The sequence below is a fragment of the Cornus florida genome, unplaced genomic scaffold (assembly GCF_030987335.1).
Source record: "Cornus florida cultivar Cherokee Brave unplaced genomic scaffold, ASM3098733v1 CherokeeBrave_3.0.0_Hap2_Chr01, whole genome shotgun sequence".
Taxonomy (NCBI): Eukaryota; Viridiplantae; Streptophyta; class Magnoliopsida; order Cornales; family Cornaceae; genus Cornus; species Cornus florida.
In genome coordinates this window covers 102,342,097-102,414,185 of record NW_026775571.1, presented here as the reverse complement: position 1 = coordinate 102,414,185, position 72,089 = coordinate 102,342,097, and the positions used below count along the sequence as shown (strand labels likewise).

The following is a 72,089-nucleotide window of genomic DNA, read 5'->3' as shown; positions in this document are numbered from 1 at the left end:
AATCAACACAAAAACCTCACACACACTTCTCCGCAACACTATGCTAACCAAAACTAATCAGATAAAAACACCAACGCCCTTAAAATACTGACACTAGGAACCATCACTGTACGTTGGACACTACGTCCTATCTTACCGATAATCTCCCAATGAGAAACTCTATGAAATACAACGACACCTGATCACCTGTTCCATCCCTACCCTTTGAAGTCAACACTGCCTCAATCACTGTACGTGTAAGACCCGTGACCTCAGTCACAATAACCCACTGACTCTTCAAGGAGAAAGATGCCTACATGGCAACACCTATTTATCTGGTTCTAAAGATTAAGCCGTCCACCATTACTTCGACTGATGCGCAATCCCATCACCTACCTATCAACACACAACAACACTCATAATTTTCAGCCTACATTCGGATCATACCTCAATCCATTATACTTATTAATGCAAAACATCACGTCATAACACCTCAACCACCATTCTTTCCAAACCATTCTTTCCAAACCATAATCCAAACCTATCGTCCCACCGAACTATCAAGTATTGCTAAGCGATTCCTCCCCAAGTATTCTTGAGATATTACCATGCTAACAAGAAAATAACCACTATTCTCGATACTCCCCTACAATAACCACCACATACCACTAGAAAAGATCATCCATATGGCAATGCCATGCCGACAAATCCTCAAAAAGAAAATGGGCTTAAAGTTCCAAAATGCTTCACACCCATCTATTCCTTAAAACCATCGACAATGCAATCAATCACCACTTTCCTCCCGAATAATGGGGTCGCCCCTCATCTGACCCACTCCTCAACTCAAGAACCTCAAGTTCCAACACCCCCATGGTCATCCTTTTCCAAAATAACTACACAACTCCTCCCATCCCTCGGAAACAACAAGATTCCACTACCAACCACTCCTTCAAAAGTGAAGCTAACTTGACATGAAAACACACGTCATTCATAATACCTAACACCATAGTCAATAACCCATTACAAGAAAAAGAATCATACGTGGCACACCACAGAAACAGTCCCTAAGAGGAAAACGAACACCACGCTAAATGGTAAATCACATAAACTGTAGGAGACGACAACTACAAAGTAATGGTCTCTCTTTGGTATCTAACTAGACACTCAGGTCATACCTACAATTGACCTTTCTGACCAAACGACAGGATATACAACTGCTATACCCCTAACACTTTCATTTCCCAAACAGTCGCTAAAGCTACCATCCAATACAATGGAATGTTCACATTGATTCATCTGAGTTATGTGCCCACAGCTTGCTCAGTGTGGTAGCCTTCTGGTGCCACCTGCACATGCTCACGCACACCCACCCACAGGGCCACAAAACAAAGAAATCAAATAAAACAAGCCACCAAGCCCAAGAGGTCACTCCTCATCCTGGCTCAACATAATCTGTGACCAATACTCTATGGTCACCAAACAATGTCACACTTAGTTTCTGCCTTCCTCACTATAAATCATAACAAAAAGTACAACCTACCCATCCCGTCGCCAACTCAAGATTAACCCCAACATTTACTCCCAAAACGATAATTTAAGATAAAATTCGCAATCTTAAACATCAATGAACTTCTAAATAAAAATCTAAAAACCAGTCTTGCTCAACCCGTACAACACTAGAACCTCACAAGTCACCCTCTACATACCACCTCAAGTCCTATGAAATCTAATTTACTTTACTTACATGGAAGGATCCCATGACTCACACACCATACCCTACGAATCCATCATCCCAAGAGTCCACTCACCACACCGAGGAAACACAACACAAACTATTACTCGTGCAAGAAAATGGAAACCTCCGTCCCGATAGATGCCTAAGATCAAACCTTCCCACCGTTACTAATCTCTAGGGAAAGACTCCTAATGGAACAACGCGTCCAGATTAAACCATATTCAAAAGATCGTGTTATTCACATCACCTACGCTCACAACACCGATGCCTTTCCCAGTCGAAGGTGACAACTCGTAAAACTAATACAACATAAAAACGTTTCTGCTAAACAATTACGCACTGAAGACATAACACCTACCCAGGGGTCACTTAAGTTAGTGCTACACACATATAACATATAAGCATGTGATCACATAACCAAATTTACACGTAGGCAATTAAACAGGTAAGCAAGTAAGCAGGTAGGCATGCTACTCAAACATTTAAATACTTTAACATGTAGCACATTGGCAAGTAAATGATTTAGTATGCTTCTTCAAATATCTAAACACGTAACAAATAATCTCATACGCAATGCAAACAACTTCCCGTGCAATCCTACAAAGGCCTCTACCCGTCGTCCTAAGGTTTTCGAACCATCGCTCTGATACCATTTCTGTAACGACCCAAATCCACTGGATCCGGATCATTAAACGGGTCTTTACCCGACACGAAAACGTCCAAGGGTAACACGGTCATTTCATGTTAAATTTTATAAGTTAAAGTCCAAAAAGGACAAGACGGTAATTTGCCACAATTCAATAATTCTGAGACTCAAGGGCATAATTGTCATTTCACTCATAACATATAATAAGTAAAATAAGATCTGGGACAATATAGTCTTTTTGGTGGTTAAAATATAATTAATACATTTTATTGGGTCATAAAATAATTACTCGCAACATCAATTGGGTGCCAAAGTGTAATTAGGGAAACCAAAGAAAAATTTTATATGTGGAAGAACTGGTTGACGTATGGAAATTCACACGTCAACTGGTTTGGGTTATGAACAGTGGAAAAACCCACTGCTGAAATACCGGTCGACGTGTAGGAAGCTACACGTCGACTGTTTGGAACGTGCACAGTGAAAGGCTTACTGCCAGGATACCGGTCTACGTATGGGAAGCTACACGTCGACTGGTTCACGCAACTCAGTCGACGTATATAGGATATTACATCGACTGGTTTGGGTCATTTTCACTCACTGTCCAAAGAAAACAATATGCACCACATTTTGGAACCAACCACCCACGCCACTACACTCACGTACATACTTAAATACATTTCAACATTAATAATAACAACAACCACGTTTTTAACATAATTTGCCACACGTTACTAAAATACACTAAAGGATTTAGTGTTAATAACACTTAATTACATTACCCTACTGGCAATATACATGATAAATCCAAATATTTTACATGTTGCAAAAATAATACATTTTAAATCAACATCTTTACAAAATAAGTTCAAGCTCTACAAAAATACATCCAAAATGCTCCCTAAGTGCTCTTAAGTATAAGGTGGATAATCATCCGCCAATTCATTTCCATGACCTGAAAAATGATAAGTATAGTGGGTGAGCAAAAGCTCAGCGGGTGGCACTTAAGACATGTCTCTTGTGTCCCCGTGAATCCAAACAATGAATAAGACAATAGGAAGCGGGATTATATCATGTCGGGAAAATATAACATCATATCCAATCTCAATATAAACAATACGGTGCAATGTAATGCAATGCATGCCGATATCGCTCCTCGTTTTCAACATTCAAATCCATCACTTTTTAAACCGTTAATGTAACCCCTTTTGGTACCCCCTCAGCGCCGAGAGAAGGATTAGCTACTGTCCCTGACCTTTGGTACCTCCGCAGCGTCATTATAGGGCCCAAATAGCTCAACCACGCTAGGGCAGTCTCCCTAGTTCCCTCTAGGTTACATTAACCTACCAGTCCTTTGGTGACTTTGCGATGACCGGGTTTTCATAGAACCATTTCATTAAAACACTTCCCAAAATTCCCCTTTTTCGTATCAAAACAATTCTTCCTTTTTTCATACCTAATGTCAATACATGAATGTATCAATATCATGTCTATGCTCATCATTCTACAATCACTCAAAATTTAATTGGCAAAGCACAATTCATAAGAATTTTTAATGAACTATAATATGTTTTCATACAATAAAATCTAGCATGTTAACATCATAATAGACTTAGGAACTCCACATATAAGCATGCTTTTCATATAACCTATTTAATACACATCCCCTTATGTTCACATATCTCAATCAAGTCATTTTAAACTAAAATCAACATAATTAAGCATTCTAAAACACAATTCAAGTAGATTAACTACTAAAGCACAAGACTTCATGGATTAAGGACCCCTACCTCAAGTTGATGCAAAAACCCTTAAAATGGGTCCAAATTTTGAAATTCCTATGGAGGCCCAAAGCTAGAATTGTTGGTACTCCCGCATAGAGCTCGTCGTGCTCTCCGTTTTGCCTCAAACGACACTCCAAAATTTCAAGAAATGAAATTGGAATCAAGACTTGAAGTTTGCTTGTGAGATAGAGGGAAAAATTCCAAAGGAAAGAGATGAGAGAGAAACCTACGGGAGAGAGTGAGTTTTTAGACAAATTTGTGGTCTCAAGACCACTTATGTGGTAGTGGTGGGTCCTACTACTATCATTTTATTTTCTCTTTTTCTTTATACTTCCATTTTACACCTCATACACATACAAATGCACATCTAACATGCAACCACTTAAGACATATTGAATAAAAATAATTAAAATACAAATGGACCAAACTAAATCCCGTACAAAAAACGTGAAAATACAAAAATACCCTCACGGTGATGAAATTCCAGAAAAATAAAAAATGCCGAAAATCAGAAACATCACAGATCATGGCCAATTTTCGTCAAAAAGGTCAATCTAACAATAGACCTCTTTGGTTTAATGGAAATGATTATAACTATTGGAAAATCAAAATGAGAGCGTTTCTAAGAAGCCTTGACATACCAACAGGCCTGTGGCCTAGCGGTACCAGGCTCCTACCTCCCAAAGGGAGGTCAGGAGTTCAAACCTCAGTGGAGGCAGTGTGTGTGAGTTTCCCAACTAGGAAAAAAAAAAAGCCTTAACATCGATGCTTGGAAAGCCACCGAACAAGGTGATTATATTCCAACCAAAGTTGATGGTCAAAGAGTTCCAAAAACCGATGACGAGTGGACTCAAAATGAGCGTAAGCTTGTTCAATGTAATGTTATGGCTATCATAAATCTCTATTGTGCTCTAAGCAAAGGCGAATTCAATAGAGTTTCAGATTGTGAAATGGCCAAAGAGATTTGGGATAAACTTGAAATTACATATGTTGGCACTAGTTATGTTAAGGAATCTAAAATGAACATGCTTGTCCATAAATATGAATTATTTACCATGAGCAACAAAGAAATGATTAGTGAAATGAATTCTCGCTTTACTAACATTGTCAATCCTTTGAAGGCTCTTGGAAAGTCATATACATCCTCCGAAAATGTGAGAAAAATTCTTAGGTCTTTGCTTAAGAATTGGGAAGCTAAGAAGACCGCTATTCAAGAAGCCAAAAATCTCAACACACTTCCTATTAATGAGCTCATTGGTTCCTTGATGGCATATGAGCTTGAAATGAATGATGGAGATAACAACAAAGAAGCTCACAAGAAAGATCTAGCTCTTCAATCCACTACCAAAGAAGTTGAAGTAGAGAAAGCTCTTGATAATGAAAAAGAATAAGAAATTACACTCATCACCAAAACCGTGAGAAGAGTCCTTCAAATGAAGAAGTACCAAAAGAGTAACAATCTCAAAAGAAGTGGTTCCATAAGTGAGCAAGGAAAAAGACAAGCACCTACTTGTTTTCATTGTGGAAAACTGGGGCACTTCAAATCGGATTGCTATGCATACAAAAATGAAAAGGAACGGAAAAAGAAAGCCCAAGCCATGCGTGCTACATAGGAGGATGATGATTCAAATGGATCCGGAAGTGATGATGAACTCAATGAATTAGTCAATCTTTGCCTCATAGCCGATGAAGATGAGGTAAACTCTAACCATGACTCATTTGATTTAGAAACAACTTATGATGAATTAATTGATGCTCACAATTACTTACTTGATACTTTTAAAGAATTGCATGATGAATTAGGCAAGATGGTTCAAAAGTGTGCTAGTCTTAGAAGAGAAAAATACATTATCTCTCAAAAGCTTGAAAAATCTCTTATTGAAAAAGGAAAAAAAAATGTGAGTTAGCTAAAGAATTAACATCTATTGATTTAGTTTCTGAAAATGAGTCATTGAAAGTCATAATTGAAGATCAAATTGAAACTTTAGCTAAATTCACAAAAGGTAGAGAGAATTTAAGTCTTATGCTAAGGATGGGCTTGGATATGATCCTCACAATAAAGATTCTTGTTTAATAAAGAAGAAAAAACCTTTGAATGACTATTTTGTTAAAAATTTCTCTCAAAGTCCAAAATGTAATTATTGTAAAAGGCTAGGACATAAGATTAATCATTGTCCCATTAGGCCATGCAAAACAAAAGAAATTTGGGCTATTAAAGGAACATATATGCCTCTTCCTAACTCTCATAGACCTAAGAAAATGTGGGTACCAAAAGAAGATTACTTAAATTCCTTTTATAGGTTTGCTTGAAGACTTCATCATCATCCAAGGACAAGTGGTTCCTTGATAGTGGATGCTCAAGATATATGACGAGAGATCGTTCAAAATTTCTCTCAACCAAGCCTCATAAAGGAAGAAGCGTCACTTTTGGAGACAACTCAAAAGGCAAGGTCATTGGCATTGGATCTATTGGTATCTCTTCTTCCCTATCTATTGATAATATGATACTTGTCAAAGACTTAAAACATAACTTGCTTAGGATTAGTCAACTATGTGACAAAAGTTTTGATGTACTATTTAAATCGAATAAATGCATTGTTAAAAAGAATAACAATGAAGTGTTTCATGCTCTTAGAAATGGTAATGTGTATACCTTACTTTTATGTGAATTGCATGATCAAGACGTTAAATGCCTTGTATCTTCAAATGAAAATAGTTGGTTGTGGCATAGAAGATTAGGTCATACTAGCATGGAATTGATTTCAAAATTATTTAAGCATGAGTTAATCAAAAGCCTCCCAAAGACCAACTTTTCAAAAGATAAAAATTGTAGTGCATGACAAATAGGCAAACAAATCAAGTCACCATTCAAAAGAAAAAATGATATAGTGACTACAAAACCACTTGAATTAATTCATATGGACTTATTTGGTCCAGAGAGACTAGTTAGTTTAGGTGGAAAACTCTATGCTTTTGTCATTTTTGATGACTACTCTAGATTCACTTGGGTATTTTTCCTTACACACAAAAATGAAACTTACACAATTTTCTCTAAATTTTATAAAAGAGTCAAAAATAAAAAGGAGTATAGGATTAAAACCATTAGAAGTGATAGAGGTAGAGAATTTGATAACCAAGACGTTGAAAGGTTTTGCGATGAAAATTGATATAATCATAATCTTTCGGCTCCTAGAACTCCGTAACAAAATGGAGTTGTTGAAAGGAAAAATAGGTCTCTCCAAGAAATAGCTAGGACTATATTGAATGAACAAAAGTCTCTTAGATCTTTATGGGCCGAAGCCATTAGTACCTCGTGCTATGTCATAAATAGAGTCATCATTAAAACTTCTTAATAAAACTCTTTATGACCTTTGGAACAAAAGGAAGCCAAACATTGGTTATTTTAAAGTTTTCGGATATAAATGTTTTGTATTAAATGATAAAGACAATCTAGGGAAATTTAAACCTAAATCAGATGAAGGTATTTTCCTAGGATATTCTTCTCGTAGCAAAGCATTTAGAGTGTTCAACAAAAGAACACTCGTTGTTATGGAATCCATACATGTTGTATTCGATGAGTCACAATTACCCCTTCCTACATGTTCATTGGATGATAATGAGGATGTAATTGAGATTGAAAAGAATTTTGAGAATCTTGATCCATACAATTCATCTCTTGAAGATCTCCCTAAAGTTAATCCAAAAGAAAGTCATCCTCATAAAGACACACTTCCTAAGGATTATTAGCAAGTGCCAAATCATCCAATAAATCAAATCATTGGAGATCCATCCAAATGAGTAAATACTAGGTCTCAAATTAATGATATATGCAATTATGTGGCTTTTGTCTCCCAACTTGAGCCAAAAAATATTTATGAAGCCAAAAATGATGAGTCTTGGATCTTGGCCATGTAAGAAGAACTTAACCAATTTAAAAGAAATAAAGTTTGGGAATTAGTTCCAAGACCTAAAGATAAGACTATCATTGGAACAAAATGGGTATTTAGGAACAAAAAGGATGAATTGGGAGCAATTATGAGAAACAAGGCTAAAGTTGTTGCTCAAGTGTATAACCAAGAAGAGGGAATTGACTATGATGAAACATTTGCTCCCTTAGCTAGGCTTGAAGCCATTAGAATGCTTCTTGCATTTGCATCCCATAAAAACTTTAAGTTATATCAAATGGATGTAAACAGTGTCTTCTTAAATGGCTTTATTAAGGAAGAAGTGCATGTAGAACAACCACCGGGATTTGAAAGTTATGATTGTCCTAACCATTTTTACAAATTATTAAAAGCATTATTGGTTTGAAACAAGCTCCAAGAGCTTGGTATGAAAGACTAAATGGATTTCTACTTGAAAATGGTTTTATTAGAGGAAAAATTGACAACACTCTTTTTACTAAAACCCTTGATGGCAACCTATTGATTATTCAAATATACGTTGATGATATTATTTTTCGATCATCCAATAGTGTGTTTTGTGAAAAGTTCGCTTCTAGCATGCAAAATGAGTTTGAAATAAGCATGATGGGTGAACTTACCTTCTTTCTAGGATTGCAAATCAAACAAACACTTGATAGCATTTTCATTTATCAATCCAAGTATGTTAAAGATTTGCTAAAGAAATTTGGCTTGGAGGAAGTCAAACATGCCAAAACTCCCATGAATTCATCTTTGAAACTTGATAAAGATGAGAAAGGCAAAGATGTAGATATCAAGAAGTATAGAGGCATGATTGGTAGTCTTTTATATTTAACCGCAAGTAGATTGGACATAATGTTTAGTGTATGCTTATGTGCTAGATTCCAATATTGTCCTAAATAATCTCATTTGTGTGCCTTTAAACGTATTTTTTTGTTACTTATGTGGTACAATAAATTTGGGGTTTTGGTTTCCTAGAAATACTTCTTTCAATCTTGTTAGCTATTCGGATGCTGACTTTGCTAGATGTAGAGTTGATAAAAAAAGTACTAGTGGCACTTGTCACCTCCTTGGTCAATCACTAGTATCTTGGTCTTGCAAAAAACAAAATTCTGTGGCTTTGTCAATGGCGGAAGCCGAATATATAGCGGCCGGAAGTAGTTGTGCCCAAACGCTTTACATTAAGCAAAAACTTGAAGACTTCGGACTTAAATTTAACCACATTCCCATAAAATGTGATAATACGAGTGCTATTTGTATTTCAAAGAACCCTATGTTGCACTCAAGAACGAAGCACATTAAGATACGATATCACTTCATTAGAGATCATGTTTCAAAGGGTGACATTGAATTAGTCTTTATAAGCACCGATAAGCAACAAGTGGATATTTTTACCAAACCCTTTCAAGAGGATACATTTTGCTTCATCAAAAGAGAGCTTGGAATGGCATAAGAGGAAGATGTCATTTCCAACAACTAAAATTGTAATAAAGGGCATTTCGGCTGGCCGAAAATCACTTATCAGCCGACCGAAAGTCACAGGTTGGGCCAACAGACGTTGTCTTGTCAGCCGACCGAAAGTCAAATCTGCGACTTTTTATTAAAGGTTTCAAATCATTTTATTTAGATATTTCATTTTAAGAACTAGGGTTTCTCTCCATCTTCGCCGCTGGTCTCTCTCCCAAGTCTCTCCATCGCCGCTGGTTCATCCCTTTCGCCAAATTCATCTTCTCTGGTAAGTGTATCTCACATCTTCATCAATTGATAATCTCATATCAAATTTCCATATACATTTCATTTAGATCTTTGATACATGCACTCACTATTAAATCTTCCAAATTCAAAATCAGTCGAATACGATTTCTAAGTATGTATTGTGGGTTGGTTCTCTGAAATTCTAAATCTTATATTATCTATCAATCTTAGGGTCTCCAATTACTGTAATCTCATTTATCAAAACCCTAGATTCCACTGTGCTTAAGATTTAGGGATTTCCAAATCTCAATGTTCATTGTGTTATCCTTAAGTCTGATTTGTGCAAAACTTTGTGGGTTTGCATTGGATTTGATTTTGCCGTATTTTCATCCTATCAAAACCCTAGAATTCTATTAAGGCATGTTCAGTGTTATTATTGGGGTTTTTATTCTATGAAATTAAGGTTTTCATTTAGGCACTCATTCAAACTTTTCTAAAAATCTTTGTAATTGACTGTATTTTCTTATTGGTTCTCTATTAAAATTTATTTGGCATTTAAATCATTTTCAGATCAATTTGATGTAGGATTTCTGTCAAAATTGATTTGTGTTTGGAATTCACTATTGATTTTCTGTCAAAAAGAATTTTCCAAAACCTCAAATCATGTCATCCTCTGAGCCTAGGAGAAACCCCCCTCACCCACCTACCAAACGAAAGAAAGCTAGCCATACTTAACAAGCCGAGGCTAGTAACACCGAGTCCTTACCAGTGTCCAACCTTGCTCTCTTCAAAAACCCAACCAAGAAAAATCTATATGATACTAATTTCCTTCATAGAAAAGTTACCTTTGGGAAAGTCTTATCTAAATCTGAATATGAGGCTCTTCATCTCAACACTTACGAACTCTTTGATGCCATAGGATTGGGAAAATATGTATCTATGGATGTCCAATTCTACCCTCGCTTAGGTCGTCTTTTTTATACACATCTTGAAAGAATTCCACATTTTCTGAAAATGGAGTCTTTCAATGGGGGTACTTCCTTCACCCTAGACATTCCTACCATTCGCTCCATTCTTGACTTGCCTGAAGGCTCCATCAAATACTTTACCACATTCACATGGTACCAAGGGGAGGGATTCAATGAGCTTGAGGCCGTAAGACAAATGAGCTACAATAAGTGGATCACAAATACTCAAAAAGTTCTCGCCAAACAGCTTACTTTGGAAGCTCGGGTCATTTACAACATCATCATGTATAACATCCTTCCATAATTCGGAGGTCACTCGGATGTCTCATACATTGAGGCCTTTCTCATTTGGTGCATCCTTAATGGTAAGGATTTTAATCTCGTTTTTCTTATGTTTCATCATATCCTTGACTACCAACAAAGTGAAGATAAGTATCTCTTTTATGCCATGCCATTGAGTCGCATCTTTCTAGCAAAGGGGCTATCCATTAGTCGTGAAGTGAAAATGAGTCAGGGGCCTCAAAACAAACTTAAATCGACCACTCTTGGGTTAATGGGGTTTAAGATGGACCGTGAAGGGCATTGGTACAATCCTATTGAGAGGGCTTGGAATGAAGCTTTAGAGAGAGGAGAGCTTCGAGACAATGGGGACTTTCTTGTCCCTCCTAATATTCCAGCCCCTGCTATCCATGAGGATGATGATCATGATGACCTCTTCCAGTTGATCCTCCTATCCTTATGCCACCTCCACAGACCAATCCCGTTATTCTCGAGCTCCTCACGCAACAAAATGCTCTTCTACATGAGCATATCAACATCTTTCGTCGGACTGAATCTAAAGTCAATGATTTGGCTTGCCGTATAGACACTATTGAGGGTGATGTTGACTCATCAAGACGAATCTCGAGGAACTGCGTATGGCTGCCGATCTTCCTCCCTATTGATGATTTCTACGACTTACTTTCCTTTATTTTTCAGTTTTTATTTTGCCTCTCTATGCTATGTTTTCTTTTTGAGGATGACAAAAAGGGGGAGAAAATGTAGTTAATGTTTGTTGACAATTGGTTTATTTTGGTGGTGTTTGGCTGAAGCTATGTTGATGTGTTGTTGATAGTTTCTAGTTGTTGACACAGGATTATTTTGGATAGACTGTTTATGTTTATTTTGGATAGACTGTTTATGTTGATTTTGGATAGACCGTTTATTTTGGCTTTGGACAAACTGTTTATTTTGCTGACACAGTTCATGACTATTGTATTCATTTTCTAAATGTCAATGTTAGTCTCTATATGATTCTCTAGATATACCTATCTGTAAATTTTATATACAATGCATAAAAATAGGGGGAGACTTATATGAAAAATGCCTATTCCCAGTTGTAATCTTAAATTGTCTTTAATTACCTGCTATGAAGAACAAATGAGCATAATGATAGGGGGAGCATGTTTAAATGTAACTCCACTTATTTCTAAAACACATCAATGTTTTGTCATCATCAAAAAGGGGGAGATTGTTAACCCTAAGACCAATTTTGACAATCACAAAACATTAATTGTGTTTTAAGGATTAACATTTGCCTTGAGAACATATAACAGGAAGTCTAAAAGTGAAGTGGAAAACAAGGAAAGGTAAAGCCAAGTATGATACATTTTACGTGCTCCAAAGACAAAAGAAAAACAAGTCATTCACTTCCAAACTTCAAAGGTGAAACATAGAGAAGATAAGTAATCAAAAGTGGCAATTCAAATGGGTAGATAGTACTGTATAAATGTCATGAAGCTCACACATCCTAGGATCATGATTTAAATGGCATCATATATTGTTTATATAACCTTGAAGCAGAGGAGGAGGATGGAGGCTCACAAGATCCATAACAGAGAGATTTATTTTGGCCAAGAGACATTTCGGCCGACTGAACATGATGGTTCAGCCAACCGATTAGGGTTTCACAGAGTATATAAATGTATCAGTCGACTGAAGAACACTCACCAGCCGACCGACAAGAAGGTTTCATGAAGTCCCAAGAGCAGTAACTTTTAACAATCATTTCGGCCGACTGATGAATGGGGATTAGCCGACTGACAAAAGGCTTTCAGCCGACCGATGATGCTTCATCAGCTGACTGATGCATAATCAACTTCAAATCAAGTGGCTACCTGCGAACTTGGATTATTGACACCTCATCTCCAATAACTATATTGACCTCCAACAGCTATATTGACCTCCTCACTCTATCAATAGGAGTTGCAGCTTGTGTTATCATACACATCTACTGAGAGCAATTTGAAGAGCATTCAAGAACTTCATTCTAGAGCATTCAAGGCAATCATTTGATTACTCATTCCATATCTCTTATTCTCTTATATCATACTAGAGTTTGAGCTTCATTTCATTCATATACTTACTTTAGTTATGAGCTTACAATTATAAATCTATCTTGAGAGTGAGAGATTCAATCTTGTATTTTATTTACATACTTGTAAAGGTTGGTGTGACCCAAAAGAAGCCTAGGAGAAGGGTGTTCTCCTAGCAAGAAAGAGAAGCAAGGGCTTGCTTCATGTGAAGGTCGCACTCCTGCTTCAAAAGAAATCTCATCGTTCTCCACCATAAAGGAGAAGCTCTAGTGGATTGGGAAGTCTCAAGAGGGATCTTGAGCCGAGGAATAGAAGTTTTCCGAACCTCACTAAAATCTTCGTGTCATTGTTTGCAATTTTTTATCCCTATCTCTCTTACATTTATACTTTGAAATATCATCTATTTTAATTGTTTATCTCTAGTTGAAATTGTAAATTATTTTTAAAAATTGCCCATTGACTCTATTCACCCCCTCCTCTAGAGTCAATTAGTGTTTAACAGTATGTAGCACATTTATATGTAGATATATATTTATGTTGGGGTCAGATTATAATTGTATATAGAATTTGTGGTTATTATGCAAATATGTCTTTCTTGTCTTTGTATATAAACCCTTTTATGTTTAAGGTTGACTCCATCTGTTCTCTCTCTCTCTCTCATGTAAACTTGTACATGTATATATATATATACAAAAGTATCTTCTCACTTTTCTATCTTCTCACTCTCATTACCTACTTCAATGGCTACCAATGGACCATTTTTCCAATCACATTTCTCTCTCCCAAAAACTCTTTGTTTTCTTCAATTAATCTTCTTTCATCCAAACTAATTTTTAGTATAAATTTTGGGGTTTACTATTGATCTGTGCATCTCTCAACTTCTTTCATCAAAATCAACTTTGGTAAGTTTAATTTTTGACCAAATTAATCACTTTCTTTCTCTTTTTCTCTCAAACTTTTTTCTTTTTATTGATGCAAATCTATTTCTCTCTCAAATTTTTTTTCTTTTTTTTTTTTATTTTTTGTTCCAGATCTGTTAGAACAGATGTGAAGTACCACTAACAAAAAAAATAATAATATTAAAATTAAATTAAACGAGCTATCGAGCTCGAAGCTCATCAAACATAGCCGAGCCGAGCTCGAACTAAATTTTCTAGGCTCAACTCGAGCTCGAGCCAAGCTTAAGCAGCCTATTACCTAACCGAGTTGAGCTCGAGCACACCATTACTCGACTCGGCTCAGCTCGTTTACAGCTGCAATACCCCTAATTTTAAAAGGACAGTCCCGGAATTTAATTTAATTATTTATTGTATTTTTATTAAATTAATTGATTATTTGTTTATTTTGATTAATTAATTATTTGCTTATTTGATTTATTTTTTTTTTAATTCAGTTAATTGTGTTTTTATTTCATTAATCGTTTTAAATTGTGTTTTCTTTAATCAATTGCTTAAATTGTATTTTGGTTTGTTTCATTAATTTAAATGTATTTCTTAAGTTTAATTAATTACGTGCTTATGTGAATTCACCGTTTTGGTAATTAGGGTTTCATGTTTTACATCGTGTCTAGGATTGGAGCCGACATATTATTGGTTTAGGCTTTACTTTAGGGTTTGGTTTAGGAATTAAATTAGGGTTTCAATTAAAACTTATAAATACATAAGTATGGGTTGCCAAGGGTTTTGTTAACCCTATTCACGTAAAAAAAGAATTGTGAGAAACAAAGAAACAGAGAGTGAGTCTGACTAATATACAGAGAGGCTCAAGGAGGAAGAAGTTGAGTGCTTTTGGGTTGAACCAAGACCACCAGAGGTGGTGAACGGCAGCCTAGGACGTTGACGGGAAATTCAGAGACGTTGGTTTACAGTTTCAAAATCTGAAACTGCAGGCAAGTTCTGTTCTTCTCTTTCCTCTGTAATTTGTGTTCTGTGCATGCCTAGGTAGTCTCCAGGGATTTAATAAGGTTTAAAATGGATTAAATAGATGTTGTAACACGTCTTTTATGCATGAGCATACAGTATTTAATTTCATTGTAATAATTGGGTTTGAGTTTGCTTAAAGTTACTAGTCGAATTTCTGCTGTCGTTATGTTTAAAAGATTCTGTTAAATCCATGTTGTGGATGTATAACCATGGTTTAGGATTTTGTCTGGGTCTAAGATTTAATCCTAGAACCAGTATTAAAACAGGGTTGGAGTTTACAGAATTAATCTGTTTTGAAATTGGTTAAATTTTCTAACTGAAAATTCTGTTGTCGTAGTTTTCAAACGGTGTGTTCAATTCATGTCGTGGTTGTATACCATGGATTTAGGGTTAATCTAGAACATTTAATGGAACCCTAGAACATGTATTAAATTATTTACAGAGGCTTGGGTATCGCCGGATGCGAGGAAGATGAAGTGGAAAAACGCAAAATGCGCCGGAAAGAGAGAGAGCAGGCTCTCAAAATGAGAGAGCCAGCTCCCTCACACAAAGAGCCGGCTCCAAGGAGCATGGAGCCGGCTCCATGCTGAAAAGAGCAGGCTCCCTAAGTTAGGGAGCCGGCTCCAACATTTAAAAGAGCAGGCTCAAATTTTATGGAGCTTGCTTTCACCCAAATGCATACAAATTGGACTTTCGGCACTGTATGGACTGTTCAGATGATTACCACTTCGTATAAATTGTTTAATTGATGTCTTAGGACTATAGGCTTAATATATTATGGGAAACATTAATCCATGATTAAGCATAAGAATGGAGCAAAATAAATCTAAGGAAAGCGGTAGATTACAAACTAATTGTCGTTGCATTACAAACTGATGTTTAATTAAATTCTTGTTTATATAACTATGTCTTATGATTACTTTGGATGTGGATGGGATCTTAAAACCTGAAATAAAACTAAGTTCAATGACTGGAAACCACCGGAGTCGGAGAAGACAACAGAAGAAGAACAGACGTATACTTAAAGTGGAGAAGGCTCTACTTATTTGGAGAAGGCTCTACTTGAGTGGAGAAGGCTCTACTTATTTGGAGAAGGCTCTACTTGAGTGGAGAAGCTCTACTTTTTTTTGGAGAAGGCTCTTTGAAACACAGAGCCTTCTCTTTCCCTTAAATATCACGTATACTGAGTTTTAAATGGTCTGGTTGGTTAGATCTGAGTTTCTGAAACTATTTAAAAGCTATTGAATGATGTAATATACTGCTTAGGACTTATAAAATAATGGAGAAGCAAGCTTATATTCTATAATAAAGGATAGAATTAACATAAGTTTAAATAAGGGCTGTATGTGAAAGATTAAACCACTGATTTGAAGTGCAGACTGTTTTAGAAATCTGATACCTATACACGACCCTAAGTTTTAAATTATGTTGTGTAGCTAAGGTTTAAGCATTCTATTATTGAATTATAGGTATGCTTGGTTGGAATTAACGGACAATTAAATCTGTTGTATATCTCTGTTAGGACACTGTTTGGAGGAAATTTGATGCTTTTGCATGGTCTTAAGTTTTGGATTATGTTTTACAACTGTGTTTTAAGCATGTTTTTATTCAATAATGTGTATGCTTAGTTGGGTTAAACTGATGCTTAAATCTGTACATAAAGTGCATCAGTCAGGGTACTGTTTGGATAAGCAAAATTGCATAAACCTGTTTTATCAATTTAATAGACTGAAACTTGGATTCTGAATTTTCAGTGGAGACATGGTTTAGTGACACACATGTTAAACTATACTTATGATTGTTTTGGAATGCGTTGATAGTTAATTCTACTATTTCTGTCAAACTGTGTTAATTGGAGGATTGTATGTACCGGTATGGGACGGTGACATACTAGGTATGATTAGTTAAAACACTAATCCTACCTAATTTGGAATGAGTTGGATTAACCATAAAAAAAAGTTAAGTCCTACTTATATGGATATATATACATGAACCGGTATGGGACGGTGTCATATTAGGGATGGCTTAGTTCAAAATACTAAGACCTACCTATATTGGGAATGGATTAGTTCAAAATATTAAGTCCTACCCAAATTGGATTAAGGTATGGATTAACCATAAAGGTTAAGTCCATCACCTACATGTGTCATATCAATTGTGAATTGAAAGACTTACTACGGTTTCAGGATGGAGTGTTTACATATATCTGACCACTACATAGATGACTGATATTTTGTATAGGGAGTACGGACTTTATATATTTATTTTATGTGCCATGGTATGAGCCTAAGTCTCAGGACCATGGTTAGGGTGCGTATATTGCCTAGGATGGATAACTGGACATAGGTGTTGTTCCCTGGTGGGTATAGGTACTCATGCCCACCTTAGGGTGCGTATTTGCATGTTGCCTTCTATTCAGGCTGAGACAGACCTACTGGACTAGCAAGCGTCCTATAGTGTGTACTATGTACATATATGGACTACTCTAGATATTGTTGAGTCTTCCTAGGATGTATCTGCGTATCGGATTACTGTTTGGATTGTAGTAGATCAGGACTTGCATGTGGGCCTGACCCACTCCTTTATTTTTCAGGTGTTCGTCAGTTCCAGGGTTAGAGCTTAGACGTGCAGAGCAGATACAAATATTCATTCCTCCGACTACGTAGGAATCTTCTCTATATTAACTTTAGACTTTATTTCAGTCATTTCAGTTTTGAATTGAGAATATTAATAAGGGGTTCACTGGATGGATTCTCGAGTTGTAAACTTATGGAGTTTTGGATTATCAGATTTGAATAATTTTATTTCAAGGTTTATTAATTTAGTTTCTTCCAGCTATTTAATTTTATTTCTTATTTCACTTTGTATTCCGTGTTCGATTTAAAATACTTTAATTCTTTGATATCCCTCGGATTTGAACTCGGACCTGATCAACCCGCGTCTCGGATCCGAGAGGTATCACAACAACCCTAATGAAACATGGGTATAAATGACATTTTAACATAAAATTTAACATCTGTAGCTTGGTTTACTGTAATAAGGGAGGCAAAAGTAATAATGGCCGAACCCTCCATTTTAGTATAATTTGACAAAACATCAAGGAAAGTCAGTCTAATCTAATTTACCATACATTTATCTACTCAACTCTCATTTTCTCTCTCTAACTCTATCTCGCATGTACAACTCTCTATTTTTGAATATTTTCTAACTCCCACTCACTATGTGTTTCTCTAACTTTCTCTTTCTTTTTCTCTTTCTAAATCTCGCTCTCTTTAGGTTTGCTTATGCTATTAGATGGTTTGGGATCGTGTGGTCTCATTCAATCAAAATATATGTGCCATGTTACGAAAATGTTAAATAAAAATGACATACTTAGTGACAAGGCATATCCTAACTGACCAGGACCACATGTAGTTTCCTAGTGTGTGCTATTGGTGGTAAATGTCTTGTTTAAGGTTGTCAATATCCTTAACCTAAATCAAAGTTGTATTAATATATATATATATATATATATATATATATATATATAGTAATAAATAAAAAAAGTAGTCATTGTATTTCTTGCTAGGATTGATCATTTTGCTAACTGATCCAGGTTGTGGTAGCTCTCCTCCTCCATGATGCTAGAACTTCACTGTTAGAGGTTACTCGTCGATGGAGAAAGCACATTTAAAGCTAGTTTTTGGTGGATAAAACAGTATGTAGATGGTATTTGTATCAGATTAATCAGATTGATCCATCTACGATATGTACTAGTTACAAGATTGCTTGTCTGTTTATACTGTATGTGGCTAGATTGCCTTTCTTTCTGTGATCAGATTAAGCAATGAGTTGTATATATTGTTGGATTGATGTAGAATATGGAATGGAATGATTAGTATCCACAAGGTGTGATGTTTACAGTTATGGCATTATGTTAATGGAAACATTTACAAGAAAAAACAAACTGATGAATTTGCTGGAGAGTTGAACCTAGGTAAAGGACTCATTACCCAATGCAGTAATTCAGGTTAAATTCCAACTTGCTATCGCCAGAGGAAGAAAACTTCACTACAAAGGTGCAGTGTGTGTCGTCCATCATGGAATTAGCTCTAAATTGCTCTACAGAATCACCTCAAGAAAGGATCAACATGGGTGATGTTCTAGTTGCACTCAAAAAGATCAGAATTCGATTCCTAACTAATCATGTGCGGAGTTCTCGCAGATTGTGAATAGAGAGGAAGCATGAAAGTATCCATCTTACATTATTTCTTGTTTAATTATGATTTTAGAATTACCAATGGCATCTTTGGCTAACTTTATGACAAAAAATCCAAAACCTATGGACCTTTAGTAATGTAGAGAATCAAAGGTGTAAGCTCACCATTGTTGTTTCCTTGCGTCTGCTATTGGTGGCAAATGTCTTGTTTAACGTCGTCAATATCCTTGACCTAAATCAAAGATGACAGAAATTAAATAAATTAATAAATAAAAAACATAGTCATGGTGCAGAATCACTTGATGAAACGATCAACATGAATGATGTCCTAGCTACTCTGAAGAAGATCAAAAAATTTCAAGGGTCTAAGGAAGCAATAAATTTGTAAAATTTTGATTTTCCATTTGAGCTTATACAGTTCTTTAAACATTTCTGTTTTGATAATTAAAATGAATTTCTCATTTGATATTCATATGAAAGCATTATTCTACTTAATATTAGATCATTCTATTCTAGTTCAACGTATATGATTTGAAGTGTTAGGTTTGAAAGAGAAATATGTGTATAGGTATGCATGAACGGGTGCAGTTTTGTGTGATAAAAATTGTCTAAATTGAATATGCAAGAAGGAAGATTTTGAAATTAAGTAAACCCTTGCTCATTATAAACTATGTGACTCCTGATTCCTCACCTATAAATCTCAAGCCAAAGTATAGTTCATCAGAAAAAGTAGCCTCTAATTTGTGCTATTTTTTAATGTTGCAGTGTTATTTCTGTTGTGAAAATAATGGAATATATATATATATATATATATGCGCGGAAACAATCAAGAAGAAAAACAATCACACAAGAACGGTCCGGCACAATTGTTTTGGAAACAAAGTAAGCTTGGAATACCAAAGGGCCTTTGGCCCAATGGTATAACCTCCTCATCTTAGAAGAAGAGGGGAGGGGTTCGAGCCTCGGCGTGGGCAAAAAAAGTGTATGTATGTGTGTTTGCTTTACCATCCAAAAAAAAAAAAAATTCCCAAGTTGTTGGAGAAACTCTTGGATCTTAAATTTTTCAATGCGTCTTTCAATAGACTAAGAGGAGAAATTCCAACCGGTGGACCTTTTGTAAATTTCAAAAGTCAATATTTTTTGTCCAATGAAGCATTGTGTGGTTGTCCATGTTTCCAAGTCCAGCCATGTGGTAATAATTCTCTTCATAAATCAAAGGTACACTAATTCTTGCCTCAACAATTCTATTTATGTGCCTAAGAATCCGAAGGAAGAGAAATAAAATTCCAATTCAATGAATTCATAGCCACAGTTACACATGAAAGAATTACATACCATGAACTTGTCCGAGCAACAGAAAGGTTTAGCGAAAACAATTTACTTGGAATAGAGAGTTTTGGTTCAGTTTACAACGGTACACTAACAGATGGAACTGTTTACGCTGCAAAGGTATTCAATTTGCAACAAGAAACTACTTTCAAGAGTTTTGACACATAATGTGAAATATTATGCAACATTCGTCACCGGAATCTCACCAAAGTAATTAGCAGCTGTTCTAACCTTGATTTCAGGGCCTTGATACTCTAGTACATGCCTAATGGGAGTCTTGAAAAGTAGTTGTATTCACACAATTACTTGTTGGATATCATGCAAAGATTAGACATAATGATAGATGTGGCTTGTGCATTGGACAATCTCCACCATGATTGCTCAACATGCATAGTTCACTGTGACCTCAAACCCAGCAATGTCCTACTAGATGAAGATATGGTTGCACACGTGAGTGATTTTGGTATCGAAAAGTTCCTAGAAGTAGGGGATAGCATTGCAGTAACCAGGACTCTACCCACATTTGAGTATATTGCACCAGGTGAGGCTTTTAGCGTTCAACTTTTGTTCAAATGTTAGTTCTAGTATTTTTTATTATTATTATTTATCATAACACGATTTCAATTTAGTTTCTTAAAATTTCACTTTCATCACATGTTAATTTGTTTAACTAATTATTATGCTGGATGTAGAGTACGGATCAAAAGGATTAGTATCAACAAGGTATGATGTTTACCGTTATGGTATTATGTTGATGGAAACATGTACAAGAAGAAAACCCACAGATGATTTATTTGTTGGAGATTTGAGCCTCAGGGGTTGGGTAAATCAGTCACTGCCCGATGCAATAATTCATGTTGTAGATTCCAACTTGATAAGGCCAGAGGAACAGCATTACACTGCAAAGGTGCAGTGTGTATCATCCATCATGGAGTTGGCTTTGAAATGCTCTGCAGAATTACCCCGGGAGAGGACCAACATGAAAGATGCTGTATTTGCACTCAAGAAGATCAAACTTCAATTAATCAAAAGTTGTAAGTTGATTCATGAAATTATCAATCTATGCTAATTCTGTTTTTTCTTTTCCAAGTTACAAAGAGCATCCTTGGTTTTAATTTCAACAAGATATTCCAATCCAAGTGGACCTTCAGTAATTTCGAATATTGAATTCCATGAAGGTGAGCAGATTGAGACAGTAATTAGACACACTCAATGAGCACGTAAAGATTTCGTGTGACAATTGATGGTGCTATCTTTAGAAGGTGCAATTAATTGCCAATGTCTAGATCTTTTACTTTCGCGAATCCTAAGTAAGGGGGGAAGTATTGTTCATCGTTTTACATGCTACTTCATGCTATTAAACCTTTTTGTCAAAGTAGAAATTGGGAACGTCATGAACACCAATTTCTGGTTTGACAATTGGTGCTTTTTGGGTCCCCTACATTGCCTCTCTTCAACTGAGCAAATTCTGAACTCCCATCTTGATTTAAACACAAAAGTGAGCTTCTACATTTCTGGATCTTCATGGAATTTCCCACCCTCAATGACTTCCCTCATTCCCCAACTGATTAACCCAAACTTCCGGCCTTTACATTTCTGGATCTGCATGGAAAACGATGTGCTCAAGCAGATCATCACCGTCGTCCGTGAGAAACTCATATGCTGATTCTGTCAAAGCAAGAAGAATTGTTGGGAACTTCAAGCTTCAAGCCACTTGTACCACCACGAAAAATGGTTAAAATAGTTCACATTTAATTTCTTAAATCCATTTTCATTTTGAATTCCATCCTTTCCAGACAATTTTGTTTTTCTTTTATAAAGCATTCAAATTTTTTCAAATCCTTTCATCGTAAACAAAATTGAAATCCCAACACCGCATCAATGCTAAAAAATAATGTACTAGACAATGTTATTTTGCAAATGCACAATTTTCTTTTCTTTTTAGAAAATTCAGATAATTGTACAATCAGGAAAAATAATAATGTACAGAATAGAAAAAGAAAAATGGACTGGCCCGCAAAACAGTCCTGGAGAGCCCAGTCAGCAACCCAACGGGCCGTATGGTATTAGTGTGGAGAGATAGAGAGAGAGAGGGCCTACCCAACCCATTGAAAAAAAAAGAAAAAGAAAGAGGTTGCCCCAAACAACTTGACCAACCCGAAAAAATTTGGGTTGGATTTCATGGGTTGAAACCCGAATTCGAGTTACCTCGGGCCAACCCAACCTGAAGCCGGGTTGAGGTTGGACTGGGTTGGGCCAGCCCAAGTTGCATCCCTTGCAACGACTATTACATAAAATAAGACAAGATCCACAATACGGCCCAAACAAAAGCCAACCAAAGAGCAAGCATCCTAACCGCACCTTCATATAACGTGCTTCGATTTGATAGACCCAACCTACAGTTGGGAAATTTATTTTTTAGGTAATTTTTAATTTTAATATTTTTTTTAATAAATATTTTACAATAAATAAACACTAAAATAACATAAAAGAAAAATTCTGAAACATATTTTACATCCGCACAAACCTAAGTGCTTCAAAGTTCAGGACATCTTAAGGAAAAAATAGTGTTAGATGAAGTTAAATGGAAAATAAGATAGTAGTACAAGTCAAGAAGGTGTTTGCCGACGGACTGTCTATTCAAATTGGAAAACGTGATTCATAAAGATTGAAATGGAATGAATGGTCATGACTTTGTGTAAGGAGAAGAGACTTTACTTACTCCACATGATTTTAGTGGATGTCATGGTCTTGTCTCACAAAGTGCTCAACGTCTTTTAAAATTTTAAAGACACGGGTCAAGGTCTCCTCAATTAATCGAAGCCAAAATGGACAAATGTAGAAAAATGTATAACAACAACCGGGTGTGGCGTGATTACAAGTGTGAAATGTAGAAAAATGTATAATAACAACTGGTGTGGCATGATTACAAGTGTGAGTGATTGTGTCATTGGGTAAAGAATTTGACAATATTATATATATATTTTTTGTTTTGAAGGGTAAATATTAGGGAGTTGTGTCGAATTTCGAACCCATACTCTCCAAGAATCAATAAAATGCATCTTACCGAGCCAAAAGACTTGGGCGTTATTTTCATTTTTATCAAAGGAAATTGGTAGCCTTTATTAGCTAGAAGTACTACATCGTAGGTGGGACACTAAATTTTTTTCTGAAAATGGAGATGAACCGAATCTTGCAATTTAATTAAATTAACCCTAAATAATAATTAATTTCTTATCTTCTAGCAAGTAAACAAAGTATAAGCGAAAACTAATGATATATGAATGGATAGTAAATTTTGTTATCATCTCAAAAATGGAAACTGAATTAAGCAGCTACATCAATCTATATTGTGCTTTTTTCGGTTGCTGTACTGCTGTATGTGGTGTTATTAAATAATTAATTTATTATCTTCTAGCAAGTAAATAACGTATAAGCAAAAAAGTAATGATGGATGAAAGTTTATGGGATGTTTTTAATTGGAATTTCTTTAATATTGGGCTTGACTTGAGCTTGACTCAAATCTGAACATTTCTTTGATTTGACAAAACTGAACATGATTTCATTATTTATAAGTCTAGCATGCACTGTTTCTTACATTGAGTTCTCATAATTAAATTGATACCCCCCATGGAGAAAACTCGCTTCCTCTTTTCTATTGCAGTGTTAGTGGTGCACTATCATATGACTTGCACAGCTAAGACTCTGATCAACATCACCACTGATCAATCTGCTCTTTTTGCCTTGAAAGCCAACATAAAATCCGACCCTCATGACATCTTGGCTAAGAACTGGTCGGCAGCAACCTCGGTTTGTGATTGGGCCGGAGTCAAATGTGGTGCTCGCCACCAGAGAGTCAGAGCCTTGAATATTTCGAACATGGCTCTTCAAGGCACCATCCCTCCCCACCTGGGTAACCTTTCATTTTTGGTGTCACTTGACATAAGTGGCAATCGTTTCAGTGGTCATCTACCAAAAGAGTTAGTAAATTTGAGACGATTGAAACTCATGAATTTGAAGTCCAACAACTTCAATGGAGGGCTTCCGTCATGGTTGATTGCATTATCCCAGCTTGAGCACTTGCTTCTTGCTAACAACGGTTTTACAGGTACCATCTTTCCCAATCTTTGCCCCTATACATAGATAGATATTTAGATAGAGCTTACGTTTGTTTTAATAAGGAGACATGTTATGAATATTTTATTATAATAAATTCAATTTATTTAAATACTATATATGTTGAAAGAGCTAAAACAACTTAGTCTATATAAGAGAGGCGTTCTTAGCTGACACGTGACTATTATATCTCCTCCATATCTCTGTTGTGTTTGATGAATAAAACCTTTCTCAAAAAAATCACTTTGTTGGTACTATACTTTTCATTATATATAATATTTATATATAAGGTAAAGTAGGGGTGGCTACTAATCGGATCGGATTAGTAGTCAATTTTAATTCTATATGTACTTAACGAATTGGGTAAATCTTAATCCGTCATCGATTCGTTATCCTATCAATCGAATTTGTGTAATAACGGATCGGATCAGATTAAATCCACGAATTGAATTTTATCTAAATTATCCGTTATTATTATTTTTATTTTTATTAATATTATTTATTTGTCTTTTAACCATAAAATTTTAATTTATTTATATTAATTCATATATTTAAATAATTATTAACTAATACATCACTATAATTCATTAAATTATCATTAACTAATATATTATTCGAATATATATATATATATATATATATATATATATATATTTCACAAATTGGATCGGACTTATGGATCAGATCAGATTTTTAATAGCCCAATTCATGATCCAATCCGTGAATGTAACAATCCGATTTGATTACGCACGAATCTGACTGGGTCAACTCGAATTTACGGATTATTTGTCAACTCCTAAAAGTGCAAAGGAACTATTGCTTTTGTATATAATATGCAATTATTTCATACTATATTAATAAAACCCCCTATATTTTTAATTTATACAAATAAGGAAAAAGGCAAGTGGGGGCGACGAAGGCAAAGGTAAGCTTGTCGATGTCTTGGCCAAACATTTAGACATCGTCGCACGCTGTCAGGTGTGCGTGTCTTCTTCAATTTCATCGGTTACTAAGGTTTATGCATATATATTTGATAAATCTTACTGTTTTTATATATGGACATACAAATACAGCTCAACTTGCATTAATGCTGTAGGGAAGGGTCTTTCTCATGGTCTTGTAAAGTGGGTATTTTGATTGAAATTAATTCTTTTTGAATCTGATTTGCAGAGGATATGGATTGCGTTTACCATTATTGTTCCATTTGTTTGCTAAGATAAAGGAATTAGGGAAGATAATTAAAATTGAAATTATTAGGGGTGCACATGAATCTGTTAAACCATCAGCCAATCCAAGCTGTACGGTTTGGTTTGGTTTGGTTTTGTGAAACAGTGTTTGCGTTGTTGGCTCCAGTGATGGACGGCTGGAAATGGATTTCCCGTAATTTGAGAGAGAGAAGAGAGGGGGGGAGGAGAGAGACTTTACCTTGCTTACATCAGATGTGAGGGCATTTTGGGGTTAAAAATTTTGGTCAAAATTGATCATCGTGGTGCATTTTGCTCCAATTGTTGACAGCTGAGGGATTTATATGCACAAAATAAAAAGTATGGGTGGTAATTATACATTTTATATATATTGAGTGTTTTTTATTTTTGCATTTTACTCTTGTATAAATTACTTTTTGTGTTTATGGGCAACCAGTAGCAAATTGGTTACTTAGTCTTTCTTGGAATGTGCACGAGGGAACACCATCTGCGAACTCTTTGATTGTATAATGGAACCGGTATGAAGTATCGACTTTAGGACAATGCCTATCATGCCTCTTAACCTCACAAACCATTTTTTCTTTCTCAATTATAAATATTTTATTTATGAGTTCTTTATTTTACGTATTGAAATTATGCTAGTGTTCTTTCCATGATATAATTAAATTGTAAGTCATGTTAATTGTAAATTTTAAGTTCATGCTTCTATATGCTAAATGTCATGTATATATTTATTCATTTTACGATAATATGTACATGTTATCTTCTTGTTATTTGTTTTTTATATTCATGTTCATGTTGTACATATAGTCTCTAGATGACATTTTATTAAATGATAAATTCTCTTTTCTATTGTGTTTTATAATTTATAATAAAATATAAAATTCCCTACCAGAAGACGTTTGTTTTGAGCTATTTGAGCCTTTTTTTTTTAAAAAAAAAAAAAATTTAATATAAATCATTTAACCATACCTGCGGAATAAAGAAATATTTTATAGATGGGAAATAATTAATTATATTCTTACAGGCTCCATTCCATCAACAATCTTCAACATCTCCTCACTGCAAAATATTGATTTCTCAATGAATAGCCTATCTGGGAATCTTCCAATGGATATGTGCAACCATCTTCCAAAACTTGAACGCCTTAATCTTTCATTTAGTGAGTTGAATGGCCAAATTCCATCAACTATGCATAAATGCTCAGGGCTTCAATTTTTGTCGCTGGAAATGAGTAGGTTCACTGGCCCCATTCCCCCGGAGATTTGCAACTTAACTATGCTTAAGGAGTTGTTTCTTGGTGTTAACTACTTGAAAGGTATGATACTGTTTTTTTTTTGTTTCAATTAGTGGTGTGTCTGTGTGATTGTTTGGAAGGATCGGTTCTTATAGACTAGGTCTTGTTTAAGAGGCCTTTTTTTTTTTCTTCTTCCTGAATTGTTTAGGAGAGCTTTCTGGTATCTAAAGTCATGTTTGAGAATATGGAGTTATTCTAATAAAAGAAATGTAAAATTCAAAACATATTTGGTGAGAAAATTTTTTTTTAAAGTCATTCAAGAATTGAAAATAATTTCTAATTCAGAATATTAATCGTTATATAACGGCTGGTTTTAAAAGGTCATCGATTTTAGGGGTACTGTTCATAGCTACAGTACCGTTGCTACAGTGCAGAAACATGTTAAAAAAAACCTAATTGGTGTTTCGAGTTTCTTTCCTAAAAAAATGCTACAGTACCCAGCCAAAAACAAAAACACGGACAACTGTATAGGCTGATGTGTTCTTATATCTCAATACGGACCCATGCGTTATTTGCCACTTAAACAGCCAGGTAGGTTCAATGAAATAAGCGAGTTTGTTACTTCGGTTTAAATAGCACCACCGTATTTATTACAGTAATACTTATTATAGATTTGAAATAATAACATCCAAAGAAAAATGCCAAATTTTCGGCTAGGAGTTATAACCAAAAATGTAATTATACATTTATATTTCAAACTCATACACCCGCATTTGCCTCTAATAGAACTTGAGCAGAAGTCGGAACATCCAATTTAAAAAGGTAGAGGAGATACCATTAGATCATTAAGTTACAAAACTTACTGGTAATATAGTAATGTTTATATTTTCATTTTTCTTAAGTCGAAATTATTTGTTATTTTCAATAAAATAAACTATACTTGTACCGTGTACGTAACTACGTATCCAAATAGTTTATTTCTAATATCATACTAATGAAATTTTCATTGTAGGTGAAATTCCGCGGGAGATAGGTAACCTTCATAGTCTTGAAAAGTTAAATATGGTGCAAAACCACTTCACTGGCCTCATACCTTCTTCTTTCTCTAATATCACTTCATTGAAACAGCTTAATCTTGGCAACAATAGCTTGACAGGTACAATCTCATCCTCTTTTATTTTGGCTGATGTTACAAAGTTGCACTAAACATTGTCCTTTTCCTTTTTCTTTTTTTTTTTTTTTTCTTTTCTTTTGTTTTATTTTCTTCCTTTTCTTTTTCTCATGGATGGTAAATCATGATTCTCCTTGTGTTCTTGAGTATGTAGCGTATGAATTCTTAACTAAGGTGTTGAATGATGAAATTGAAACTTACACTCTGAAAATTCAAGAAAAATTAGTATTGAAGTTATAAAGTAAAAACCTATAGGCTATTTTTTCAGTTTGAGTGCTAAATTTATTAAAAATATTAGATCTGCAAGTTGTTTAATTCACAGTTATACCTTCAAAATTGTATAATTATACTATGCAAATATAAAAAGAACACGTATACCTTAATAAAAGCCACTCAAAAAGTTTGCTAATTTGACAAAGGAATAAAATGTCGTGATTGACTAATCACAAATATTGACTATAACAAAAGAATTAGTTGTAGAAAGTGGTTTATCCATAGGTAATACTCTATTCTCCTTTTGTTGTTGTACGGCCTTAAGTTGTAAGTTGCGAAAACCACTTCTCTCATTTTTCTAACTTCAATATTTTGTCTTTATTATTTACATTTTGGCAGGTGGAATACCAAAAGAGATTGGTGACCTTAAGTTAGAGCAATTATTATTACATTTCAATTACTTAACAGGCCCCATTCCAGCAGCAATCTTCAACATCTCAACACTACGAACTCAGTTCTCACTTTTGAATAATCATCTTTCTGGCAATCTTCCATCAAATATAGGCCATTCACTACCCAACCTTCAACGACTTATTCTTCAGGAAAATAACCTCACCGGAGTTATTCCTCATTCTATTTCAAATGCTTCCAATCTCATTACTTTAGCCCTTTCCGAAAACATGTTCACTGGTTCAATTCCTCACTCTCTTGGTAAATTAGGCCGCCTAAAAAACCTGTACCTGTCAGAAAACAATCTCGGCAGTGACTCTTCATCTCCAGAGTTGAGCTTCCTCACTTCTTTGACAAACTGCAGGCATTTAAAAAATTTGTGGTTAGGTAAAAATCCTTTAAATGGCAAATTTCCAATTTCCATTGGGAATTTCTCCACTTCTCTTCAGTATTTTGAGGCAACCAGTAGTGGAATTAAGGGCAATATTCCGACAGGGATTGGTAATTTAAGCAACTTGGTATTCTTGTACCTATACGAGAATGAATTGACTGGGCTTATACCAACAACGATCAAAGAGTTAGGGAAGCTCCAACGGTTGTATCTTGATGACAACAGAATACAGGGATCCATTCCATTGGACCTCTGCCATTTACTGAACCTGGGTGAATTGGGTTTGAGTGGAAATGGGTTGTTTGGTCCAGTGCCGGCATGCTTAGGGAATGTTACTTCGCTAATCTATCTGTTTCTAGATTCCAACAGATTAACTTCCACCATACCTGCAACCCTTTGGAACCTCAAAAATCTTTTGATCTTAAGCTCGTCCTCTAATTTTTTAAGTGGATATCTACCCTCGGAGATTGGAAGTTTAAAGGTCGCTACCCAAATTGATCTATCAATGAATCAATTCACAGGTAACATCCCTAGCACAATTGGCGGCTTGCAAGATTTAACCTATTTTTCTTTGGCAAATAATAGGCTACAAGGACCTATTCCTGACATATTTCGAAGCATGGTAGGCTTGGAATCCTTGGATCTATCTCATAACAACCTTTCAGGTGTGATTCCCCGGTCGTTAGAGACACTCAGATATCTTAAATATTTTAATGTATCTTTCAATAGACTAAGAGGAGAAATTCCCACTAGAGGACCATTTGCAAACTTCACAAATCAATCCTTTATGTTGAATGAAGCTCTGTGTGGTGCCCCTTAGTTCCAAGTGTTGCCATGTGATACTAGTCCTCTTCACAGATCAAGGATAAAAAGAGTGCGTCTCGCCGTGTATATCATGTTGCCAATTGCATTGATACTTCTTGTGTTGACAGTTGCGTTTGTATATTTGAGATTTCGGAAGAAAAACAAAACTCCAATTCAAACTGTTCCAATACTTGCAACTGAAAAAGAAAGAATTACATACCATGAACTTCTACAAGCAACTGATGAGTTTAGAGAAAGCAACTTGCTTGGTATCGGAAGTTTCGGTTCAGTTTATAAAGGTACACTAATTGATGGAACTATTTTGGCCGTAAAGGTATTCAATCTACAGCTACAAGGTGCTTTTAAGAGTTTCGACACAGAATGTGAAATATTGCGCAACATCCGACATAGGAATCTCACTAAGGTCATTAGCAGTTGTTCTAACCTTGATTTCAAAGCCTTGATACTTCAGTACATGCCTAATGGGAGCCTTGAAAAGTGGTTGTATTCTTACAACTACTTCTTAGATATCTCACAGAGGTTAGATGTAATGATAGATGTGGCATGTGCAATCGACTATCTTCACAGTGGGTATTCAACCTCTATTGTTCATTGTGATTTGAAGCCAAGCAATGTCCTTCTAGATGAAGATATGGTTGCACATGTGAGTGATTTTGGAGTTGGGAAGTTCTTATGCGATGGGGAGAGCACTGCTCTAACCAAGACTCTAGCTACATTTGGGTATATTGCACCAGGTGAAGTTTTTATATTCTTTTCTCACAAACAAAATTTAAATTCTAGTTTCTATTAAATTATAATTTCCTAGCCTGTATATTAATTTTTCTGATGAGTTGTATTGTTGGATCGATGTAGAATATGGAATGGAAGGATTAGTATCCACAAGGTGTGATGTTTACAGTTATGGCATTATGTTAATGGAAACATTTACAAGAAGGAAACCCACTGATGATTTATTTGCTGGAGATCTGAGCCTCAGGGGTTGGGTAAAGGAGTCATTACCTAATGCAATAATTCAGGTTATAGATTCCAACTTGCTAACGCCAGAGGATGAAGATTTCACTACAAAGGTGCAGTGTGTGTCGTCCATCATGGAATTAGCTCTGAATTGCTCTTCAGAATCACCTCAGGAAAGGTTCAATATGGGTAATGTTCTAGCAGCACTCAAGAAGATCAGACTTCGGTTCCTAGCTAATCATGTGCGCAATTCTCGCAGATCTTGAATGGAGTTGAAGCATGAAAGTAAGCATCTTACATTATTTATTGTTTAATTATGCTTTTTAGAGTTACCAATTGCATCTTTGGCTTAATTTTTTGACCAAACCACTAAAACCTGATGGATCTTCAGTAGTGGAGAGAGTAACTAGATGTGTTCAATGAGGTTTAAAGGTGTTTTCTCACCAATGTTGTTTCCTAGTGTGTGCTGTTGGTGGTAAATGTCGTGTTTAAGGTTATCAATATCCTTAACCTAAATCAAAGTTGTCATAAAAAAATATATATATAGTAATAAATAAAAAAGCAGTCATTGTATTTCTTGCTAATGGATTGATCATTTTGCCCACTGATGCAGGCTGTGGTAGCTTTCCTCCTCCATGATGCTAGAACTTCACTGTTAGAGGTTACTCGTCAATGGAGAAAGCACATTTAAAGCTAGTTTTTGGTGGATAAAACAGTATGTAAATGGTATGTTGTATCAGATTAATTAGATCGATCCATCTACAATATGTACTAGTTACAAGATGCTTGTCTGTTTATACTGTGTGTGGCTAGATTATTTTTCTTCTGTGATCGGATTAAGCAATGAATTTTCTTATGGATTTGGCAAAGATGATGATGACGATTAATCGAAGAATTTTTTGACTTCTAATGAGCAGATATAAGATGAGTTAAAAGTACTGATAGAGGAAGAATTATGACAATCAGTGTACAAAGCGAGACATGTTTCAAAACATAATTATGCATATTCACTAAGCCCAAGTAGAAAAGAGGCCCAAGTAGCAGGATTCACTAAACATAATTGTTCACTGTTTGAAGTGAACGAAAATGTTTGACCGAAATCTAGAATAGAAAAGAGGCCCAAGTAGCAGGATTCACTAAGCCCAATCATGACCTGCCAATCCATCTAAAAGAAGGGGGTGTCCACAGTGCATTTGGGTAAGTGAATGTGCATCAAGAACATTTACACCTTCAATAATTTAATGGATAAAATAAATCTCAAGAGCACCTTAATAATTTTCAAGAGACACTTTGTAATTTTAAGAAAATATTATAAATTTTTAGTAAATGATCATATAACTTATTTACTACACTAATAACATTTTGATAATACCTATTAAAATTCTCAACCTTAATAGAAATTTTAAAAACTTTTTTTTCCTTGAATTTAAAAAGTTATTGATGCATTGCCTCGTGCCTCATAAGAAGAAGGTTACTTCTAATGGGTGATGTGGATCAATTAAATAAAAGACACCTGTTTCAAATTTAAAATATCATTAAACAGAGATTAATACTGAAATCCAACCCTTTTTTAACCGGATCTCAAGTCAACCCATCTGAAAAATCCCCTCTCTCCTCTCTCTCCATGGTTAACCAAAATCCCCTCTTTTTTTCATGGTTGTGTTGTTGTTGTCGTCCTTCAACTTTCTCTCTCATCGCCCCTTCAATTGCTTGTTTAATCTTCAATCGGGTAGTTTAATATTTTACCTTTTGACTTATTTTCACCTCTCTCTCTATTTCTATATAGACGGAGTGGTGTTATTAGTGAATAGTGAGTGGTGGCGGAGGGTGGGGAGGGGCATTATGGTTTTTTTGGGATGGATGTTGAGGGAGGATTTTTTTCAGATGGGTTTTAACTTTTAATTGATTAGCCGATAAAAATGGATCTGATCTGTTTTTAAATATTAAATTTTTTAGACACGTGTCAGCTTTTCATTGGGTTCATTACCCATCAGAAGGAACTTCCTTTTTAAAATTATCATGTTCTCTTTTTAAGTTTCACGTGTAATTAGAGCCTTGAATTAGAATTGGCGATATTTGAAAAAAATTTTGTTCTTAATTGTTTTTTTCAAATTTTATCAATTCTAATTTCATACAATCGAACACAACCTCCAATAATTATAAAAAAATAATACTTTTTTTACTTTGACTTGTCAAATTAGATATCCTAAAATAAAATAGTGAATAACTAATATGAGACATAAACAAATTTCTCTACATACGAGGAGGCCAACTAATTTGGTCCATAAAAGTCAATTAATCGATATGGCCCAGTAATGCTAATATGGTTTTGGTCTACAGGTTTACTAACCTCAGTATCCTTGTTTGGCAGGTCGTGGGAATATAAGTCACTGATCTGGGCCGCCTGGTCCAATCAGGAGGGTAATGGGCCCAAGGGACTTCAGAGGTTCAATTTGTCCAAACTGTGATTTATAGTACTGTATTTGTTAATTTAGGGTTCGGCTATGAACCTACCTTTCTAGAAAGTGAGGGTGGATGTTTCACCGAGGGCCGGCCATATTTTATGAACTTATATCGTTTCTTGTAGCTTTTAGGGCATATCTCTCATTACGGTTCAAAATTTTGCAATCAAGTTTCTTTTGAGTCAAATCAATTATTGAAATTTTTCTAAATTTGTATAATTTTTTTTTTTTATTCATAGAGATTTGGATTCAGTGAAAGTATCAATGAATGCTAAAGTTTTTTTCTTTATTATGATAGTTTAAAATTTTTTAATAATATTTTTTTGTGAAAGGTTGTGCCCCTCCTCACACAATTTTTTGGCTGAAAAGAATGGACCTAACATATCTAATGAGATATGAATTGTTAAATTATGAAAATATTGGTTTAACTTTCAATTTTTAACTAATATATTCGTCCTTTAATGAAGCTTTGATAATAGTGTTCAATTGTTTTTACTTAATTTGAGAATTGTGAAGGTTGTTGGATATATCTTCATTGGAACAGAATGCATTCATTGGATTAAATATCACTTAAAATTAGCCTTACCTTTGTTTGTTTCGATATAAAATATTTTTTAAAAAATATTTTTTTTTTTACTTTATGATGTTTGGTTGTCATGAAATATTTACGAAGAAAAAAATATTAAAATCTAACAATAACAACTTACTCATCAATTTTCAACAAGTTATCTTACATGTCTCAACCTCGACATCAACCTCAACCTTTTTGAAACACCAAAAATATAAAAATAAAAAAATATTTTACCTAAAAACAAAAAAAAAAATCTTTTTCGAGAAAAATATTTTACGTCGAAACAAACGGAGCCTATATGTCATCAATTTTACTAAATTAGTCAATCCTTTTGTTCTAATAGAAAAGTAGAGATATGTCTCTCTTCTTATAATCAACATTTTCCTAACTTTTTATTGGATTGTTTATCAAGATTTCACTGAAGTTATAAGATGGAAAAGAGCTGCTCCATCAACAGGTTACACACTTAAAATAAAGTCATTCTCTTTTTTGTCCAAGAAACTTTCTGATGCTGATATAGAGAAATATGAATCAAAAATCTTTGAAGCTGGTGATTATAAATGGTATGTTAATCAAGTCAGGTAGATTATTGTGTTGCATTTAACTTAAATAATTATTTTTTGTTTTGGTTCATACATGCAATTCGTTATCTATATATCATCCTAGTGTTCTTACAAATTTATAATTTTCACACTGAAGATGCAAGGAATTCATTTCCATTTTCTCTCTCTAGAATTCTTACACTTCAACAAAATGAATCTCTCTCCCCCTTACTTCTCATATTTATAGGTATTTACAAACATTAATGGGTTGCTAGATCTGGGCCCGTTACTCTGTGGGCTTTGGTCATCTTCGATGGGCTATTCGCATTCGGCCCATATGGCAGTATTTCTTTATGGGCTGGACCCAGCTGCTCGGACCGGATGCCATGTTCGCGGGTCATATCCGGCCCATATCACTTCTGGCCTCCTCAACTGCCCCCATAATTACTCCTTATTTAATAAGGGGGTAATTATCAAAGGCGTCTCATCATGACGTTGACGGCTCAAGACACTCTTCTGGGGGAATGGACGGTCGGATCCGGAATCAATGTTCCGAGATTCGATAAACTTCTCGCCTCCCTGACGCTTCGGCCCTCGGGTCCACTTCGTCTTTATAAGGCTCTAGAATGTCACTTCATGCCTTTTTACCATCTTCATCTCTCTCCATCATCAGTCAAATCTCTCGCTTGTCTTTTTAGAACTGTGCTAAGTTTCATCCGGTGAAATTCTTCAAGAGTCACTCTTCCAGCGATGTTGCAGCGTTCTTTGCTGCTTTCTACCCCAGAGGTTAGTCTTGTTCCTTTTTACTTTCGGTAGACTTCTTTTACACTTTTGGATCCTTCATTCGCTTTCACCATGGTTGTAGATCTAGATGTTCTTCGTATGAGACTTAGACTTCCTAACAACATCCAAGTTAGGGTTTGCCCTAGGGATGTTAATATTATGACCGGTGCCGGCCTTCTTCCCGGCGAGGTTTTATTTACTAACCTTCAACTAAATGTCGTTAGGTTCCCTCTGCATCCCTTTTTTAACTATGTTTTCAATAGACTGGGGATATCCCCTCTGCAGGTAAACCCAAATTTCTTTAGAATCATATCCGTTATGTTACTACTGACTCGTGACAGAGGTCTGGATCTTGACCTCATAGATCTTCTTCTTTGCTATAAGGTCAGTAAGATCCGAACTGAAGAGCCATTCTACCACCTTTACCCGATCGACAAGATGTCCATATGTACGGATACAATCAAATCTGAAAAGGGTTGGAGGGATAACATTGTGGGTGTTAGTGGGGCCTGGTCTTCGCCGGCTGCAGAGGATTACCCAATCCCGAGTGGCTTTTGCGTCTGTTCTGTCTCCTCATATAAGAAATTCAAATCTCATAAAAACGATTGTCCCTGCGAAACATGTGTTCCTCGCTTTTGTACTTTCTTATGTCGCTCCTTAGGCATACCTTGTGATGACTTGAGCTACAGTATTTGCAGGGATAGGAGTAATTACTTGAAGAAATACGTTCTGAACGATATTCCTTCTTGCTCAGACCTCCTCACTTCAGACAACCTTCTAGTGCTCTTATCCCTCGGCTATACAATGAGCAGGCTTCAGATTCCTTCCTTTGGTAGGAGGAAAAATCCTCCCCCAGCCACTACTGTTGCTGGAGCAACCTCCTCTCCCGCATCAGCCTCTTCTTCAGCCACCATCTCTGATATTATCCCGAGTGTGGTGGCTATTGATCCTGTTGTTAGCACCCCTGCTACCAACTCGAGCACATCTCCACAGATCACTACTACCCCTGCTGCTGCTGGGGGTGTTTGGAACAAAGAACGAGGCAAAAGACCTCATCCTGACGGTGGAGTCAACCTCGAGGAGGAATCTCTTACAAGGAATACCCGAGTTTCTGGGCCGAGCGCTCTCTTGCATCGCCCAGTCAGAGCTCCTGCCCCCTCCGGGCCTGTTGCAGCTGCTGCCTCTGCTTCTGCTTCAGCTTCTGCCTCTGCTTCTACTCCTGTTTTACCACCATGGGCTCCTCGATACACCCGAACGGATGGGACGTTCGTGAAGCCGAACGAGACCATGATTAAGGATGGCCAGACCGTCATGGCGTACTATAGGAGCATGTAGACTCCAAAAGACCTTGAGGCAGCAAAGGGTCTGTCACAAAAGGACGTGTTCAGCCGTTTTCCCCAATCTGCCATGGAGGTGACTTTTATTTTCTAACTCATGAATCTTCTCATAATATTTGCTCTTGTCTTCGTCCGACCAGGCGATCGGTTTAACCAGTATTCATGCATATCTATGCAGACTTTGTTCGATATGATGGCTATGCAGAAATAGGTGGAAATGGGGAACGCCAGGGCTCGTAAATTCTCTGATAGCTTGGATGTGGCTAATAAGGAAAACAATATTCTTGCCGATAAGAACACCGAGATATTGGCTCGGCTTGAAAAAGCTGAAAAGGAGAGAGATGCTCTGAAGAAGGAAACCGACTCTCTTCAGGATGAAAAAGATGCCCTTCAGCTTGAGAAGAGTGTCTGGCAGACTGAGCGCGATTCAGTCAGAGATGAAAAGGCAGAGCTCCAGCGCCTTCTGGCTGACGAGCAGTCTGCTCGAATGGCATTTGAGAAAAGAGCTCTGGACGAGCGCAACGCTCTGATTGACACCATTAGCAGAGTGAATGGTGGCATGTTGGCTCTTCATGCTCGGTTTTCAAGAGTTGGAGCTCTTAGATATGCTCAGGGATTCTGAGATGGTTTTTCCGACCGAGTTCCGGCTGAGGGCCAGACTAGTTCAACTCTGGATGAAATTGATAAGGATCTAGGGATTGACCCTCTGGGGGTCTATGTTGACCCAGATTCCACCGCAGCCGAGCACATATTTGATGAGTGTCAGGAGATTGCTTCCTCCAGGATCACTACAGCTCCTTCTACCGTTCAGCCTCTAATCGCTCTTCCTTCGTCAACTATGGTATCTCCCATAGTCACTGCTGATGTTGGGCCCCAGCAGAATGACTCTGTTATTCATCGCGATTCCCCACCTCGTGAGGGTGAGATGGCTAATGGGAATGAGGAGGCGAGTCAGCACAACCAGGAAGCTGACGATACTGAGGCAGCTAGCTAGGGCTCTTCAGATCCCTCAATTTCATACTCTTTTGTAGTCATGTGATTTGAATGCTTCACTTTTGTAACCTCGAAGTTTATTATGAATGAGACGATAAAACTTTTTGTACTATGCTCTGTTCAAACCCACTTTCAATACTTTTTCATATTGACTTTGCCGTGTGAGTGAGTGCTTGGCGCTCGGCCTGAATGCCACACGCCGCTTGGCTTTTTTATTTTTAGCAAGTGTTTGGCGTTCGGCTCATGGTGCCAGCTGCCACTTATCTTGCTTAAGTGCCTGGCACTCGGCTAGAATGCCACTTGCCACTTGGCTTTTTTATTTTTAGCAAGTGTTTGGCGTTCGGCTCATTGTGCCAGCTGCCACTTATCTTGCTTAAGTGCCTGGCGCTCGGCTAGAATGCCACTTGCCACTTGGCTTTTTTATTTTTAGCAAGTGTTTGGCGTTCGGCTCATTGTGCCAGCTGCCACTTATCTTGCTTAAGTGCCTGGCGCTCGGCTAGAATGCCACTTGCCACTTGCCACTTAGCTTTTTTATTTTTAGCAAGTGTTTGGCGTTCGGCTCATTGTGCCAGCTGCCACTTATCTTGCTTAAGTGTCTGGCACTCGGCTAGAATGCCGCTTGCCACTTGGCTTTTTTTATTTTTAACAAGTGTTTGGCGTTCGGCTCATTGTGCCAGCTGCCACTTATCTTGCTTAAGTGCCTGACGCTCGGCTAGAATGCCACTTGCCACTTGGCTTTTTTATTTTTAGCAAGTGTTTGGCGTTCGGCTCATTGTGCCAGCTGCCACTTATCTTGCTTAAGTGCCTGGCGCTTGGCTAGAATGCCACTTGCCACTTAGCTTTTTTATTTTTAGCAAGTGTTTGGCGTTCGGCTCATTGTGCCAACTGCCACTTATCCTGCTTAAGTGCCTGGCGCTCGGCTAGAATGCCACTTGCCACTTGGCTTTTTTATTTTTTCATTTTTTCATCCATTTTTTTTTTTTAACCCCTTGAAAAGGAAATCTATTTTTATAAATCTCAGGAATTTGCACGTTCATACGTACTTGATTGAAAACAAACAACATCCGATAAAACTGAAACTTCGCTTTTATTGATAGTACCTCTTCAGAGACGTAGCATTCCAGGGCTTGTTGACCAACCTTCCTGCCATAGTTTCTAATGTATATGCCCCCTTCCTAATGACTTCTACAATTTTGTATGGGCCTTCCCAGGGTGGCATCATTTTTTTGACTATTCCCACCTTTCTTTTCAAAACCAGATCACCAGGGGCAAAATCTCTGTGTTTCACTCTTTTGTTGTGACTATTCGCCAATACTTGCTGGTATGATGCAAGCCTTATTGCTGCAGCATCCCTCTTTTCGTCTATCATATCGAGGTTCAATCTTAACATTCTGTCATTCTGACTTTGACTCCATGTTAAGCTTCTGATAGTTGGGACCTAGTGCTCAACCGGTATAACCGCCTTGGTACCATACGCCATTGCAAACGGGCTCTCCCCAGTCGGCCGCCTTGGGGTGGTTATGTAAGCCCATAGGACGCTCGGGAGTTCATCTAACCACTTCCCTTTATGGTCCTCCAGCTTCTTCTTAATGCAGGCGAAAATTGTTCTATTTGTAATTTCTGCTTGTCCATTGGCCTGGGGATGACTTACTACAGCCAACTTTTGATTAATTCCATACTCCTCCAGCAGCTCTCTTACTTGCTTGCTGTCGAGGTTCGTGCCATTATCCATGACTATTGACCTTGGAACGCCGAAACGGCAGATAATATGGCTCCAGATAAATCGTCTCACATGAGTCTGAGTCACGCTCGGATATGATTCTGCTTCCACCCACTTAGTAAAGTAATCCGTGGCCAGTAGCACATACTTGTTCTGAGCTCTCGCAGTTGGTAGAGGACCAACCACATCCATCCCCCATTACGCGAAAGGCCATGGTGAGGCCATTATGTGCAATTCCTCAAGTGGTTGGTGGATCAATGGTCCATACCGTTGGCATTTATCGCACCTTCGAGAGAACTCCTCCGCATCTCTTGACATGTTCGGCCAGAAATACCCTTGTGTCATTGCTTTGTGCGCTAACGATCTTCCCCCAGAATGATTTCCACATACGCCTTCATGAATAGCTCGCAACACCTGCCGAGCCTCTGGGGGGGGGTGACACACTTCAAGTATGGGCCAGAGTAGGATCTTCTGTACAGCTGGTTACGCACTATGGCGTACTTTGCAGCATTCTTTTTTTGATGGGGTCAATCCAACTCAGTTCATACGGTATGACATTGACTTGCCAAGGTTCAGAATCTAAAGGTTCTTCAAAAATAGATGGCTGGGTCAGTATTCCTATTGGAATCACCCTCGCCAATGTCTCGCCAGAGCTCGAAGCACTACATGCTAAACGATCTGCATCTGCGTTATGTTCTCTCGGTAACTGTATGAATTCAATCTTTGCAAAGTCCTTGGTTTTATGCAGAACGACAGAACGATATGCCTCCATCGTGTCATCCTTGGTCGCGTACTCACCATTTACCTGCCGAACAATCAACTGTGAGTCACTATAAACAGTCAAACTTCTGACCTGTAGCTCTCTGGCCAACTTTAACCCATTCAGCAACGCCTCGTATTCCGCTTCATTATTGGTGGCTTGGAACTCAAGTCTGAGTGCTTGACTCAAAGAAGTACCCTCTGGGGTTTACAGTTTAACCCCAATTCCTGCCCCCATCTGATTAGAGGAGCCATCCACATAAAGTTTCCAAGAACCGTATCTAAGGTCTTCTTCCGTATCCTCAGAGTCACATTCTAGCAGGAAATCGGCTACCGCTTGTCCTTTGACAGCCGTTCTCGGCTCATACGTTATGTTAAATGAGCTTAACTCTATGGCCCATTTTGTCATTCTGCCCGAGAGTTCTGGCTTGTGCATAAGCACTCTGATTGGAAAAGTTGTTAGGACAGCTATAGGGTGGGATTCGAAATAATGCCTCGACTTTCTTTTTGCGTTTACGAGTGAAAGTATCACCCGTTCGGCCTTCGAGTACCTTCGTTCTGCCTCGGTCATTGTCTTACCGACATAAGACACCGGGTGTTGCACCCCTTCCTTGCAACGAATCAGAACGGCACTTGTCGCAACACTAGATACTCCGAGATATAGATATAATTTCTCTTTCGGATCCGGAGCTGACAGGACTGGTGGATTCTGCATATATTCCTTCAAATGGGTTAATGCTTGTCGTTGTTCATCCCCCCAGACCTGTCTACCATGACTCTGGATCGTGTCAAAGAACGGCTTGCAGCGGTCTGAGAACTTAGAAATGAATCGACTTAATGCAGCTATTCGTCCTGTGAGGGCTTGCACTTCTTTGATCGTCTTTGGCTTGGCATTCTTAATCAAAGCCTCTGCTTGAGCAGGGCTAGCTTCGATACCTCTGCGATTGACCACGTGTCCCAAAAATTGACCGGAACTCACACCGAACGAGCACTTGGTTGGATTGAGCCTCATCCCCTATCGCCTCAGCACATCAAATACATCTTGCAGATGTTTCAGATGATCATCCTTCTTCCTACTCTTTACCACCATATCATCAATATAGGCTTCCACAATCTTTCCTATTTGATCCTTGAAAATTTTGCTAACAAGCCTTTGATAAGTTGCTCCCGCGTTTTTTAGTCCGAAAGGCATAACTTTGTAACAGTATGTCCCCCGCTCGGTAACAAAAGAAGTTTTTTCTTCATCTGCCGGGTCCATAGGGATCTGATTATAACCTGAATAAGCGTCCAAAAAGGTTAAACGCTCATACCCGGTGGTGGCATCCACCATTTGATCAATCTTAGGCAGCGGGAAGCTATCCTTCGGACAGGCTTTGTTCAAATTGGTGAAATCAATGCATACTCGCCATTTCTCATTCTTCTTCTGCACGACAACGACGTTAGACAACCAATCAGGATAGTGCATTTCTCTGATGAATCCCGCATCGAGCAGCCTATCAACCTCCTCGGCTATGATCTGGTTACGTTCTGGAGCAAACCTTCGTTGCTTCTGCTTTACTGGTTTGAAATTGGGATTGACATTCAAGGAATGACATGATACAGAGGGATTAATTCCAGGCATGTCTAGGTGACTCCATGCAAATACATCGGCATTGTGAGACAAGAAGTCAATTAGCTCCTGTTGCTCTTCCCTGGTCAGTCTTACTCCTACTCTGGTAGTTTGCTCTGGCTTGGACTGATCGATCTGCACATCCAGAAGGGGCTCTCCGGTCAAGTCAACTGGCTCCTCCACCCTATTCTGCTTGGGTAGAGGTTCCTGTAATTGCTATCTTGGGCTCGCCGAACGGATGGGCGCCTTCCCTTTCCCAGCATATTTTAGTGTGACGGAATAACACTCTTTGGCTGCAACCTGATCCCCATGAATGTCTATCACCTTATTTCCATCGGGTCCGAGGCACCTCATGACCTGATGCAGAGTTGAGGGCACACCTTGGACTCTGTGAATCCATCCTCTTCCCATCAGGAGATTGTACGAGGGGTGAATCTCCACAACCACAAAAGTTTCCACAAGAGCTCGTTCTGCAGCTTGAACTTCTACTTCCACCATACCGATGGGCTCCACCCTCTTACCATCAAACCCTAACAGGGGATTTCCAGTGGGCTTGAGCCTCTCTGGCTTAATCTCGAGCCGATCAAATGTGTCCCTTGGCATAACATTCGCACTACTTCCGGGATCGATCAGAACTCTGCGCACCAGGCAGTTCGCCACTGTCAAGCTGACTACCAACGGATCTTCATGGGGGATTTGAACACGCAGCAGGTCTGTCCTGTCGAACTTTATCTGTATCGATGTGATCTGTTGGTGCAGAGTATTCACACTGCTAACCCTTTTCTTCATCTGCGCCTGTCGTAGGCGTGTTCGGAGTAGCTCATCTGAGTCTTCGCTAGGCTCGGGTCGACCGTGAATAGTATTGATTATACGAACTGGCTGTGAATTGTGGGAGCTTTGCTTCTGACTTCTTTTTACTTGCTCCATCGGTCGGTTCTGCTCTATTGCCAAGCCTTGGACATAACTCGCGAACTCCCCTCTAGCTATCAACATCTCCACTTGCCTTCTCAAATTCCTGCATTCGTTAGTCTGATGACCGAAATCGAAATGGAAGGCACAATGTTTAGTCTGATCCCTCTGTTCGAGGGGCTGCCTAATTGGCAATGGTGGATGAAACTTATCTTTGTTCTCCTGATATAGCCTCGCCAGAGTGACCTTCAACGGAGTGATTATCTCTTCCTCCCTGGACCTCTTTTCTGCCTTCCAGGAGGTCTGACGTTGCGGCTGAGCCTGCTTCTGCCTGATCTTTGCCTTAGACTTTTCCTCGGTCGACACGACTGACGCTGTCCGAGGATTGGCTGTCTCCTCTTCTTCCAGGCGCACAAAGCCATCGGCTCTTTCATTGAGTTCATCCATGGTCGTCGGCGTGTTCACTACCAGACTGGTATGGAGCGGAGTGCCACGTGTCATGGCCAACTTGAAGGCTTGAACCGCTGTAAAAGGGTGGCATTCAATCACCATACTCTTAGTGAGGTTAAACCTGGTGAGAAAAGCCTGGAGACGTTCATCTTTGTGCTGTTTCATTGTGAATAGGCTCGAGATGTCCTTCGGCGGACGCTTGTTCCCATAGTACTGGCTTATGAACCGATCGCACAGGTTCCGGAAGCTATCAATCGAGCCCCTAGGTAAGTTCTTGAACCAGCTACGCGCTGGTCCGGCTAGACTTGTAGGGAAACATTTGCACATTAAAGAGTCGTTCTCCGTATTCAGAGCCATCTTCAACTGGATATGGTACACATGATCGATCGGATCGGTTGTTCCGTCAAACAGAATAAAGACTGGTATGGCAAACTTCCTTGGATGCGGAGCATTCAGGATCTCATCAGTAAATGGTGAATCAACTGTCCGAGCCGCAGATCGGAGTGTTTCATTCTCTCTCTGGAGCCCAGCGGTAGCTCTATGAGCTACAGATCTGCTCTCCGAACCACGATGAGTGAGTGTAGCCATGGAGGGCCGGTAAGACGGATCGAATGACCGTTCCTCAATGAGCTTTCTTTGCCAAGGCGATACAACTTGGCGGCGATCAACCTCTATCACTTCCTCTCGATTGAACCTTTCCTGATGCGGATCGAAGGTCATGGCTTCGTTCTGTCTGATCTGCTCATGTCGCGGATCAACATGAGTCGATTCTTCGTGATCCTCAACTCGACGAACATTTGGCTGCAAATCGTCCATCCTCCTTTCATCACGGTGGAGAGCTGACTGATTGTTCTCGTCCTGCTCGCCTTGATGTGCGATATTAGATTGAATACCTCCTTCATCGGCCGGAAGTGGACGCGGAACCGCCGGCATTTGCTGATGCTGCATTCCAGCTTTCAATTCTGCATTCTCTCTTTTGAGAGCTTTGATCAAGTTCATCAACTCCTTAAGCTTCGTTTACTGGACAGCCTCCATCGAATTGGAGCTTTCACCTATCATTATTCCTAAACGGAGTAAAGGCATTAATCTCAAGTTCTTGATTAGATCTGAGCTTCGTGAGTGCGAATTTTTCAGATCTGGACTCGAATTCTCCGAGTTATGCTTACGGTTGACGAGATCTGAATTCTCCGAATTCTAAATCTGTCAGATCCGGCCGCAATCGAACAACTCGTTGTTACGTAGATCTGAAGCCACTTTCGTCAAAGCAATAGAACTAAAATTCCTCCAGAATAGGTCACAATCTCTCAGATCTGGATCCAACTCCCAAAGATCAAGTTTCGTCTTCACGAATTGGTCTGAATCCACGCGATATTGATCAATGACCAATCAATCTTCAACGATTCCCACAGACGGCGCCAATTGAAGATGCAAGGAATTCATTTCCATTTTCTCTCTCTAGAATTCTTACACTTCAACAGAATGAATCTCTCTCCCCCTTACTTCTTATATTTATAGGTATTTACAAATATTAATGGGTTGCTAGATCTGGGCCCGTTCCTCTATGGGCTTTGGTCGTCTTCGATGGGCTATTCGCATTCGGCCCATATGGCAGTATTTCTTTATGGGCTGGACCCAACTGCTCAGACCGGATGCCATGTTCGCGGGTCATATCCGGCCCATATCACTTCTGGCCTCCTCACACACTCTTATAATTTCATCTTTTATTGGAATTTATCAGTTACAAGATAAAGAACTAGCAAAAATATAATGCAACCATAGAAATAACTACAAGTTCTAGTTCTTTGAATCAAATGTGTAGACCTTAAGGATCTCATCCAAGGACAATCTAGTTGTTTTGATGATAACAAACCATTAATAGTGTTTAAAGACTAATGTTCACATTGAGTGTTATAGATGACTTATATTCAATGAAGAACCTCAATAAAGATCATAAAGACCATTCCAAGTATTCCATTACTCACGATCACATCTATGGAAAGTAAAGAAGTCAAAGGAACTTGAAGTTGCAAGGAACCAAATGCAAAGTCCATCCAAAGATAGCTTGGACTACAACGAGCAAGAAAGCAACTCAAAGAAAGGAAGAAAGCGAGTCTACCTGAAAGCCTACACGATCATGGACAAAGCGTAAAGAAAGGGGTAAATAGGATGGTGAGTGTTTATGATTTAATGTCAAAGTATTTATGAATCTATTTGAAGCTCATCTCTATAGGACCATGCATATCATATCATCATTCATATCCTCCTATATCCATTAGCAATTAATTATGCACTTCATTCATATACAATTGACATATGGAGTCTTTGTTAAAGAGTGAGTTAGTTCAAGCTTGCATAAGCTTTGAAAGAACTCGTCACTTGTGCTAGAAATGCTAAGACCATGCACATCAATCATAAAATTCATATTGGTCAACGATTAAGGCATGAGAAGCCTTTATTATCATGAGTTGATAACAGACATTAGGACCCCAGAATGCGCATCATGAAAAACTATGTTTTTGGCTAAGTGTGAAAAATAGATTTTTTGAAATAATGATTATTTCAAAATAATTTTTTTCCGGTAATAACTCTTTCTACTTCAACTAGCCTAAACTGATTTTATCAGAATTTTTAACCAAGTTTACATTGGTCTACATAAGGATTCATTTTTACCAAAACTGTCAAAAATTCAAATTTGTACTAAAACTGAATTTCTACATTTTGATTTAGTTGGATTTTAATTTTTTAGTATTTTTTATTGAATCCAAATGGGGGGTACTTCCTTATTTACATTATAAACTTAAAGTAAATGGATATATAAATACTGTAAAAACTGTCAGAAATCCAAATTTGTACTAAAACTAAATTTCTACATTTTGATTTAGTTGGATTTCAATTTTTTAGTATTTTTTATTGAATCCAAATGGGGGGTACTTCCTTATTTACATTGTAAACTTAAAGTAAATGGAAATAAGATGTGTGCAGATGTCCTGCACTAAAAGTCCTATGCATAAGCTGTCATCTATCAAAACTGTTAATGCATACGTCGACAGGTTTGATGCATACGTCAACCGGTATCTAGGCAGTACTGAAATTTCAAGAACATAACATACGTTGACCAGTTTCTATCGAATCTTATGCCATACGTCAACCGGTTTCTGTCGAATCTGCAGATTTCAAAATGCAACGGCTCTATTTTCCTCGAACCTTGTGCATTCAACTCCTAAAAGCTCTATTGAGCTTGCAAACTCTATAAATCGAGTGGGTAATGTCTAAATAATTAAGAGACATCATTTAAAAGCCTTCACATTGCATTAAAGAGAGCTTTTGTTCTTAAATCTTCTCTTCATCTCTCTCATTCACTCATATACAAATCTTGAGAGATTTAACTAAGGATTCAAAGGGCTTTTGGTCGAATTCGAATCTTCACAGAGCTTTTGCTCTATTCTACACTTGAGAGATCTTATTGAGTTCATTAGAGCTTTTGTTCTTCACTCATATTATCTTCTCTTATTCATATCATTTATAGAGTTTAAGCTTCACTTATATTCATATATACTCTAGTTGAGAGCTAAAGTTTGTACATCAATCTTTGAGAGATATTTCTTGTGAGCTTGCACTTGTATATCTATCTTGAGAGAGATTCAATCTTGTATTTCAATTACAATCTTTTCTACAAACTTGTAAGGGTTGGTGTGACCCAAAAGAAGCCTAGGAGAAGAGTGTTCTCCTAGTAAGAAAAAGAAGCAAGGTCTTGCTTCATGTAAAGGTTTGCTCTCCACCCGTAAGGAGAAGCCGTAGTGGATTGGGAAGTCTCAAGAGGAGTCTTGAGCCGAGTAGTAGGAGTTTTCAAACCTCGCTAAAATTGCCGAGTCAATGTTTGCAATTTCTCTTCCCTTATCTCTTTTACAATTGTGCTAAAATTGTTTACTTTGATATCTTGATTTCATATCTTGACTATTGCATAATTAGCTAAATTGTTGATTAGAAATTGTATTTCTATAAATTACGAAATTAGTTATTGACTCTATTCACCCCCCTCTAAAGTCAATACTTAAGTAACAAAATGGTCAATAACACAGTTGGTACAAACTTGGCCCCCTCCAAAGGGAGAGTTCAGGGATTCGAGCCTTAGAAGAGGCACGTGTGTATGAGTTTGCTTTACCATTCAAAAAAAATTATGAGTTCTTTGTTTCTCACTAATTAATTATTTTAATATTTATATTAAGTGTTACTTGTTATTTTATTTGCAGGAGACTGTTTTTATATCCTAATAGAGACCTGAAAAGAAAGGGAAATGATTACATTTCTTTTTATTTAGTACTCGCAGATGGAGATTTACTTTCTACTGATTTAGAGATTAACACATAATTTAAGTTATTTTTATATGATCAGAAAGAAGACAGATACTTGATTGTACAACGTAACTCACTCTCTTCCTAACTTTCTCTAGTTAGTCCTTCAATTTCCATTTATACTACTTTCATTTAATTATGTTCTTTTTCTCTTTTGTTGCCACTCTTCTACATGGTGGTGAGTATGTCAATTTCACAATTTGAAAACGAAATATGGCTTCTCTCGATTCATCCCTATTGTTACGTTTCACAATGCTTCAAATGGATATTTAGTAAATGATTCTTGTGTTTTTGGAGCCGAAGTTTGTGTTTTGAAAAATAAAGCCAAAGGGGAGTTGAAGACACGAAAAGTGATCCGGGCTTGGTATGATTCATATTGCTAAGAACGGGTCGGGTTTAGGCAACCGAGATGGAGCAAGTCCTCGCTGAATAGGCCCAGGTCCAGGAAGTCATTACGGAAGCCCATATTGTGATTAAAGAAGTTGAGCCCAGACAAGAGGGAAGAAGATAGGTTCAACCCAGGAGTGGTTGTAACCATCTAAATGATTGTAACAGTCTATAAATAGGCAGAAATGAGAGGGAAAAGGGGTTAGAAAATATTTTGGAAGTGTAAAGTTTCTCTCTCTAGAACTGAGAAAAATTCTTTGTACTTTCAATTGGAGCCGTTCGTGGGAAGGACGATAAGGATTGATTGGTGTTGATTCAGATCGATTCGATTCAAAACACTTTGCAAAGAAGGTGCTTGATCTCTGAAAGCTGAATCAAGGTTGATGGAAATGTGATCTGTCTTGATGAATCTCGGTTCCAGTTGATTTCGAGAGGTTGGCGTCCGATCTACGCAGATCTGATCTGTGCTTGTTCCGGCGAGCTGCGCAGTTGCGAGTTGTTGAGATTGCTGAATTCGGCAAGCTTGTAGCTGAAATAATTTGAATTCGGCAAGCTTGCAGCTGAAATAATTTGAATCCGGCCAGTAGCAAACTGAATTCAACAAGTTTGAGTCCAGATTTGGTGCGTTTGCATTAGCAAAGCTCAGATCTGATCAAGAAATCAGCGGTTGATGACTTTGCTCCGATCAGGAATGATGATCGGAGAAGAGAGCTCAAATCCCTTAGAGAATGGCCAGCAATCGAAGCTCGATGAGTTGATGAACATGATCGAAGCCTTGAGAAAAGAAAATGCAGAGTTGCGCGCTGGAATGGAGCGTCGTGAGGCTCTTACAATTCCAAGGCTACCTCCGGAAGGAGAGGGAGTCTTATCGTTTAATGCTGTTCGTCAAGGTGATCCAGAAGGTGTCAATCGCGTAGATCCACGTCGTGATGAAGTTCTAGTAGACGATTTACCTCCAAATGTCCGTCAAGTAAAGGATCGAGAAGGATCTATTCATTTGGAGCCACACCGCGAACGGATCATACCAGAGGAAGCGTCGGCGTACGATCATAGGGTTGCATCACCGTGGCAAAGTGAGTTTGTGGAGGACAGATCGTTTGATCCACCCTATCGACCTTCAATGGCAACATTTAACTAACGCAGTTCAGAGACGAGATCTGCCGATCGGGGAGTTCCATTACGGTTTTCAAGGGAGAACGAAACATTGCGCTCATCAGCAAGGACAGTTGCATCTCCGTTCACTGATGAAATCCTAAACGCACTGAATTCGAAGAAGTTTTCCATGCCGATCTTCATTCTATTTGATGGAACAACCGACCCAGTTGACCACATCTACCACATTCAGTTGAAAATAGCTTTGAATACTAACAATGATCCTTTGATGTGCAAGTGCTTCCCTACAAGTTTGGCTAGACCAGCCCTCAATTGGTTTAAGAATCTGGCGCAAGGCTCAATTGCTAATTTCCAGGACTTGTATAACAAGTTCATAAGCCAATACTATGGGAACAAACGCCCGGCTAAGGATGTATCAAGCCTTTTCACAATGAAGTAGCACGAAGATGAACGACTCCAAGCTTTCCTCACCCGGTTCAACCATGTTAAAAGCATGGTAATGGAATGTCATCTGTCTACAACGGTCCAAGCGTTTAAACTTGTAATGAACCGGGGGACACCGTTCCACACAAGCTTGGTGGTAAATACGCCGAAGACCATGGATGAGCTGAACGAGAGAGCTGACGGTTTTGTGCGTCTGGAAGAAGAAGAGGCAGCTAATGCAAGGAAGACATCAATTATTTCGACAGAAGAGAAGTCCAAAGCCAAGATCCGGTAAAAACAAGCTCAGCCACAACGTCAGACCTCCTAGAAGGTAGAGAAAAAGTCCAGAGAGGAGGAGTTGGTTACTCCACTCAGAGTTACCCTAGCAAGGTTGTATCAATAGAACAAAGATAAGTTTCGCCCTCTCTTACCAATCAGACAACCTCTTAAACAGAGGGATCAAACTAAACATTGTACTTTCTATAGTGATTTTGGACATCAGATTAATGAATGCAGGAACCTAAGGAGACAAGTGGAGATGCTGATTGCAAAGGGGGAATTTGCAGGATACATTCAAGGTCTAGCGCAAGAGCAGAACCGACCGGCTAAACAGATCAAGAGAAATCAGAAGCCGAACTACCACAGCACTCAGCCCGTTCGGATTATAAATACAATTCATAGCTGACCTGAACAGATAACAGAGTCAGAGGAGTTGCTCAGAACGCGATTACACCTGGCCCAGTTGAAGAGAAGGATTGGCAGTGTACATGCTTTGCATCAGCAAAACACATCAACACAGATAAAGTTTCACAGAACAGACCTGCTACGCGTTCAGGTTCCTCATGAAGATCCACTGGTTGTTAGTCTGACAGTTGCAGAATGCCTGGTAAGAAGAGTTTTGATTGATCCAGGAAGTAATGCAAACGTCATGCCCAGAGTGACTTTCGACCGGCTCTAGATCGAACCCGAGAAACTTAAACCCACAGGAAATCCATTGCTAGGATTTGATGGGAAGCGGGTGGAGCCCATTAGAATGGTGGAATTGACAATACAAGCTGCTGAGAGAGTTTTGACTAAGAGTTTTGTGGTCGTATGAATTCATCCATCCTACAACTTCTTGATGGGAAAATGGTGGATTCACAGAGTTCAGGGTGTCCCATCAACCCTACATCAAGTGATGCGATACTTAGGTTCAGATGGGACCAAGGTGATTGACATTCATGGGGACCAGGTTGCAGCTAAAGAATGTTATTTAGTGACTTTGAAATCTGCTGGAAATGGGGCATACGTCCTGGAGACCATGGCAGGAAGGTTGGTCAGTAAACCATGGAATGCCATGTCTCTGAAAAGGTACTACTAGTAGAAGTAGAGTTTAATTCCAAACAATATGCTCGTTTTGAATTGCATACTTACAAGTGTACAAAATTTTCAAGTTTTATGAAAAAATTTTACTTTGCTTAAAAATTAATTGACATTTTTCTCACATAGCAAAACAAGTGGCAGCTGACACTATAAGCCGAACGCCAAACACTTGCTCAAAAATAAACTAATGCCAAATGGCGAGTGGCATTCTAGTCACGCGCCAGGCTCTTAGCAATGTCAATGGCAACTGGCACTACAAGCCGAACGCCAAACACTTGCTCAAAAATAAACTAATGCCAAATGGCAAGTGGCATTTTAGCCGAGCGTCAGGCACTTAGCAAAGTCAGTGGTAGCTGGCATTACAAGCCGAACGCCAAACACTTGCTCAAAAATAAACTAATGCCAAATGGCAAGTGGCATTCTAGCCGAGCGTCAGGCACTTAGCAAAGTCAGTGGTAGCTGGCATTACAAGCCGAACGTCAAATACTTGCTCAATAATAAACTAATGCCGAGTGGCAAGTGGTATTCTAGCCGAGCGCCAAGCACTTAGCAAAGTCAGTGGCAGCTGGCACTACAAGCCGAACGATAAACACTTGCTCAAAAATAAACTAATGCCGAGTGGCAAGTGGTATTCTAGCCGAGCGCCAGGCACTTAGCAAAGTCAGTGGCAGCTGGCACTAAAAGCCGAACGCCAAACACTTGCTCAAAAATAAACTAATACCGAGTGACAAGTGGCATTCTAGCCGAGCGTCAGACACTTAGCAAAGTCAGTGGCAGCTGGCACTACAAGCCGAACGCCAAATACTTGCTCAAAATAAACTAATGCCGAGTGGCAAGTGGCATTCTAGCCGAGCGCCAGGCACTTAACAATGTCAATGGCAGCTGGCACTACAAGCCGAATGCCAAACACTTATGAAAAATGAAGTTTAAAAATTGAAAATTGAAACTTGAAACTTGAGATTAAAGGGAAAAGTCAGGTATCAAGTTACCTTATCATCTAGAATTAAAGAATGGAAATTTTGCTAAGAAATAAGTATTATCATTCCCTATTCTTTCATTACAAAATGATCCTGAGGTACATGGCTTGATGTTCTGAGGATACATGAAGATACATTTTTTTTAAAAAAAAACTGATGCAAAAGATTACAGAATGCTAGTTTGCATGATCTTCTCCAAGCTGTGACTTGTTGTTCTCCCCATCATTACCCTCTGGCCCATTGTGGTCCTCTCCATTCTTAGCTGTACTATCATCCTTGGAGGGAGAATCAAGATGAATCACCCCCTCAGCTAGCATGAGTCTATCAGAGGCAACTGAAGTGGAGGGCATGATAGTAGTAATTGGAGGAATGTTCAAAGGATGGAAGGATAGAACAACCCCTGAGGCTACAACATCTCTGCATTCAATAAAGATATTCTCAGCAGGGTCGCAAGGTGGATTCTGGTAGTTACTTCGTGGATGGATGTCAAAAGAGGCATCCAACTCATCCGGACCAACACAAGAGCTAGATTCACCTTCAGGGGGAGAACGGTCAATAAAGCCATCTCTATACCCTTCAGCATACCTGAGGGCACTGGTTCTGGTGAAGCGGGTAAGGAGAGCTCTCATGCCACCCTTAACTTTCCTAATCATATTCAGCAAAGAAGAACGTTCATTTAAAAGCTTTTCCTTTAAGTTGGCATGAGACAACCAGTCAGTAATAAGTGTACGCTGAAGGTCTCCCTTCTCCACCCTCAGTGAGTCCCTTTCAGTCAAGGCTACGTTCTTCTTGGTCTTCAGGACATCAACTTCATCCTGGAGAGAGTCCCATTCAGCCTTAAGGGCCTCCCGTTCAGCTCTCAAGGCGTCTCTCCCATTTGCAAGAACATCTTTATCAGTTTTCAAGGCGACAGTTTCTTTCTTTGACTCGTTCAGCTTAGACTCAAGCTCAGCAATTTTGGCTTCAAGACGATTCTCCGCTTCAATGGATCTTTTAAGGCCTGCAGAAAGAGACTTGAGCTTCTTGTTCAGAGCTTCAATGGTCTTCTGAAAGGTGAACATCCCAAATAAAGTCTGCACAGAGGCAGGGAGGTTCAGGTCAGTTCAACCACTAAAAAGTTAAAGTAAAAAAGAGACATATTTCAATAAAAAGAAAAATTACCTCCATGGCAGCTGCTGGGAACCACTGGTACATCTCACTAAAGGTCATCTTGTTCTGGATTTCAAAATCCTTTGGAGTCCAGAAACCCTTATAGAAAACAAAAGAAGTGAGGGGGTCCTGGTATATAGAATCTGTAGGGCCAATGGTCGAGCCATCTTCACGGCTTAGCAGAGGGCTCCATGGAAGAACAGATGATGTTGTACCAGAGGTTCTGGCAGATTCACCCTCTGGAATGAAAAGTTGAGCTAGGGGCATGGGTTCAGTAATCCTGAAAGAAGCCATCCTGGTCCTCCGGGCTGGTGAGACGTCACTTTGGTCATGACCGCCCTCAGGCATTGGCCTCTTTCCCAAACTTTTCTCTGACATACCAGCTCTAACTGGCCCTCCATTGTTCTGAGATCCCCTAGCATCCTGAGTGCTCTCTGAAGAAATGTCAAACAGAATGTTTGCAGTTACGTTGGTGGAAGTAGCAGGATGGGCCTCGGCAAAATGATCCATAGCACAGTTCTCAGCATGGATGGGTTCAGAAGGCCCATCAGCAGAATGATCTGTGACTTGAGTCATAACTGGAGTAGTTACAACCTGTTCTGAGGCTCAAACAGCAGAGGTGGATGATGTGGTAGCAGGTGTAGAGGAAGATATGGTAACAGGAGCAGCAGAAGGGATGGAAGCAGAATGCCTCCTCATACTGAAAGAAGGAATCTGAATGTTTTTCATTGTAGACCCTAGGAGAGAGATATCAGAGAGAGATGTCAGAGAGGTTGTCAGGAGTAAGCAAGTTTGTAGCTGACGGGACGTTGTTCAGCACACTCTCTTGTAAGATGTCTAGCCTGGCCCGGCAAACGCTATAAACCAGTTCATCATGAGGAATTTGAAGGCATCTACAAAGAAAAGTACAAAAATGGGGAAGGCAACTTTCACAGTGGCATTCAGCGGGATGTGTTTTCAGTTTTTTATAACCAGAGACAGAGCATACTCCAAAGGAAGAAGGGATAGAGAAAGATTGGCTGAACGGAGTCCGCCAATTCCTACTGACCCCAATCAAGTTTTGTCTCCAACCTTTTTCAAAGGAGTTCTTATCCGTGCAGATCGACCTTTTGTCAATAGGAAAGATATGATAGTACAGTTCACTATGTTTGATTTTATTAATTCGGTAGCAGAGGAGGAGGTCAATGATATCAAGATTGAGACCCCTATCACGGTTCAAGAGCAGAAGGACTAAAATTACCCTAAGAAAGTTATGGTTAACTTGGAGAGGGCAAAGCCCCGATTTGCTAAAGACATAGCAAAAGAATGGGTGTAAGGGGAACCTAATGATGTTTAAGTGGACGGCAGAGAATAAAATCTCCCCAGGAAGGAGAACCTCACCAGAGCTCCCATCTAAGTTTGTGGGGTAGATCCTGAGAGAAACGTCATTGGGAATGCTATTTTTGAAATGAATGCCGTTCAAATTAGAGGGAGCCATGGAGAATGGGAGGAATCTCTGATAATGAAGGTTTTTCTTTCAAAAAGGATAGTAAAAAAACTGACCTTGAGGAAGAAGTTTGTGAAGTACTCAGCAACAGCACAATAGCCAAATCGCGAAGGAAAAATTCACCGGAGAAACTGAAGAAAGCTCGTCGGAAAATGCAGGACGATGACAGACGAGACCCAAAAGGACGACAGCGGAGAATAAAAGTAGGATATGTTAAAAGAAGACAAGGATTGAGAGGATCGGGGTTTTTAAAAAGAATAAATGGAGGCGACACAAAATTCGAAAGGTTAAGGCAAAAGTGGCGCAGCAGATCTCGGAGTCTAAGTCTTCGTGCCAGCCGTTCGATTCCTTGTGTCATCGCTCCGAGCCGTTAGACCAAGATTGTGTCTTTTCAATAATCTCACCCTAATTAATTAGGGGAGAGATTATTGGGGGCAGATGAAGACACCAAAAGTGATCCGGGCTTGATATGATTCATATTACTAAGAACGGGTCGGGTATAGGCAACTGAGATGGAGCAAGTCCTCACTGAATGGGCCCAGGTCCAGGAAGTCATTACGGAAGCTCGTATTGTGATGAAAGAAGTTAAGCCCAGACAAGAGGGAAGAAGATAGGTTCAGCCCAGGAGTGGTTGTAACAGTCTAAATGATTGTAACCGTCTATAAATAGACGGAAATGAGAGGAAAAAGGGGTTGGAAAATATTTTGGAAGTGTATATTTTCTCTCTCTAGAATTGAGAAAAATTCTTTGTACTTTCAGGAGTGTATGTCACATGTATGGATTATTCCCACTGATAATGAAAGTGATTTCACTTGGAGGCTGACTTTCTCAAAATTGGTTTCGGAGTCTCATCATAGTGGATATTTCAATGTTGAAGGAAGGAACTGGTACGTATAGATGAAATTATCTTCTGTTCAATTTAAATTAAATACTTACAAGTTTATGCGCCCGGCACTTTTTCTTCTTTTTTTATTTTCCTTCCCTAAAAATATTTTTCTCCTTTTCCTTGTATCCAGGATGCTATTACTCAGCCCTAGATGTGGGGGCAAATATCTATCTTTATATCTTGAAACATATTCTAAAATTTTAAGATGGTTTTATACAAGTTTGGCCGAATGCAAGCTGCGGATAAAGGACCAAGTACGCAACGAACATTTTGAAAAATTACTTAATAATCCTTGCCATGCACTTATCTAACTTTGATTTGAGACCCTTTTTTTTTGTTTTTTTTGTTTTAAATTAGATAATTATTTGCCTTTTCTTTTGCAGATAGCAAATGCTACAGTAGTGATCACAGGAGTTATGGCTTTGTACCTTTCCTCACTTAAGATTTCAATGATCAATCAAAGGGTTACTTAGTGGATGATATTTTTATTGTGGAAGTAAAATTTTTACTTGTATATGCAGTAAAGAGTTTCTTGTAACATCAAAGGGCTACTTATTGGATGATTTTTAAGTTTAAAAAATAAATAAATAAATAAATTTGGATGATATTTTCGTTGCAGATGTAAAATATTCACTTATATATGTGGGGCAAATAGTTTCGTATAGACAATACTATCTAGGTTCAATTTTTAATTTTGATTCCAACTTTGTTCTTTAAACTCATGTTGGACTTTGATGCAGGACATGGTAATTTCTCTCGTCCAAGATATTTTTTGTTTTTTTGGGTAAGTGAATTTATTTACTAGTATAAAACAAAAGGAAAAAGATACAAAGAAGGGCAAAGCCCATAAAGCAAGCCCAAAGGCAAACAAGAAGCCCAGGCCGAAACAAAGCAAAACAAAGACCTCCAACTCCAACCCACTAAACCAGAGGGAAGGAGGAAGAAGAGCAGAGAAACAAAGCAAGAATATATGGAGGTATGGCTCTGATGACCGAGCTCGGAACTCGGAAGGCTCCAATCAGCAGCAACATACCTCGATTTAGTACATTCAGAGAGTTGAACAACAGAGTTTGCATCTAACACAGTTTTCAATTTGTTTGCAAAGCTGCTCCACTGTTATTCCTCTCTCCAAAGATGATAGTTTGTGCTTTAAATAGGTGTAACAGTTGAGTTGTGGTCTGAATTCTTGTTTGGCCTAGATCGTAATGTGATTCGATCTAAGGCTAAAATTATATAAACATTTATTTATTTTATTTTTTATCCAGTTTCTAATTTATATTGTAACCCGGAGATTCGTACAAAGGGTGTGAGAATTTATACTGTTCATGTTGAATATAATGGATTTCAAAATAGCAAGGGAGAGACGGTGTATTCGGGGTAAGGATTTGAGTGACTTGTACATTTCTTCTTTACATGGTAAATTGTTTCAACTGTTTTCACTTTTCTTGAGAGCTGTTCTAAGGTTGTTGTTTTTAACCGTGATTTTTTTTTTTATTCTAAAGTCTTAACAGTTCTAGATGTTCGTCTCCAAAAATTACATTTAAACCTTCTTCTTTTATACCTGTTTTTTTCCAGAATCATTTAAACCTTAATTTTGCTGGTTAAGAAAGTTTAATTTGATTCGATCAATTCATTTACAATACGTACTAGTTATATAAATAAAAATTTATATTTATATATAGTGATGTCTAGATGTCTATATTATTGCGGTTTCTGTATGTGATCTTAATAAGCAAAGAATTTCTTATATTATATGACGTAATGTGTAAATATAGGATGTGACAAAAGTAGTTATAAATTCGTTAATGATGTCTATTGTACGCAAATATAGTATGTTTTTGCGAGATAAAAATATACTCATTTGCTTCTGTTGCTCCCCAGTCCCTTTTGTCGGAGTGGGGAGGTGTCGATCCTTGCCACCCATTAATTAAGTTTTAATCAAATAATTTATATGTAAAAATTAAAAATATTACAATTAATTAAAGATAATTTAGTTTCGTACCTGATTGATAATTAAATTAGATAATACTTTTAGAATATCCATATAATCCACTATGAGTTCTTACAAAACATTAGAGAATTTTATCTCCTTCTAAAAGTTATCCTTCGACAGAGCTGAATAAGGATTTAAAATCCTTATATATATATATATATATATATATATATATATATATATATCAACAATAGGGGGACAGCTTCCCTACAAATAAACATACCTAAGTCTCCCTTCCTACCATAGAAACTTAGATATAAATGGTTAAAATTAAATCATACCAAATAACTTGAAAAATCACCATCCAACTGTATAAAACCATACTCCCAATTAGACCACCAAATTAGAAAGTACAACCCAATCCATCAACTATCAATAATTACATTGCAATCCCATATTAGAAAACGTAATGCATAGGACCATAAATAATTTTTATTATTTATAAATATAAAAATTTCCAACAATCTCCCACTTGGTCCATGCACTACAAGTTTTATTAAAAAAAAAAAAAAAATGACACTATGGATTGCAACACATTTTAGAAAAGACGAGTGGCCACTCAATTTTTTTTATAAAAATACAATTATCGAAATAGATGCATTGATACTTTAGAACACTCTCCTCCATAGACTTCCTCAATAGTGGATCATGAACGTGTAGATAAGTAATATATTAATCTAAACAGTTCCATGATTTCAAAACTGATTCCATCTAGGATTCAAGCAAATATAGTGGTTTTTACGGTATTTCATGAGATGTGCAAACTGCATGTGGTCTAAACGCACACCTCACTACCCATCCTACTTCAGACCATTGCGATATGTCACCTGAACATATTACAGCAAACTGTCAACCTTCTGTTCAATGTGAGGGTTTACCAATATAGAGCAAATCCCATATCTAACCCAAGCTATTCTCATGGAGTGTGAAATACTCCCACATGCAAACTTTAATATTTATGTTTGGATTTACCAATGTGGTGTCAATATCAAATCTAGTCCAAAGAACCTTATGAGTGAAATACCATTCCCAGACAAATCTTATGTTTGGATTTATCGATATGGTGTCAATCTCATATATAGCCCAAACAACCACATGAGTGAAATATCACTCCCAGACAACCTTTAATAATTATTTTGGATTTACCGATATGATGTCAATCTTACATCTAACATAAACAACCTTATGAGAGAAATACCACTCTAAGGCAAACATAATAACACGTGAATAAACCATATATATCAAGATGATAATAATAATAATGTATCATAACTTTATTTTGAATGCAAATAACTGTCACCATAAGGTGTAAACTGAAGAAAAATAACTGTCACCACAAGGCGTAAAGAAACTAACTGCAATGTAGCATATATAAAAGAAATACCAAGCATTATTACATAATAACTTTCGAACACCTTTCCGAATCATGTGCTTTATAAATACTTTATTATATTCGGCTGAAGACCTTTAGTGAGAGGATCTGCAACAATCTTTCTGTAACTATATGGGGAAATCTTAAAGGCACTTAAACCTTTAACCTTCTCACGCTTGAAAATGTACTTTATGTCAATGGGCTTACTACGCTTGGTCACCCTTAAATTGTTTCCATATACTTAATTAATATAAGTCTTTAGAGTAAGTCCAAGTATTTCGGTAGCGTGATCCCTGTGGATCCTAACACTACAACAAATAAGGATTTCAGCGGTGGTTAGACCGCTGCTATAAGGTTCCTAAAACGCCGGTAATTCTTTTACCGGCGATTTTACCTAACCACAGATATAGCCACCGCCGCTAGGTTTCACCGGTGGTTTTTACTTAACCGCTGGGTTTGAAATAATTACCGGCGGATGTATACAACCGCAGTTGAAAGATGATTCAACGGCGGTTTTGACCGCTAGTGTATCCAAAGTAAAATGTCAATTAACTGTATACTCCGGCATTTTGAAGTGCCGGTAATATAGATTTTTTTACTTTTGGGGGCGTTTTAAACCGCCGGTGTATTCAAAGTAAAATGTCATTGTATACTCCGGCACTTTCAAAGTGCCGATAATGTAGCCTTTTTTACTTTTGGGGGCGTTTTAAACCGCCGGTATTCTATTAATTTAAAAAAAAATTATTTTCTGGTTTAATTTATATATTAGCAAATATTTTATTTTGTTCCCTGTTCAATGAAATCAAAGATAATTTACCAATCACAACACATCCAACAACCTAAATTTAATATGTAAGATAGAACAAAGTTGCATTAAAATTCAATGACATCCCATAACATATAAGTTTTGTTTCAAAATGTCAAGTGCTAATAAAAGGTTTAAAAGGAAACACCAAAATCTAATAAAACTTCAAAAGGAAATCATTCAAAATAAAACATCAACATGTCATTGAGAATTTGAGTGAGACTATGCGAGGGTCTTCAGAATTAATGGTTCAACTTCATCTCTCGTCTTGCTTCAATTTGCCCTACATACATTTTAAATAAAAGCCATTAAACAAAGAATAATAATTAAGGCAATTAAATGTATGGTTAAAATAACATGATAATTAAAATCTATAGTGCTCACCAAGGACGGAATTTCATGACCAAAAATAAAATTTAAGGATCACCAAGTGTAGTTGAAGAGCCGAATACCTTCACTATAAAATATAATTTTATTATGCACCTTCATAATAGAATATAATTATAAATATATTATAACTTATAATATTTATATAGTTAAATGTTTACAAGGGTAGAACAACAAAAATATTTACCTGTACATTAGAATTTTGATGTTCAATATGACGCAAAATCATAGCCATTTTTGCATTCAAAGCTTTATATTTTTCATCATACTCAACACGCATCTTTTCCAATGTCTCCTTCATTTCTGCACGAGCAACACATGTCTCTTCCTCTGCTTGTGAGGTCCTCCTTATCAGGTCCGCTTTACTAGGAGATGACCCCCAAAGACTAGTAGATGTAAGTCCCAAGCCATACATCTGAACACGGCCCCTTCTTTCTTCTCCCCTAACTTGGGTATAAAAATCATGGGGTGAAGGTTCATCTGGGTTAGAAGGCTGAGTTGCAGCAAGCTCTTCTAATTGTGTCTGCATATATATAATGGATAAGAAAACACAAAAAGATATAAAACATCAAATATAATATATTTTAGTACCCATATTTTACACTTAATCAAACAAGGAAATAAAGAATTGATGGTCTAAAAAATACTTACAATCATTTTGGCAGCATGTTCATCATTAGCTTCACCATCCTTCTTGCTCTTATGTGTTGCGCAAAATAGTTGGGCACGAGTTGGCGCCTTCCCTGATTCCAAGATGAATTTATCATAAATATCTAAACTAAAATGAGAATTAAGCTTTATAATATATATTTAAATTAACGAAACTAAAATTTAAAGTACCTCGAGTCCGTAATCCAACTTCTATCCATTATGATAGATTATGTAACCTAGTAAAACAAAGAACATATGAATCTCAAAACTTTGTCAGTCAACTTCTTTGAATTACTGCATTTCATAGTTTTTTAATCAATAAACTACTTCTATCTACTTAGGTAGATGATACAGTATATAAACAGAATTACTATTAAATGTCCTAATTAGCATCACCTATAAAGCGAGGTAGTAAGTAGATCAAACTCCCTGTTCAGTCAAATGATTTAAAATACACTACTTGTTTGCTAGAGAGTAGTAATGACTGTAATGAACTAATGTACAAAAATTAATAAATTTTCAGAGAACAGAAATAAGTTTTTTTTTTTTTTTTTTTTTTTGAAATGGTAGAATATAAATAATGGAACCCATGTTTTTTATCTCTATTTTTTTTTTTTTTTACCTTTTCTAAACTAATCACTTCTCTATCGCCTTACTTTTTCTTCCTCTCATTCCCCATATTTCCTATTATATTATTTTCCACTTACTTCTATTTTTTTCCCTGTCACCTCTTCTCTTTTATATTGTTATTTACTCTCTTTTTTTCTCATTAGTTATTGTTCAATCCCACAGGTTATGTCCCAAGTGTTAGAACACAATATATTGAACTAGATATATTAATCTTACAACCAATTTTTTAACCATTAGAGTTTTCATTTGGGTGACAATTAACTTTTCAATTTTTTCATTTATAAACATTTCTACTAAAAATGTTCATTTAAGTTAGAAAAACTTAAATATGAATAAAGATATTAATGTAATTCTCTAATAAATTGCATAAAAACTAATTTTTAAAAAACTTTAATACTAATTTAATTAATGATTATGTATACCAAGACATAAAAAGAATGGCTTTTGTATAGAATTATCAATAAAATTTCATAGAAATATGCTAAATATTAAAAGGCCACACTAGTGTTTTTGTACTAGGCCTCAAAATCCATTGAGCCGCCCATGTATATGAGAGTCCATGTGTGAACTGTGGACTTGCATTTATATGATACAACAATTTTGCTCCTAGCAAACTGTTGGGAAACGTACAAATTTTAAAAACTTTTCGAGAGATTTTGATTCATAGATTTTGATTCATCACATAGAGACAAGTTTTATACAAAAATAAAATATGATATATCATTCAATTAACAGATTGAATACTTACATCAAAGGTCTGAGTAAACCTTTAAATCTTTCTTCTAAAGTGAATGTTCTCACTTATTGTAGATCCCTTAGCAAGATGCCTTCTCCTTGGATCTCCATCTTCTTGGTAATTGTTTTGCCTTTAGGAATCACTCATAAGCCTCCATAAATGACCTTGAAAAAATAGACTTGTAGGAGCTTCCATTAGATGAGAACACTAACCCTAATTTTCTAAAGAGAGAAAATATATTCCTTTTTTCTTCTTCCAAAAATCACACCCTAAAATATACATAGACCATGTATATATATAGGCAATATAAAGATAAGGAAAAAGAAACAATAAATCCTTCTCAATCTCTAATTCACATGTCTCAAATCTAATAAGATTCCAATATCAAGTTGGGCTATGAGTGAGAATCATTTGGACTTATTATTTTATTGGCTACAATGAATTAATAATTAGTCCGGCCCAAGGACCCAATTAAAATAATTCATTAATTAATTTCTACTCCACTAAAAGAAATTAATTGAACTCCAATTAAATAATAAATAACCTCTAAGTCAATGTTGCACTTTGATCCCTCTACGCATAATTAGTTATCGGATAAATAAAGACATCAATTCGACTACTTAATTAATATATTTATTTTGGTACCTTTGATTTTTTCTGACTCGATCACAATAAAACATTTATTTGATAAAAATAATAATTTAAATAAATAAATATATAATTAATCATTTTGTCTAAAAACACACGAAGGCCTTCGAATTTACTTTGTGATCAACTATAATCAATACAAAATAAATACAAGTAGCAATGATGCAAATATAAAAAATATAACTATCTAACTATTAATTACATAATTACCCAAAGTGCCGGTCTAAGGATTCCGAAGATTCTGCAGAACAAATCAAAGTAATTACTAATTAATAAAAGAGTCTATACTTCTCTCATACTTAAGAGTCAAATGCCATGACGGTGATAGGGGGCAATTGCATAGGACGGCTCTCGCAAAATATCTCAACCTAACGTGGATCCGATTCAAGTATTAATTAATTATGAGTCCATCCATAATTACCGACTATGAACAATTTATGATTACTATTTATATTCATGTATTGATCGCCATCACATACATATATAAATATCTCTTGTAATCAAGTGGACACTATCAATTCTATAACGAATCGAAACATAATACATTAAATTCACCAATTGTATCAAACATAAATATTTCAGAAACATCAGGAACATATGTCACTATAATCCAAATAAGAATTTGTTATGCCAGGGCATATAAATCCCAACAGTTCCCACTTGCCTTCATAGCCAATTCAAATTGTATCTAACTCCAATGTTATCCAGGTGATGATCAAAACTATTGATTGATAACACCTTTGTTAATGGATCAACAAAGTTGTGTTTCAATACAATGTTTTAGCCATTAGCATATTTTCTTGCCGGACAATATCACGTAGGACATGATACTTTCCTCTCAGTGTACCTTGTTCCTCTATGGAACCTTGGGTCATTGGTTTGGACTACTTCTGCACTATTGTCGCAATATAGCTATATAGGTAGGCTAGTATGTTCCACAACCTCTAAATTAGTGAGATCAAACCAAAAGGCTTTCTTTGCTACCTTTAAGGCTGCAATGTACTCCACTTTCAAGTTTGAATCAACAGTTGAAATCTGCTTAACAATCTACTAACTGATTTCCCCTCCATTGAGTAAACATACACTAAGTCATGAACCTCATAGTATCTACTTCTGATTAGAAAACAGAACTATCATACCTGACTGGAACCACTTCATCACATCCATAAATGAGTATGAGATCATTGGTTCTCCTAAGGTACTTTATGATATTTTTCACAACAGACTCGTTATCAAGTCCGAGTTCGGACTGATATCTACTGATTATCCCTACCATATAGCGAATGTCATGTTTGGTATAGACCATGGCATATATGAAACTCCCATATGCCGAAGCATATTGTTCCAATCTCATTTGTTCAATCTCCTCTGATAGTCTTGGAAAACTACTTACTAGAGAGAGCAATCCATGTCAATAAAACAATAACTTATTCTTTGAGTTTTGCATACCAAACCTGGTAAAAACTTTATCAATGTAGGATTATTAAGATAAGCCTATTTTCCTTTTAACTCAATCTTACAAAAACTTGATCCTAGGAATATAGCTTACATCTTGAAAATCCTTCATTTCAAAATAATTGAACAATTACCTCTTTATTGATGACAAAACTTTCCATATCATACTAAATGAGTAGGATGACATCAATATATATAGAATTAGAAAAATAATGACATTCCCTTGTACACTCACGATTTATTCACTAAGAAATCTCCTGGTATCAATTTGTAGATTAACTTGCCTTCCATAGGTATCACCCTACTAAAAAGTTCTATAAGATCTCAGACTTTATTAGAATACATCGATTTCAACTCTAATTTCATAACAACTTACCAAAACGATCTATATCCATATCAGTTCATGCTTCTGTGTAACTTACTTGTCCAACTCATGTTTAATAGGGATGTCCATAAAGGTCTCACCTAAAAACATGATTCTGTCAAATTGGATGATAATCCTCCCACTATAACAATGTACCGATCCAGGAATCTGTGTACTAGATGATGCTGATGCATCAATAGGGAATTCATATATTATTCTTAATCTCTATAATAAGTATGTTCATATGTGGTACATTTGGTATTCATACCATATTCTCTAACATTATTTTACTAGGTATATGATCCATAATATGATCCTCCTAAAGATAACAATGAGTGTAAACAATTAACTTTAATCATTGAGATCATAAAATATTCCAAACTAGTGCTTTTTAGAGTAGTTATTAAATCTATCATGCGTATGATCTGTTTCCAACTTACTTGTCCATATCAAGCGCACATGTGCAAGACTACCCCATATGTGCATGTGATTCAAACTAAGATTTAGTAAAAAAAACACAGCTCAAACGGTATCCTTGAGACAGACTAAAATGGAATGCAGTTCATAATGTGCATTGATATTGTTAAGGCTAAACTCTAAAATGAAAGAGATAATGTAGCATAAATGATCATAGATCTAACCATGTTAAGCGGAATTTTGTTATTCCTATTTGACACCTCAATTCATTGAGCGTCAATTACAGAAAAATTGGTACACCACACCCTCATTGACCATATAGTCTTTGTACTATCCCAAGAAATACTCATATCCACGATCAGATCGAAGTGTTTTGATAAGTTTACCTGATCTGTGCTCCACATCAATCTTGACACTTTCAGAATATACCAAAAGTTTAAGACTCGTGTTGCATCAGATAAATTTATCCAAAACGTGAGTAATCTTACTTGGATGTTCATAAGACCATACGTGTCTGTGTGTACCGACTCCAATTATTCTTTATGTCTATTTCATTTGGCTAATTAAGCCCTTAGGGGTATCTATCATTCAATACAGGATTCACAAGTTGGTTTAGGCTCCCCTGCCTCACTAGGTTATAAACCTTCTTTGACCAATCTTTAAATCTCATTTTGACTGATTACAACCCAAAAATAGACACTAAATATACAATGAGTCAAGAATAACAAATTTTCTCTTAACATTCAATCTAGAAGATACAACATTAGTTTCTACATCTTGCAAATATTAAGAGCTTGTGGTTATAGTATATCAATCATCTTTCTTTGCACCAGAAGCAATCGCACATCTATTTAATTTTATAAAACTAGTTTTACAAAATAACAATATAGTTTTTATAAACCAAAAGTGAAACAAGAATTAGATTGCATCTAACATCTGTGCATAAAGATAGTTCTTTAATACTAATATCCTCATACTCTCTAATTTCAGATGTAATACTCCCACTGACTTAACTACAACCTTGATATCAGGTCAAGTACAAATATATATCTATATCATCGAAGCTTCTGGATTCTTGAAATCCTTGCAATGAAATGCAAACATGTTTAGTGGTTCCAGAATCTATCCATAAGGATTTAATAGATACAACCACATAACATGGCTCAATGATTAAATATATATTTTCCTATGCCACGTCATTGCTTAGACACTTCGTCCTTTAGTGTATTAGTTAACGGTAAAAGAAACAGTTTCATTTGCCCTCAACATACACTGCCTTACTCCCTTAAACCTTTTGAATACGCATGTTTTGTGCTAGCCTAGTCCTATTATCATTCTTCTTCTTTGCTTAACCCTTCCACTTGGGCCTAAAAGAAGATGGTATAGACTAGGTTAGATTAATAGGAACGCCTATACTTTTAATTATCCCTTCATCTGTTACCAATTCTATAAAAATATCAGCGAGTGTAAACTCAAACTGGTTCCTTATTTAGTTCACTCTAAAAGAGTCAAACGAGTTTGGTAGCAAGACAATAATCATGTCAATTTGAAACTTACCACCCAAGTCAGCATTATTGACCTCCAGTTAAATTTTTAAATAATAAACAATCATTTTCAAAATACGATTTCTTACTGGAGTTCCTTAGACTGTCTCAATGGTAATCAAGTCTGATACAGTATTAAAGCATAAACTCTATCTAATCTCACCAAAACCTCTCATTGATTTTTAACATGATGCTTGAAGAAAATAAAATAATGCAAATGTTAGCTTTGGAGTGTATTCGAGATAAATTCTAGAATATTGCATCAAGTTCTATCATTTGCCTTATTTCACTTATTAAAAGCATTAATGTTCTCTTGGGTATCTTTAAAGTAAAAGGATTAGGTATAGGAATATTAAATACATTTTGTACCTTTACGTTGTAAATAAAATATCTAAGTTCCTTAGCCAGTCAATATAAATGAGATTCAAATACATTGAATATGTAAGCAAACAGATAACATGAATTAGACATAATTAATCTGAATATAAATACATTCATACAATATGCAAGGTGAATTATTATTAATATTATCATGCATATTTAAAATTAAAATGAGCTTGTTAACCACATAATATAATAATTTCAAATAGACTAAGAAAGCATTATCATTATTGGTGAACAATCCCTTTTAATTAATGCGGGTCCCTCAACTTTGTAGCATAATAAATCAAACAATCAATACGTCAATAATTTATCATAATGGAGGAGTTCATTATTACTATTGTTGGGATTCATTTGCTATTAGGTGAGCACTTCCATAAAAAATAATAATATGTGGATCCCTTAACCACTGCATGAAAAATTGGATAACTAATACGCCAATAACTTATTCGGTTGGCGAAGTTCATTATTGCTATTAGCGGGTAAATCCCATAATTTTCATATCTCTTAAGATAATGCTTTGTCTATCATATGAAATGATTCCCGATTTTGTTTAACCTTTCTAAAATCACCTAGTGTAAACCACTCTGTTGGGGAGCTAACACTATTGATTTTAGATTGAGTGTATAACGTTATTAAAGTTTTAACGAAAAATAAAATATTAAATATCTTGTCATTATAATCTAGACTCTTTAAATCATGCGTAGGGCCTTATTTTTAAAGATCTAATTACAATGAACATTTAATATTTTTATTTTCACGAGACAACCATTCCTGTAATATTAAGACTCTTCAAATCATGCGTGGGGCCTTATTTTTGAAGATCTAATTACAATGGTTTTAATAACGAAGGCCATGGGGTAATGTATAAAAATTCTCGCTCCCACTCAATTTTTAATCATACATAATTAGGGTTTTAAATTTATTCATTTACATGATATGATGCATGAAAAACGTCTTGATTTTAATTCAATTAAATTTAGAAAATAACTGGACTTTTAAATGAGTCACTAATATTTAATTGGAGGCACACTTTAAAATAATTTACAAAAATAATTTTTTGTTTCCCAATAAGTGCCCTCTAATTAATTAGTAATCAAATCCAATTAATTTTCATAACTTAATTAATATAAATCAAGCCATTTAAATAAATATCATAGATCTAATGCATGAATAATAATAATAAATAATTAATTATTCCATGCATCAGATAAATAAATAAATAACAGACAGAAGCAATTTAAATGGCCAATGGATTCAGCTTTTAACATTTAATTGCTCTAAGTATTATATGAGCGTCCTCCAACGGCTTATAAACACCTGTAGGAAGCTGGTACGCGTCTGAAGAAGCAAAACAGTGCTTAGAAGGCGCCCGGAGGGACCTGCACGCGCCTGGGGAAGCTACAGCTCGTCCCCACACACTGGCACGTGCTTGGGGAGCGTGCAGCTCGTCCCCACGTGCTTGCACGCGCTGGGGTTGATTAAATGGCGCGTGACACGCGCCGGAGTACTCCTTTGGTGCGCTCCACCTAATCTGCACCTTCAACTTGATTTGATCCTTCAATCTTGGATCCGGTTGCACCATTATATGGTGTACCGCAAAGCATAAGATCATCTAACCTCTTTTCCGGCACTACCCTGCTACCGGTAACCCTCCGGTCACCAGAATGTCGCCGGAAAACTGCCGAAAAATAATAAAAAATTTCAAAAAAATTAAATAAAACCCAAAAAAAATCCGAAAAAATTTCAGAAAATTCCTGAAGCCTAATTTAACCCTCTTGGACCTTCTTAAAGCTTCATATCATCTTTTGATGAAGATTACATGGCTTTAAAAATATTTACAATTTGAAATACAATGGAAAAAAATTAAATTACATCATTGAACTTTCAAACGGCTAAATCAAAGCCTTAATTATATTCATCCAAAGATAAAGTTACATTAAATAAACCTATAAGTTTCATCTAAGGTCCAAACATATATCATCATCCATTCACAATTATACATACATCATCATGTATCAATATATTAAATCATACATCAATATATATATAATTTGGATCCATGATGATAATTTTGATAAAAACATGATCTCTAGTAATGAATCAAACCATACTCTGATACCACTGTTTAGAAACGTACAAGTTTTAAAAACTTTTTGAGGGATTTTGATTTATAGATCTTGATTCATCACATAGAGACAAGTTTTATGCAAAAAAAATAAAAATATGATGTATCATTCAATTAACAGATTGAATACTTACATCAAAGGTCTGAGTAAACCTTTAAATCTTTCCTCAAAAGTGAATATTCTCACTTATTGTAGATCTCTTAACAAGATGGCTTCTTCTTGGATCTCCATCTTCTTGGTAATTGTTTTGCCTTTAGGAATCACTCATAAACCTCCATGAATGACCTTGAAAAAATAGGCTTGTGGGAGCCTCCATTAGATGAGAATACTAACCCTAATTTTCTAGAGAGAAAATATATTCCTTTTTCCTTCTTCCAAAAATCATACCCTAAAATATACATAGACCATGTATATATATAGGCAACATAAAGATAAGGAAAATGAAACAATAAATCATTCTCAATCTCTAATTAACACGTCTCAAATCTAATAGGATTCCAATATCAAGTTGGGCTATGAGTGAGAATCGTTTGGACTTATTATTTTATTGGCTACAATAAATTAATCATTGGCCCGGTCTATGGAGCCAATTAAAATAATTCATTAATTAATTTATACTCCACTAAAAGAAATTAATTGAACTCCAATTAAATAATAAATAACCTCTAAGTCAATGTTGCACTTTGAACCCTCTACGCATAATTAGTTATCGGATAAATAAAGCCATCAATCCGACTACTTAATTAATATATTTATTTTGGTACCTTTGATTATTTCTGGCTCAATTACAATAAAATATTTATTTGACAAAAATAATAATTTAAATAAATAAATATATAATAAATTATTTTGTCTAAAAACACACGAAGGCCTTCGAATTTACTTTGTGATCAACTATAATCAATACAAAATAAATACAAATAGCAAAGATGCAAATATTGAAAATATAACCATCTAACTATTAATTACATAATTACCCAAAGTACCGGTCTAAAGATTCCAAAGATTCCGCCGAACAAATCAAAGTAATTACTAATTAATAAAAGAGTCTATACTTTTCTCATGCTTAAGAGTCAAATGCCATGACAGTGATAGGGAGTAATTGCATAAGACGGCTCTCGCAATATATCTTAACCTAACGCGGATCCAGTTCAAATCTTAATTAATTATGAGTCCATCCATAATTACCGACTATGAACAATTTATGATTACTATTTATATTCATGTATTGATCGCCATCACAGACATATATAAATATCTCTTGTAATCAAGTGGACACTATTAATTTTATAATGAATCGAAACATAATACATTGAATTCACTAATTGTATCAAGTATAAATATTTCAGAAATGTTATGAACATATATCACTATAATCCAAATAGGAATTTCCTATGCCAGGGCATATAAATCCCAACACAAACAATTTACTCTCATCCACACATACAACGCGAATACATTATGAAAGCAAAAGCTTCATTTGGACAAAAAAGTGTATATATATATATATATATATATATATATATATATATATATATATATATATTAGCGTTTCAGGATATATCTATACTATTATTAAATGTGCAAAGTGTTTCAGTATTTCAGTGTTTCAGTATTTCAGTATTTCAGTAATTATTTATTAATATAAAAAAATCTTTATTAATTGATATAAAACTCTAAAAATTACTTAATAAAATTCAAATTACAAATTACCTAATAAATCTATACAATTATTAAAAGAGTTTTTATAAAATAAAATAAAATCTAATTAGAAAAATTACTTAATAAAATTCAAATTACAAATTACCTAATAAATCTATACTATTATTAAAAGATTTTTTATAAAATAAAATAAAATCTAATTAGACAAGAATAAGTCTATCATAAATTACTTATTTTATTTTCAATAAAACTCTATCACATTACCTAATAAAATTCAATTACAAATTACCTAATAAATCTATACTATTATTAAAAGAGTTTTTATAAAATAAAATAAAATCTAATTAGACAAGAATAAGTCTACCACAAATTACTTATTTTATTTTCAATAAAACTCTATCACATTAGATAAAGATATATTTAAAGAGTTTCTATAAAACTCTAACACAAATTACCTATTTATCTATTTATTATGAGTTTTTAATAAAAGGAAATCTAATTATACGAGTATTACAAATTACTTATTTTATTTTCAATAAAACTCTATCATATTAAACAAAGATATATTTAAAGAGTTTCTATAAAACTCTAACACAAATTACCTATTTATCTATTTATTATAAGTTTTTAATAAAATGAAATCTAATTATACGAGTATTATTAATATAAAAAATTATTTATATTATTTATTAATTGATGTAATAAAAGAAAATCTAATTAGAGAAGGATATATTTGAAGAAAATAAAATAATATATATAAAACTTTACGACAAATTATCTATTTTATTTTCAATAAAACTCTATCACATTAGACAAAGATATATTTAAAGAGTTCATACCTAATAAATCTATACTATTATTAAAAGAGTTTCTATAAAATAAAATAAAATTTAATTAGGCAAGAATAAGTCTACCACAAATTACTTATTTTATTTTCAATAAAACTCTATTACATTAGACAAAAATATATTTAAAGAGTTTCTATAAAACTCTAACACAAATTACCTATTTATCTATTTATTATGAATTTTTAATAAAAGGAATTCCAATTATACGAGTATTGTTAATATAAAAAAATTATTTATATTATTTATTAATTGATATAATAAAAGAAAATCTAATTAGAGAAGGATAAATCTAAAGAAAATAAAATAATTTATATAAAACTCTATCACAAATTATTTATGTTATTTTCAATAAAACTCCATCACATTAGACAAAGATATATTTAAAGAGTTTCTATAAAACTTTACACAAATTACTAATTGATCTATTTATTATGAGTTTTTTAATAAAAGAGAATCTAATTATACGAGTATTATTAATATATATTTAGACAAAGATATAGAGTTTCTATAAAATTCTAACACAAATTACCGAGCATATGTCATCAAGCGTATAAATAGAGGCATGGAGGAAGGAGGAAAGGACACAGAAATTAAGAATTCTAGAACTAGAATAACAAATCATCTGTGATACGGAAGAACTCTATGTTATTCTTAATACAATTGAGTTGTGTATGGTTGTGATTTGTATTATTGGATTTTGATATG

The 72,089-nt window shown here is 36.3% G+C and overlaps 2 protein-coding genes across 2 annotated transcripts; both read left to right on the top strand.

Annotated features, from left to right (window-relative positions):
* The first annotated feature begins 24,016 nt into the window (after positions 1 to 24,016).
* Positions 24,017 to 30,133, top strand: LOC132310068 (probable LRR receptor-like serine/threonine-protein kinase At3g47570). Its single transcript, XM_059808312.1, has 4 exons — positions 24,017 to 24,638; positions 26,879 to 27,169; positions 28,101 to 28,244; positions 28,872 to 30,133. The coding sequence occupies exons 1-4, from the start codon at positions 24,161 to 24,163 to the stop codon at positions 30,131 to 30,133; spliced, it is 2,175 nt and encodes a 724-aa protein (XP_059664295.1). The 5' UTR covers positions 24,017 to 24,160.
* Positions 30,072 to 31,961, top strand: LOC132310080 (probable LRR receptor-like serine/threonine-protein kinase At3g47570). Its single transcript, XM_059808318.1, has 3 exons — positions 30,072 to 30,872; positions 30,991 to 31,377; positions 31,706 to 31,961. Exons 1-2 carry the CDS (start codon positions 30,209 to 30,211, stop codon positions 31,356 to 31,358), a joined length of 1,032 nt encoding a protein of 343 aa, XP_059664301.1. The 5' UTR covers positions 30,072 to 30,208; the 3' UTR covers positions 31,359 to 31,377; positions 31,706 to 31,961.
* Positions 31,962 to 72,089: the final 40,128 nt, after the last annotated feature.

Coding starts and splice junctions, on each gene's coding strand:
- LOC132310068 (XM_059808312.1), top strand. CDS start 24,161: ATGGAGAAAACTCGCTTCCTCTTTTCTATTGCAGTGTTAGTGGTGCAC. Junction 24,639..26,878: donor TGCTAACAACGGTTTTACAG/GTACCATCTTTC, acceptor ATATTCTTACAG/GCTCCATTCCATCAACAATC. Junction 28,245..28,871: donor TGGCAACAATAGCTTGACAG/GTACAATCTCAT, acceptor ACATTTTGGCAG/GTGGAATACCAAAAGAGATT.
- LOC132310080 (XM_059808318.1), top strand. CDS start 30,209: ATGTTGCCAATTGCATTGATACTTCTTGTGTTGACAGTTGCGTTTGTA. Junction 30,873..30,990: donor ATTTGGGTATATTGCACCAG/GTGAAGTTTTTA, acceptor GGATCGATGTAG/AATATGGAATGGAAGGATTA.